Source organism: Sturnus vulgaris, chromosome 3 (genome assembly GCF_052056855.1).
Source record: "Sturnus vulgaris isolate bStuVul1 chromosome 3, bStuVul1.hap1, whole genome shotgun sequence".
NCBI classification, from domain to species: Eukaryota; Metazoa; Chordata; class Aves; order Passeriformes; family Sturnidae; genus Sturnus; species Sturnus vulgaris.
Window position 1 is genome coordinate 104,925,530 of NC_142245.1, and position 72,089 is coordinate 104,997,618.

The following is a 72,089-nucleotide window of genomic DNA, read 5'->3' on the forward strand; positions in this document are numbered from 1 at the left end:
TATGATTAGCAATTAGTTTTTGAACCTACTTTCTACCATCAAACTGAAAAATAATAAGCAAATAAAATAAGCAATGTAGATTTTTGGAAGATGAGAACACATCACACAGAAGGTTTGTGGGTGAAAAGCTGGCTCCTCTGAAGCCAAAGGCAAAATTGCTATTGACTGTAGCAGTGCTGGAGTTTTCTCTATACACGTAAACTCCCACTGACCTGGAGTGCAGAAGCTAGCCTTTATTCCCTTTTGCCTTGCAGATTTTTTTCTTTCATACAGTTTATCATTATCAAAACTTAGATTGTATGTTGAATGGTAACTTAGACAATGTGTTACAAAACCGTGTGCAACACATGAAGGTTCAACAGTTGACCAGCATTCTCTGAGTTTAAACAATCTCTGCCAAGAATTGCAACTGGGCAACCTCAAGGTTTGCTCATGTTTAGAACAAGTATAGCATTTGATCTGTATTGCTGACACATCTTTATAACCTGGCAGAAGTAAAGAAAGGGAGTGCTAATCTGAAGATGGGTCAAGGTACTTGAAGCATTTAATTTGTCCTGGGATACTACTTAAATTATTTTGGCACTGCTGTTCAGTATACCAGTGAAAGGAAATGGACAGCTCAAAGGCTTTGAGCTAAATGGAGGAAGATTCTTCAAGTTACCAAGGTGATTACACGTTCCCTGGACTTTCTCTGTGACCATGGGTGCATCACTTAACCTTTTTTTGTGCCTCAATTACTCATTTGTAGATACTAATAGTATTCTCTGCCTAAAGAGGAAGATGGGTTAGTGCAAATGCAACAAAATATGTGAGGTTTTCAGAAAAGAAAGAAATAAATAAAGATAGGAAAAGTACAATACATGATAGTTTATTGTAGATGCAAAAGAGTCCCACTCGTATTGGTGGAGACATGCAAAGGTGTGATGCAGGGAAAGCCCTACTCGTTTGCAAAGCACATCAGTGCATTTGTGCAGAGCTGCATGGAGAAAAAAGGGTCTCAAGCAGCCTCAAAGAAGCATGGTCATGGCAAGGCATGGACATGACTGTCCTCTTTATGGATTCCTGTCATTGTGTCTGCAGGGTGCTGATACACACAGAGACTTTACTGACTTCCATTTCCATGAGCACAGGCTTATTTGCCTCACTTCACTGCAAATGTTGAGTCTTTAGGTTTGAGGAATGAGTGATCACAGATACTAGCGTAAAGCACTGAAGGCTTGGAAGATTTTGGGGGGTATTTGTAAATACTGCAAGATGATTTTTTCCTACTTCATTTTAAGTGCATTGTAACAAAAGAAAAATAAACGTTCCTTTTCCTACAGCAGTGTGAGTTGACACAAGCACAAATACAAAGCTTGGTTTGTTGTTATTTAAACTTCTTTAATCCTGATTACTGGTGCTTGTGGAGAAGGGAGGCATAGTTGGAGAGAAGCCATACTTTTCAAATTGATTAAAAACACCTTTTGAACAATAAATAACTTTAGCTGGCTGACCTCTAAAGCAAATGATACTGCAAAGTTCTGCAGTATAAAATAAGATTCTTTTTCCCAGCACTTTTGAATGTTGGCTTGTCAAGTATTCCTTTTGACATGCTTCCGCCTAAAAGTTCTGTTGTCAAACAAGTATGCTTCCAGTAGACTTTACAGGTTAAAAATATTCAAGAGAAAACAACATATTTTTGCTCAGTGTGAGTAACTTAAGTGCTGTTTGATCACATATAGATAACACTGGAGAAATGCTGGCATTGTTCATGTCATCTGATAAAACAAGGCAATAAATTTTACTGCAGTTGGCAGCAGAAGAGCTGCTGCAGGTCAGGTCTGAGGTGAGCACTACTTTTATAAGTATTGAAGGAGACAGTGAAATTAAGTCAGATTGCAGGAGCTGGAGAAAGGAAAGAGCATAAAGGCAAGGATTTTGACCTAGGTTTTGTCTTTCTTTGTTTTCTGGTTTGTCTTTTACGGTTTGGTTTTTGGTTTTTTGGTTTTTTTTTTTGTTTTCCTCTGCAGAACTGACTGGCTTACAAACTGGTGCCATAGACATTCAATCCACAACATCTGTCAGTCATTAAAAAAAAAAAAATGCAATAATTCAGAAAAGCTCAAAAAGTACACAGAGTAGCAAGAAAGTGACATAAATGAGCAAGGAAAAAGGCATCTGGTATGAAGACACATTAGTTTACCCTTTGAAAGGATCTCACTCCACAGGGATCTCACTTGCTTTTAAAGCCTGGCTGCCTAAATGAAGAGTCTACAAATGAAAAATATTGTTATTTTCATAAATGTCACCAGGCTGCAAGTGCTTGCCTACTGTTAACCCAGCTGTCTACCCAGCTCTTCTTGCTTCTTTTTTTTTTACTGCTAAACATAAACTGATATAAAAGGTCTCCCAGAAAAAAAAAAAGATTTTATTTCCCCTCTGTCCTAATGTATCAAGTTTCTAACTGTTTTCTTCAAGGCCTGAGAGGACAGGATAGCTCAGCTCTTCTTCAGCAAAAAGCTTGCTGAACCCTTTGTATTTCTCTACAGATACTCCTTTAGCAAATAGTTTTTATCATCATATCTGCTGCAATTTAAGGTGAAGGAAAGAAGGTCCATTTATGCTTTTTATGAATTTCAAATTCATATGGAAGCATCAATCTCAAGGTCTAAGTGTTGAATTCAGTATAACCTTCTCTCTCTCAGCTATAGCTGAAAACTTTGGAGCTGCAAATATCCTCCATGGGTTACCAGGTTCCATTGCAGTTTACAAAGAAAACACAAACATCATTAAAGGAAAGTATTTTCTTCAAAACTGTTTATTCAAGCTCCCAAGAGTCCTTTACAAGATGTGGCAGAGAATCTAAATTTCAAAGTCAAAGCATATGAATTTTAACCTAAGCATTCAAGTGCTGCAATAGGCCCATTGCTTCTTGCAAGAAAAGCTGTTTCACAGATATTGGAAAGTTTCTTTTTCCTTTTAAAAGGATCAACAATTCCTAAAAGTCAGCTAGGAACTTAAATCTGGTGTCAGCTTCTGCCTGTAAAACATGAAGGAGTAATGAATCAAGTCCAGAAATCTTAAGAGCTAATTATTGTAAATAAGTCGCATCTTCATATCCTGCAGTGAAAGAGGTCATTTGCAGAGAAAAAGTAACTAAAAAGGAGTCATATCTGTAATTGTGACAAACTATCTGAATTTATCTTCTTTTTGTGATCCAGGGAATGAGGAACTTTAAGCCAATGTGATGCATTTTAGAGTGCAACACTACAGAAACTGGGACATCCTTTACTTACCCCTCATGTAGACACTGGAACTTTTCAATACTTGACATAAACACAGTCTTCTTTTAATTTATGTAACTTCTTTTACAGGTCACTGGAACACTTGAGATAGACACTCTGAAATCTGTTTAATTGCATTAACAATGAATTAATTGTATTATATTAATTGTATTAAACTTTCAGCAGAACAGAATTATCATCTACAAAGAGATAACATTTTATATCATCATAGTAATTTTCATGAACCGGGGAACATTCCAGAAAGCTTAAAAAAACCACCATTGTAACTCATAATTTCATCTAGCATTACACAGGCTTCATATCCCTTCTCTTAATAAAATGTAAAGGACCAGGATCCTGGAGGTTCAGATGTGCAGTTTATTGCACTGGGTATGTCCATTACACAAGACCACTGAAAGTTCCTTACAACTACCTTTGCATTATGGAATGGAAAGGAAAGGAAAGGAAAGGAAGGAAGGAAGGAAAGGAAAGGAAAGGAAAGGAAGAAAGGAAAGGAAAGGAAAGGAAAGGAAAGGAAAGGAAAGGAAAGGAAAGGAAAGGAAAGGAAAGGAAAGGAAAGGAAAGGAAAGGAAAGGAAAGGAAAGGAAAGGAAAGGAAAGGAAAGGAAAGGAAAGGAAAGGAAAGGAAAGGAAAGGAAAGGAAAGGAAAGGAAAGGAAAGGAAAGGAAAGGGAAAGGAAAGGAAAGGAAAGGAAAGGAAAGGAAAGGAAAGGAAAGGAAAGGAAAGAAAGGAAAGGAAAGGAAAGGAAAGGAAAGGAAAGGAAAGGAAAGGAAAGGGAGAAGAGAGAAAGAAAGGGAGAAAGAAGAAGAAAGAGAAAGAAAGAAAGAAAGAAAGAAAGAAAGAAAGAAAGAAAGAAAAGAAAGAAAGAAAGAAAGAAAGAAAGAAGAAAGAAAGAAAGAAGAAAGAAAGAAAGAAAAAGAAAGATCTTGTTAATTTTGTTTTTCATACAATGCTCAAAAAAGGAAAGTAAGAATTATTTCTACTTCTTCAATATAATTATTTTGGTGAATTCTCAGTTCTCTTTAGAATTGTGATAGAGAACTGTGATTGCAATCCACGACATTTAAATTCTTGATTTAGTTAAATTTTTGGTTGTAGGGTTTTTTTTTGGTTTGTAAGGGTTTTTTTTGTCAACACAGCAAATTTCAGTGAAAAATATAAATACTTTTTGTCTTAATTTTTTTTAAAAATTAAGATACTTCAGATCATTATTTCTAGAATGTTTGGGTTTTTATAGAAATACTGTGCTTCTCAAAAAGTGACATTTACGTCTATCTGAACACTTGCAAAGCTAGTCAAAATTCTGATATTCTGATCAATTGAAAAATTGAACTTCAGTAGAAAGGGACATTTTTATGGAAATATATATAAATCACTGCTACTGCAGCAGCTTAAATCTGCTCCTTCTTGAGCTAGAAGTTTCATAGTACATATGAGGTTATTATTCCTTCAGCCATAACTCATCTATCACCATCAAAATAAAACAAGCTTAGTACATCATTTGTAGAAGAAAATCACTTTATTTATTCTGCAGTGTTAATTGGAGTTAGCTCTAATTTGAATATGAAAGAAAGAGTCATTGTAATAGCTCTAAACAGAGGCTACTCACATCCATCTCCACTTCTATTGTCATTTACAAGGCCTGATAAATAGAAGTAAACAAATTATTTATAAGATGAGTTTACTCAGTGGTTTTGTCCACTTTCCATTCTCAAACTGTGACTCAGCCACTTTAAAAAAGGAAAAATGTGGGTTTTTTTAATAGTTAGTTTTAATGACTGGAGGTTGTTTGTGTAACCCTTGAGAAACTGGCACTTTCAGGGTGATCAATCAGTCGTCAGTGACCCCGTGGTGAAGTGTTAGCCCAAGGTCAGTGGGGACCAGGAGGGCTGCCAAGAGCTCAGCCATTCTCCCTGGGAGGTGGGAAGCGCCCAGAGAGGCAGCCCTGCTACTCAGGAACAAAGACAGTTCCTTTTTTTTCCAGGTTTCCATCTTTGCCTCTCTTATTTTAATATTATCAACCGCGAAGAGAGGAGGAATGCTTAAGTCTTTGAGGGCTTCACTCCTGCCTGCTCAAAGGGTTTTCTAAGTGGCACAGTGATGTTTTAGATGACAAACGTGGCACTCCTTTTCTAACTGAGATATAAATTCAAACTGTACCATTTTAATACAACAAAACTGACCTTTTCTGGTTAGACACTGTTCATCCTATATAAAAATACTTATATTGAAAAAAATTATAAGTATATAATTAAAAGTATAAGGACTTTTCCATGATAAACTGTCATTTTAGCAAGGTACAGTTTTGTGGTTTTAAGTATGCCACCAAAAAAAAAAAACCAAAACAAAACAAAACAAACCTGCTTGAATAGCTGAAATTCTCTAACTTCATAATTTCTCAATATTGTAACTGAAGATAGCTAGAAAGAAAAAGAGAAGGAGAGAAGGGAGAGAGAAGGGAGAGAAGGGAGAGAAGGGAGAGAAGGAAGAAGGAAGGAAGGAAGGAAGGAAGGAAGGAAGGAAGGAAGGAAGGAAGGAAGGAAGGAAGGAAGGAAGGAAGGAAGGAAGGAAGGAAGAAGGAAGGAAGGAAGGAAGGAAGGAAGGAAGGAAGGAAGGAAGGAAGGAAGGAAGGAAGGAAGGAAGGAAGGAAGGAAGGAAGGAAGGAAGGAAGGAAGGAAGGAAGGAAGGAAGGAAGGAAGGAAGGAAGGAAGGAAGGAAGGAAGGAAGGAAGGAAAAGTTTTCTAAGCCAGTTAAGTATGGCTTCCAAAGAATAATTTTAACAAGGCTTTATAGTTAAAAGCAAATTTTAAAATAAGTAACATTAAAAAAAATCTTTTGGAAAATAACAAAATTAATAGGTTTGATCTTAGCAAAATAGCTCCGTATATTTCCTTTTAAAACCATTTCACAAAAAATTTTCCCTCTGTAGAAGTTCATTGTGAATCTTCAATTTTCCAGTGCAAATATATTCTGTGGGAAAATTTCCAAAAAGTTCTGGCTCTAAATATTATCAATTTTATGGTACCTGTACAAAACAGCAAGCAGTAAGTGAGAGTATATATATAAACATAATATACAATTTACTTGTCTTGCTTTAACCATGATTTTGAGAGAAAAGTAGTCTTTTGCTCTTTTTTTTTTCTTAAGTGCTGAATTCATTTATATTATATTCTGTTATCTACTAACATTTTTACATACACCTTTTTTTAATAAAAATTATTTATTAATTTCTTGGACCCACTTTCTGCTACTTGTTTATAAAATGTTATCAAAACATTGGTCCACATTTCCTGTGTTATGAGGTTAAGTCTCCTCTGTTCACACAAACATACACGTGCACAATGGTGAGTTCAACAGTGAACCTCTGACAAGTATACAATGAAAACTGAAATTTACTTGGGCAAAGTTTTATGTGAGAGCTAATAGGAATCATAACAGTGTTGGTCAAAAAAAAAAAGAAAGCAAGAAAAATAAATGGATTGAAATGTATTTGCATGCCTAATTTTTTTTTAAAGTAGTATTTTAACCTGAAGAAAAGAAGCAATGCATTGCATTTTTCCCCACAAATTGGTCATCCAATTACAAAGAGCACCATCACATTTCTTTCCAAAGATCCTTGCATGCCCTGCACAGAGCAGTGAGCAAATGTAGTTCTCTACCAAACTGGAAGTACCTGACCAACTCCCTCCCACATCTCCAGTCTCATGAGATTTCTGCTGCCTCTATATTCTCCATTTTGTAAGTCCTTTAATCATAAAAATAGAAATGAGGAAACAAGCCTAAAGATGTGAGAACGGGGGGAAGGGGGAATTTAACAGGTTTTTGAGCAATGCACATGTTAGCACATGGTTCACATTACAGGCCAGTGTGTCCAGAGCAGACCACCACACCACGCAGGTGGAAGTGGGAGTCTGGGAGCCATTGAAGTTGGAACACTGAGAATTTTCCCAGTGTATCACAATTACAGAAACATCTGTGCTAAACAACTTTGTGCCAATCTGCTGTGAAAATTTGGTGTTCAGCAGCCCCCAACATTTCTAATTTCTTACTTGCTGTGGGGTGGTCTCATGTGACACAGTGATCACTGGTTTCAGAGCTATGAAATGGGCTCTTTTTCACACCTTCCTTTTGTATGTGTGCTTACCAATTCAGAAGACATTCTGTTTTCATATATAGCATGGTGTGTACTTAAAGATAAGTAAAAAGTAGATAAAAATATATATGTACAAGGGAAAGGTCTTGTGCTGGATTAAACATATTAAATGCCTGAAAATAATAATTCCAGGATTAGAAGCAAAAATGAAATTCAAAACTGATCTAATATTGCCTAAGAAAGTGAATGTGGGAATGAAGGTAAAAATTAACTACTTTTTAAAGATAATATTCCATATTTTATAAAAGGTCAGAAATTGACCTCTGTGCCAACTAGGGTACTTTTAGGAAAACAATAAATAGCACTAACAGGACAGCAATTTCCACCTCGAATGTGGCAGAAATTAGAAGAAAATGTCTCTGAGACCCAGTATTTGCAAAAGCTGCTCCTAATTGTGTGAAGCATATACAGCTTCCTCACACCTCACCTGTCCCCTCTCACTTCTGTTAAATGGCATGGCCAAATCTTGATATTGTTGTAATTGAAAAACGATCATTTAATAAACTGCTGAATTCAACCAACAGATTATGTCTGACTGTTGCTGATATTGGAGAATCTGCTCTGGGATTTGTCTCACTGACTAGCAGTTTAAGGGTTAGATGCTTGCAGCAATATATGAACATCTCTCCAAATCTCAAGGAATCAGAAAGGTACCTTCAGAGGAAGGTGATACTATCCTGAATCACTGCCATTGTCTGAAATCCCAGATCACCATCCAAAAAGATTTGTATCTATTTCTCCACTGCCTACACAATGGACTTTAGCAACCAATTTAAACCAAATGCCTAATATTTGAATGGCTTAAATCAGGTGTTAAGGATTCTACTGTCAATGAATTGTTGGGTCAGAATTTATAGCAGTGACAAGTTTCTTTGAGATATTTTTCAGCTTCTCCTCCAAACTTGTTCTTTACTATGCTAGTCCTTAGCTCACAGGTGGCTAGAAAAGCCCAAAATCTACTTTTGGGATTAACCCTGATCTCTTCCATGTACAGAAAACCAGTACAATTTTGCTCAATGACAAACGGATGAAGACAGGAACAGCTTTTCTAATAATATTTTTTTTTTCTAAAGTGACTGATTCTGAGAATGTATGTGGGGCAAAATAAGACTATTTGGTTTGCCTGCTTAACATTTCTCTCAAAAAAGGGATCTGATTATTAGTGCTGTATTAACAATTACATATTTGGTCTAATTGAATCCAGAAGTCAATAAATGCCCAAATATAAAGAAGAAAAAGGTAGCAGAAGTGGAAAATTCTACTAGTGTTGATCATTGACCATTCAATCAAGACTTAAGCTGAATTTCTTTTCTTAGTTTAGAATATATACAAAATCCATGAAGTAATTAAACTCTGAAAGATCTAAAATATGGCTTACTTCTTCTTTTCAGAGAGAAATTTTAGTGATGTTTGATACTCCGTCAAAGACTTGTTTGCCTTTCAAGTTTTAGGAAGAAAAAAGTCTCTTTAACACAAATTTTCGAACTGTTTCTCACTCACTGCACAATTCGTTTCCTGAGTAATAGCTGATAGTTACATACAAGAAATATACTCCATGCAGCCAGAGCTGAGTTGCCAAAGATTCCCATTCTGGTCAAAATGTAGCCAATGTTCACCAAACCACTTTGTCTCAAAGGAGGCCATTTCCACAGCAACTTATGTGCCAAATTTTCTGCACATGAAAATGACCACAAGTCCCGTTTTTCTTATCGACATTTCCCCATTTGTAACAACAAAGCATTTGGCTCTTCATCCTGCTCCTCAAGCTATCTTAATGAAGGCTGTTCTTAAAAGACAGACTTTTTGAGTTATTCTTTTAATGGGGAAAATAATGGCTTTTTTTGTGGGATTGTTTTGAGTTTTGAGTTTTGTAGTTTTGTTATTCTCAAGAATTGCTGGAACATTTTTTACACAGATTTTCACCAAAAAAAAATCACTTACAGGCAGGAACTATGAATACAAATGTTGGGAATGGATAATGATCAATTAAGAAAACTATTTAAATTAAAGAACGGATAGAATGGAAGAGTTATGCAACTTTAATTATATTTGCCATTGCTCTTCCAGCTATCAGCATCCCTAAGTAAAAGTAAATTATGAATCTTTTTAACATTAATTTGTATTATTGCTTCACATTATTATTCTTTGGCTCAATGATATAAATAATAAATACAGAAGAATCAGTTTGTGTCTGAAATATTGGTTATTTCAAAGTAGGATGTTACTAATCCAAGAATATTGAACCAATCAGGAAATTAATTTAATATTTATCATCATTAGAGTCACAATATCCATTTTGGCTGGAAATCTTCTAAAGGATTGTTAGGATACAATATACAAAAGCAGACATAGCAGTAGATTGAGTGAGTGATGGTAGGAAGATGCACAAAAAGATAAATGAAATCTAAATGTGTTTTAAGGCTAACTTTTCATCATTTTGTATCTTATATTCTAATTTATAGGATTTACTTGAAGGTAAAAAACAGCATGAAATGCGCATCCACATATTCCCTGCCCATAGCAGCAGAATTGAAATTTCAGGTCCCTTACAACCCAAAACATTCTCTGCTTCTATGATTATATGAAATGTAAATTCTAGATAAAATATAAGAAAATAAAAATTGTGTTAAAAAATATACAAACAAAAAAAATAATTATCAATTATTATCAAGGAGAGCAAAAGGAACAGTATTTTTTATCCTTTCCCTATGTAAGACTGTGGTTGGGTTTCTTTCTATAGTTCCAATATCAACAATCAAACTTATGTAGAGCACTGTAGGGTGTTCCGTCACCTCAGTGTAAACACAGGGTCAGTGAAATTGCTGTAGGGTAAAAATAGAGTTGCAGGAAGATTAGAAAGACTCCAAAGATGCAGAAAGAATCACCCATGCAACCTTCAGTACAGAATCAGAGCTTAAAACAATGGTACTCTAAGTTATTGCTGGGGAGGGGAAATAAAAAGAAGGGGAAAAAATACAAAAATAAACGAATTAAAAAAGAGAAGGAAAAACAAGAAGAAAAAAAAAAAAGAAAAAAAGAAAGAGAAGGGAAAAAAAAGGAAAGGGAAAAAAGGGCAGATAGTGTGATTGCATCTCACTGAGTAAAAACTGGAGGCCAGTCTGTGGCAGGGGGCCAAAAGGACGTGGCATGACTCACACTCTCACCACATCAGCATTGCTGCAGCCAGATCGCTCAGGCAGCTCCCCAGACCTTGCCAGGCACTGCTCAGGAGCTGCTTGCTGGCCAGGGCTGAAACCATGCCCAAAACCATGCCCAAAATTGTGCTCACAATTTCACAGCATGCCCTGGCCATGTTTCACTCACCAGTACCGACACTGCTGCAGGGAACTCATTTGAGGAGGAGTGTTGGAGGAAGGCTTGTGCAGAGAAAACCAATGCTGTGACTGTATGAGGAGCTTTGCCTGTGAGTTTTTGTTACTCAGCTGAAAGGCCAACTTCCAGGGCAAAGCTGAACACATTTCAATAGAAGATCAAGTCTCACAAAGGGTTGCCCAAGTTCTTACTGACTAATAAAGAGTCAGCAAATTTATGTTGTAGTAAAAACAATTGGGAGTAAAATTCCTTTAAAAAAATACTCCATTCATCTGACTACAAAGTGAGTTGCAATAAATACAGTATTGAGAAACAGAGCAGCTTAGCAGGGTTTTAAGTAGTCTCTGCATTCTCGCTGCTGCTCCCACACATGCACACACACACAGGCTGCCACACTCTCCTCTCGTGCTGCTAAAAGCAAACAGTGGATATGATGGACAAACATTGCAAGCACAGATGTGTCCATTACAACCAGCATGAGCCATGCTCATGAGGAGTGCTGTCACTTCTGAAAACCCAAGTGTGTCCGGCTGCGAAAAAGCAGTGGGGTGTGAGAACAAAAGAAAGAGATGTTGTGATTAAGACAGGGCTAATGGTTCATTAACAATATCCACGGCCTGGCTCTACAGCTTAGAAGTTAAGGATATATTTCAAAATTACCTTTTTCTTCTTGTTGTTGCTGCTCATTTCTTTTCTCTGCCTTTTGAAAAGGATTTGTAGCTTCCTTTCTTGCCCTTTTGTCTCATGGCTCCTAAAATATGAAGCAAATGAAAATATAGATGTAGTGAAAACAATATTTTTTTCTTTCTGATCTCTTTTCAACTCTCTCTATGATGTGTGAGTCTAAGGCCAGGACTGGGGGGAGAGGCTGCATTCCTTGGTTCAGTGATGGTCCTACCCCAGCTGTTAGGGGTCCCACTTGGCAATCTGAGGGCTTGTGTCTAGGCTGATAAATGAAGAAGGCCAATGAGTGGTCTTTGGTTGCAGCAAGGCTGCTGTCAGATGTCTAGGGAAAGTTCACAAATTAGCATGTGCCAAAAACCTTAGGTCAGCTAGGTTTTGGAAGAGGTTGCAAAGACAAGTTGTGCAGTACCCATGCTTGGAAGTTTTTGATACTATCACAGAATCATAGAATGGTTTGTCTTGAAAGGGACCTTAAAGACCATCTCATTCCAACCTCCTGACATAGGTAGGGAGACTTTGACTAGACCAGTTTGTTCAGAACTTCATCCAACCTGGCTTTGAACACTTCCAGGGATGGGGCATTCACAATGCCTCCAGGTAAGCTGTCCACATGCCTCATTACCCTCACAGAAAATAACTTGTCCTAAAATCTGAACTAAACCTGCCTTCTGCGAGATGGAGAGCTGAAGTGGTTTCCTGTGAAAATTCTTGTTTCTATCCATGGATAAAGTAATTTAATCAACTCATATAAATCACTAAAATTTGGTGATAAGTATTGCACTCTTGTATTGTGTCCTTTCTTCTGCCTACTGAGATTCAAACTTTCCAGTGATCATGTCCTGAGATGCTCCTGGAGGCCAAGGGACATCCAGAGGACACCTTGTACAGAGAGCTGTTATAAGATACATGGGTAATGCTTGTATTACCAAATAAAATGAGAAGAAGGTGCTAGCTAAAGCAGTGAACAGCAATTGCCTGTACTCTTTAGCTGTTAACACCCTCTCTGTCATGGCTGTAGCTCCTGCCAGATGCCACTCTCAAACACAAATCTTGGCAACATTTGGGGACTACCTTTTTTGGGCAAAGACAGAAAGCCAAACTGTGTGATTGCAAGCTGTGCTGTCCTGCAGATTGGAGACAATCTGTAACAGGCAGTCCTGCTGCCCTAACCATAGCCAGTGGACAGTCCTGAGCAAAACTGGTAGGAGTGTAATCCTTTCATGATCGCCACACTTCAGTTTATAAAACCTGTTTTATTTTCCTAATAACTAAATGACCTTCCTGTGTTAGCTTCATGACTGGAGATTAATACACTCTGGGATCACGGCCCAGTCACTTCTGCCAGCACAGGAGCCATTCCAGGAGACATGTTCCTCTGACTCCCTGGTTAGATTTCAGTATATTGCAATTTTCCATTTGTAGATTATAATTTTTTCCAGCCCATGGTGTTCTGCTAACGTGCTAGATCTATTGGAAAATAGAATCAGCAGCACTTTCCCATGTTAATTTATCTGCCACTGTGGCAGTATCTAAATGTCCATTTGAAATCTCCCTGGATAAATAAATCTTCCCCTATTGTGGTGAACTGTGCGGTGATTTGTTCTTTACATCATCCTGCTTTAGATGTTTAGCAGTAAGGCTGATTATTAGAGAAAAAAATCTGTCGTGAAACTGCACAGTACATATTTGGCATCAAAAAACTGATCACAAATGTGAACAATGCATCATTATGAATCTGATCCTGCCAATCCTTCATATATTTTCAACTTCAAGTTCCTGTGGGAATGCCTACAAGTTTATTTTAAGACACAAATTAATAACAGATACAGGCAGCAAACATACAGGCACTTCCCAGGCATGACTGGAGGCCAGCACCACCCTCTCAGCTGAGCAGATCCCTTTAAACTGTTAAGATGACACTGCTCAGTTTAAAGCAAGAAAACCATGAAGTGATACAATGGGTTAAAATCTCTCTAGGCTTGCCTAGATATGAGGTAGAGGCCTTCTGAGTACACTTCCCTACTCCTCTTCTAGTCCAGATGCCTTTTTACCAAATATATGGGCATCCATATTAATGGATCAGACAATTTTGGGATGATAATGATATGGAAATTCTTCAAAATTAGTATCTTAATCAACAGCTCAGAAACCATTCCCTTCAATCACGGTAATGATGTTAATTTTAACTAAGTTATTCATACAAGAGGTCATGATATGTGGACCTTTAAATTTTTTTTGCCAATGTTAGCATGCAGTTCTCCTTTCTTTTATATAAGTGTCTCACTGATATGGTGAGAAAGAATTGCCCTGCCAGAGTAAGGAGCTGTGGCTGACATTGTCCTGGCTTTTCAGAGCAGCACTAGCACAGGTGTGCAGCAGGACAAAGCAAGGTGCATGGGACAGGGACAGCAGCATTCCTGCACGCCAGGAGGATGTCAGGATCCCGGGGTGGTTTTTCAGGATGGGTGAATAGAGCTAAACAAAGGAATATGTGTGAGTTAGAGGCTTAAATGGGCTTGACAGAAAGGTCAGCCAGGTGAGGGACACGGGATTGGATCCTTTGGGGACCATAAAGATATGGATGTTGGAAGACAGGAGACCAGGAGCTGCTGCTGAGGACAGTCCTCAAACAACTCCATTTAAAAAATACCTGATTTATTTCATGGGCTTCCTCCCACCACTGGTAAGCAAACCAGAGCACCAATTCTGTGGATGCTCAGCTACAAATTAAGGACAAATTTTGCTGCCAGGATGGGGACTGACATTAGTGACATTAAACATGTACATACAGTTTGGGTGCTACTGTGATATGCATAATAAATAATAACATGCATAAAACCAGACCTACCTTTTAACAGCCATATCCCATCTATATTTGTAGATCCACAACCATAAATATTTCAGCTATATAAATATAGCTGAAATTGCCCAATGTATATTGAGAACAGATATTGCAGGATGCCATAAAACACACAGAAAAATGTGAATTGATTACATAAGCAGCTTTTTTTAATGAATAAGCTCTATAGATTTTTTAGTATTCCTCTCTCTCCAATCTTGTAAAATACATGGAAGTCTTAATTATAGCTGAAGATATCTGAACTATGTTGGCCTTTGATTTTATAATACAATATGTAATTCCTGCTCGCATAATAAACCAATAAATTCAGTAATTTTTATAAATGAGTTTAAATTTATAAGACTATCAAAATACCTCCTGGCTCCTGTTAATGTTTAGGAAACATTTTAGAAATGTTTCAGGTTCCTGGCTGATACAATTGCATCACTTTCTGCTGATCTTCTGTTGATCCAAAGTCTTGAAGTAATCAATACATAAGGGTAACACACATGCAAATGTTGTGTATGTAGGTGAGAGAGGTATAGAAGGAATGAAGGAAAGCAGAAGTAGTAGTTTCTGTGTAAGTACTTTTTCCAGTAAGAGGTTTGAATCCAAGAGGCCCATCCTGAGCCAGTTATAAATCATATTTTGCTTCAGAAGGTATGAAATAGATGGGCTGCATTTCAAGTAGCACCCTCAGATGCCTGCAGGTCTTGGCCATGGACATTGAGTTTTCTAGTGTACAGCCAGCTGGTGAAATTCATGCAGAACTACTTGGTCACATGCTTGGCTTTGCCGCCTCGTGTTGGGACTTCAACTCTTGGGTTTTGGTCAAATTCAATCAGCACTCATGTGAAATGAGTTCTACTTCTCAACATGGAGATAATTAATGTCTGGCTCACATCTAAAGGAGCCAAGAATCAGGTGTTGTAGCTGAATATGGTTTAAAAATGTTGCCTCTCATTCTATGAGTTGGTGCCCCTCAACGTGGCTCCTGCAGCTGCAAAGAACCAAACCCATAGTGGGAAGAAAAGACAATATAAAGAGATGTGGCTTGTTTGCTTGTCTTACCAGGTGAAATATGTAAAAGGAAGAAGTATATGATTCTGCTTTTAAAACTTAAATTTAGAACAGACATTAACATAGTTTTGTAATGTTTTGTGACATAAAACCAGTAATTTTTTTTTTTACAAAATACTAAATACCACATAAAGGAGTTACAGATGCTGTATTTAGGTAGATTAGCTAAATCATGGCATAAACTGTAGTTTCTTGAAATTTTATCCCCAAGGCAAAAACGAAATGTTCAGTTGTTGGGAGTTTTTTTGTTGTTTGTTGTTTTTGTTGTTAAACAAAACTTTAAAAATATCTTTCTTATAAAGTGTTATACCTTCTAAATTATGCTGGCTTTTGGCTAGGTGCATGCTTTCTGCTGAAGTTCACACCATAGCCTGAGACATGTTAATTCAGGGTAGGCGTCTAAGAAGTCAGCTGTTCAGAAGAACAATACAGAAATATCCATTCCAAGCCTTTCATTCCCTGGAAGCCTGAAGAACATTTTGGATATTGCCTTTCAGCACTAAAGCTGGTCAGCTTATGGTAGCATTTTCTCATTTCACTTTTTGCAGGTCCAAACCACAACGATCCACAAGGGGATTAAAGCATATATTAATGAGCTTTTTAGCCCCTGCAGATTTTTCCTTCTAATTTGCCAGAATTTTATGTACCCCTTTCCTGACCCTAGAAGTGATATTTACTTCCATCTGGAATGATTGTTTCATGTTAATATGTTGGTTTGAATATAAAACATAAGAATGTTGGTTAGCACAAAAACTAATGAAGGCTCTGGGGTTTTAGCTTTTTGGCTTTATTTATTTTTTCCTTAAAGAAACATTACTCATTTGTTCAGGCCAAGAATGTAAGGTTTCAAATGTTATTCATGCAAATCTAATGTAAAACACAAACATCAGGCCATAAATCCATATTTAGGCACCTAAATAAGCAGCCTGATTTGACACATTAACATTCTGGTAAAAACCTATGTTTTATTTCCTGACCTCTGTCATCTGAATTCAGTCAGACTTATTAAGAATTCGAACTGCATCTCATAGGAGGGACCTGTGTACTAACTGTTATAACTGCTATTATGACAATTAGACTGGAATGAGATCCCTGAGAATATTAGAATTGGACAAACAGGCAACATTTTATTTAGGTCTCTCATCTTCTAAATGACCATTGTAAAATGGAACCATACCTCTCACTGGATGAAAATTCAGCTTGTCCAGTTACCCATGCAACTTATTCCAAAGAGGGTCTGGTAGCTGATTATATTTTTTGAGACCAGAATTTTCTTATAGTGTTCTCTTGCTGAGAATTCAAATTTGTTCCTTTTTTTTTTTAGTTTTTTAATTTGCTTGGGTTTTTTGTTTTGTTTTCTTCCTTGTGTTCTACTTATTACAAAATAAAAGTGTGAGTCTTCTCTTGAGCTAATTTATAATCAGTAATCATTATGCCCACTGAATTTTTAACTAACCAGTTCTGCAAGAACAAGAAAGAAAAAAATATGCAAATGGTAAACACAAGAGTGCTGAAGTAGATACCCATATTTGGTAAAACATATGAGTTAAATACTAAAATATTTGGCAGAAACACATGACAAGAATCCCTGTCCAGAGCCAAAGCCTCATAGACAAAGGGCAGAATTTACCACAAGCTTCCCTATCTCAGCTGCACGCAAAGCACGCTTCTTTTTTGGATGCATCTGGACCATCATCCATTATGCATTCCATATGACACACATCTCAATGGGGTTTACTTTACCTGCTTTCATGAAATGAACCTTATTCTTCTTGCTCTCATATAATGAGAACATTTGCTACTGAATATTAAAATGTGTGCAACATGTGGCAGACATCTGTGGTGTGCTGCCATTGCACTTGACTTGCACAACAAAGTGAGCCATCTCACCTTCCAAAATCAACCCTGCCCCCTTCAAAATACATCTTATTTCACAAACGCAGGTGCAAGGCAACGCACCTCAGCAAACACTGAACATTTAAGAGCTTCAAAGAGGTTTTGTTCTGCTGAGTTTTGCTTAGATGTGTCATGAAACAGCACAGGAATCAGTTTTCACTTGGTCTATTCCAGGAGCTTTCAGTCAGCTGGGCTTTGGTTTTTCTTTTGTTCTGCTTTCACTCATTCTTTTTTCACCAAAATTTAAAATTGCCCCTAAAATGCAGGTGACTGTTAATGGAAGGCAGTTTCACGGATCCACACCAGAGTGGTCCATCAGCCAAATCATGGCCATGAGTGGATTCCTTAAACTCCAATGGTGAGAGTGATGTGAAATGCATGATCCTTTACAGTAAAAGGGATTTGAACAAATACATCTTAATTCAGAATTCCAATGTCTTAAGTGCATGCACAGCATGCACAGCTACAGCACTTTGTAGCTTGTGTTCTTTTAGGAATCAAAGTAAGATAAATAGAATTGAGATCCTTTCCTATGAGGAGTTCCTGAAACCTTTTCATTATCCTTACCTAATAAAGTCTACCATCTGATTCTCACTGCCTCTCCTGAGCATCATTGTCTCATCAAGTTCTGGCTTGCAGATATGGAAAGTGGAAAATCTGCCACTGCTCTTAGGATGCATCCAGAGAAGATGTATGTGCAAATGTCAAGCCTCCCGTGCCCAAATGTCAGCATGTGCTGCCTCTGTTCACATAACTTGGAGTAATCACTTGCACCTGTGCCGTATGGGTTCAAAACTCAGGGATTTCACTCTTATTTATTATCTGGCAATCTATAGACTTGAAATTATATTTTTTTTAACATCTTTGTAATTGATGAGGTAGTATAAGAGCATATTAAAATAAATTTTCTCTCTCTCTCATCTATCACCTACCTCAGTGGTATGCATTTACACTTGCTTTGTACTTGCCTGGTCACCAAAGTGAGGTGAAAAACTCAACCCATTTTGTGTGGAAGCTGAACTTTTGTCTTGTATTACTTTCCTAAGGTTTATTGCATCAGAAATTCTTCCCCTGATCAGATGTAAATGAAAAGGTATTCAAAATTTGTTCATCTTGCATTAGAATGAGAAAGATCAAAAAATAAATTCAAAACAGATAGTATTTTTGGAGTAAGTTCAAATAATTCAAAAGGAAACAAAAAAATTTCCAACACATAAAGAATTTCTTCTAACAGGTTATGGTTCATTCCCATCTGGTGTCTGCAGTTCCAGGATAGACAGTTCCAAGCTCACTGTTCCAGAATAGCTGCATCAGCCACCTGACTGTAACCCTGTGCAATCTCTGTTTGTGCAAGACGAGGTGATGCTCTGACTGTTCACAGACAGGAACAGGAGCCACTTGTGTGGGTGCCATGTGTCACGAGCTCTGTTTCAGTACCAAAGTCCAATGCACACGGACACATATGCAGTAAAATATTTATCCTTTGAAAAACAACTGAAGGAATATCTGACATTCATCATTGTATCTGGCTCTGCAAGGTTTACCACTGTGAGCTGTGTCATGAGTGTTGCAGGCATGGAACATTTGCAATGGATCATAATTACCATCATTAAATTAATGATTACAGAAGTTCAAAGCAATTTTGACTGAAAAGGCCTTATTTTTAATTCACAATTGGAGCACTTCCACCACCCTTGCAGCACAAAAACACCTTTAAATGGATATAAGTAATCCAGTAATCCTAATCAATCCCTCTCCAAGGGACATTTATGCTGTTTTAATGCAAAAATGAAAGTTTAGGCTGAGAAGAATTATGTGTGTAAAGCACTGGCTGCTTGGACCCTTGCTGTTGTTTCTTTGATGGCAGCAATTCAGGGAAAAGTACTTTGATGATTCTTCACAGCTTCAGCATATCAAATTAAATATAGAAATAGGTATATATTTCCTAGAGAGATGGTCAATGCCCCATGTCTGTCAGTGTTTAAGAGACCTTTGGACAATGCCCTTAACACTTTAACTTTTTGGTCATCCCTGTAACTGTCAGACAGTTTGACCTGATGATCATTGTAGGTCCCTTCCAACTGAAATATTCTATGCTATAGCATGTAGGAAAATAATAAATCAATGGAAGCTATGTACAGCCAGATCCAAACTTGTGATATAGTGAAGTTTTAAGATTACCCTAAAAGCATGGTAGAAATCAGAACAAATAGTGAAAAAATTACACAGAAAAATTCGTCTAAGTAAACATTGGGTATTTACTTTAAGATACTCTGAGACTTTATGATGTCTGCCACCACAGTATTGTCATGAGGAAACCATTCTCTAAAATCTCCAGCATGAAACTTCAGGCATCTCTGTGTTGTGTTTTCAGGTGAATCCCAAGTTATCTGTTCCCAAAGGTGCTGTAAACACTTGCACTCCTTGTGCTTGTCACAGTGTAAGAACAGTGCTTGGCTCTTTTTCCCCTGTCAGCCTGCACTGCCTTTTGCAGTGGCCAGGCCAGCTGTACACTCACAGCCGTAGGCTGTGCTGCCAAGTGCTTGCCTTGGTGGCTGTGAGCGGTCACATTTGGCCATAGAGCCACAGACCAGCCCTCACATCACTGTTAGATGTCTGTAGTTTGATGGGCACAGGTGGGCATAGAACACAACAGAGGTGTCCTGGCTTCCCTTGGTGTATGTACCCTGCACAGAGCACCTCTGAGTGGCACCATCCAATGATGCCTGGAATAAAACACAGGTCTTTCCCAAACAGCTAAAACTCTTTAGGCACCACCAGAGGCATGAAGGAGATGGTTCAAATTCAAACCCCAGCATGCCAGACATTAATCTGCTGTTTTAGACAAACCCTTATTCCTCCTGTTCTATTAAGATGATGAAGTATTCAAGGCAAAATCTTTTACTGGATGTCAATTTGCCATCTAAGTTCATAGAGTAGAATCACAGAATCATAGGATGGCTTGGGTTGGAAGAGACCTTAAAGATCATCCCATTCCAGCTTCCCTAACATGGACAGGGACACCTTCCACTAGAAAGCTTGCTCAAAGCCTTATCCTGGCCTTGAACACTTCCAGGGATGGGCCATCCACAGCTTCTCTTGACAACCTGTTCCACTGCCTCACCACCATTAAAGAATTTTTTCCTGTATGGAAATTTATTGATTTTTGGTAAATCCAGTGAAAAGGTCCATATAAATGCAGATATGATATCTAACAGGATACCATATGTAGACAGGGCATTTGTATAAGTTCTTGTACCACCACACAGTGGAACTGAGCAAGGCATGGCAAGGCTTTGTGGGGAAAATGATGTGGATGTTGGAAGCAGCAAAGCCATGTTTGCACATTGAACTGCACCTGAACTAATAGTGCTGGCACCTGAACTAACAGTGCCATGCGGAGGTGATCATATCCTGATGTGGGCAGAGTTAGATCAGTCGTTCTGCATTATACTTTGTAATGTATTTGTGCCACAGGCTGTCCTTCCTCAGAAAAGTCATCATAACATGGCTGGCTGCAAGCTTTAAAGAGGGGCACTTTGTCTGTTATTTGACTAAGCAAGGAAGATGCCATCTGTCTGTGCTGAGGGTATGGCTATAGGTGGTGTTGCTCATACCACACCAGGGAGGAATAGCTTCCCTGAGGACATCAGAGTCAGAGAAATAGGGAAAGTGAGATGTGAATTCAGTTGCATTAATTTTTCCCTGTCCCAGCTGATGTGTGCAGAGAGTGAATGATCCTTGGCAGCAGACCAGGATGAAGGATATTGAGATCAAAGGAGTAACCAGCACACTATTCTGTACTTCACAGGATAGTATGTATTTGGCACAGAAACACCTCTGATAAGCATTAAAAATATCTTTTTAATGGATATTTTATTCTCTTGACAGAGACTATTTAGGTTTGAAAGTGACACAAAAGTAATTTATCCTCACAAGTAAAAATGCACTCTGCAGATAGAGATATCACATTAATTTTACTTATTCATGTAACACTCCAAAAATTAATCTTGGGTTCCTCCCTCAACACTGTAGAAAGAAAAAAATTAATTGACTTGGGTACAAGGCAAGGAATTAATCTCCACCTGCTTTACTTTGAGATTCTTCTTTCAAAGTAAAAAACCTAGGTCATCTGCAAACAATCATTTGTTTCCTACAAATTGTGCTTCATAGTATATTGAAGATGTCATTTACTTATTAGCACATTTGTTCATTAATTTCTATTTCACAACACACTTCACAGTCCATGGTGTTTTTAATTTTTTCAGTCATCTGACATACATAATGCAGCCATGGTTGCACTTTATATACTCCCTTTCAACCAGAAGAATCCCAAAGCAGGTTCATAAACGATCTTCTATGAACAGGCTTTAAAACAAAGGTGTAGGACAAATATAATTATGAATCTGTTATACCTTCATATACATTTTTCCTGTCCTTTTCTGACTGGACATGGAATCCAGATCAACCATAATACTAGCCATTAAATGCTTCTTTTTCTTGCTAATCAGGAAGCTTCTTCTCCTCTTCTTCGCTCTGAACTTTCTCTTGGTTACTCCTAGTGTTCTTATCAGAATTACGAAGCATGGAAAAATTTAGCAAGACATTGCAAAAGTAGAAAATCTGACAGTGAAGGCTACAAGAGAGACCATTGTGTGCTTTCTTTGCAAGACTTCATTGCACCAAAACCAAAATAGATGCCTGTGTTTAAAAACAGAAGTCTTCTTAAAGGAAGTAAATTACAGTTCAGAGGTAACAAAGGTCGGAAATTATTGGAATTGCATATCTCCCACGGGGCAAATTTCAAAAGCTATTTAGACAGCACTGTGAATGGTCTAAGACTCATAGAGCAGAATGAGAAAACTGCAGTGTGATGTGTTTCATTGCCTTAAAGACAGATGGACCCAAAGCGTGAACTAGTAGCTTCTGCAAGCTCCAGAAAGGACATTTCTATCACATGGAGAAAAGACAATTTTGCTTTGAAGTGAGATTAACAACTTCTGTTACATTCATCTATATATAAAGCAACTGAAGTAAGTATACTCTTATTTGAGTATTATTTATGAAATAAATGTACTTATTTCTATTGCTTATTTACTTATAAGTAAATAAGGAATAGACATAAGTATACAGGCATGTTTAAAAGTGGGACTGCATCCTTGGGGAATGGATCATACAAGATATGTTCTCTCTGAAATGAACACGAATATATTTTGGAGAGATGATGTCTCTTGGACAATATTAATGACAACAAAACTTTTTCATTTATTTTTTCAAGGAAATTAAGCAGAATCATAGAACCATAGAGTATACTGAATTGAAAGGGACCCACAAGAATCATCAAAATTCAACACCTAGCCCTGCCCAGGACATCCTGAGAATCACAACATGTTCCTGAGTAGGTTGAACGAACCCTTCTTGAACTCCAGAAACAAAACAAAATTTTAGGAAACACTGCCTCTGAAATGGTTTTGGGGAGCTGAAAAAACAGCAGTTCTGATGCCAACTGCCTTCCAGCTCCTCAGGCTCCAAAACCAGATTACATTTTTTGGTGCTGCCCCTATTTCATCTACTCAGTGAGCTGCTGTGTTGCAGTATGGGAATCTTTGTAGTTTTAAAGGATGCCTTCATGAATAATCCTCTCCCAGGGAAGAATGAAGTCTTGAGACTCCCAGAAACACCTCAGTAATATTTAACAATATCTTCCTCTTTTTTCTGGGCTACCATTTAAACAAAAATCCATCCTTTTATGGGGAAAGCCAACACTTTCTTCTACGTTTAGAAATTAAAGGCTTGAAAATATTAGTCTGGGAGATTTTTGATGAACTATGCAGGCCAGTGAAGTTCAGAACTACCCAAAGCTTTCTCTACTTAACTTTCATACCGTTTCTCTGAGTCAATAAGTCATCCAGCAGCTGGTCACATACACTCCCTTTCCTTTATTAGTATCACCACCAGTAGATATACTGGATAAAGTTCTTGTCCATGAATTTTGACTGTATTCCTAATGAAACAGGGCTACTAGGAGCAGCTAGGTACAGTTATGTGATTTTCCTTGACACTGAATTCCTAAGGTGCTTCGAGGTACAGCTCTGGATGCAATGACTCACAGTGCATGAACACAGCTTGGAAACAGCACAAACCAAGAAACATTTCCAGCCTGGACAGAGCCACCTCTTCAAGGGCTTGTGGACAGGAATCACCCTCTGTCACTTAGCCTCAGGAGCAAACAGCAGCCCTGCCTTATTTTATTTAAGAATATGAATGTCATAGTGGTTAGGTGAATGATCCTACAGAAGTTTCCTCCCATAGTTCTGTTCAGATGCTGTGAACACTCTTCAGCAAACACACACTTGGGAAGTAGGATGAATTGGCAGCAAAATGACTGATGGTATTTTATGGTTTCCCACAAGTTTACATGTTGCAGCTCATAACAATTGCCCTGTGAGTCTAACACATTTTTAGGTGGCAGGTTTTCATCCTCCAATTTAGGCTACATGTATCCATCAGACATAATTTATGGGTGAATATGATTCTGTTATTAACCCATGATAGAATTTCCAGGGTCTTCATTTCATATATTTAGCTCTGATGATCTTCAGTTTAATCCATAGCTGTCACTCTAGTATATTAATCTTCAAAAGTTCATCTTACACCACTGTTAGTTTCTGAGATGAAGCCTCCTGGCTTTCTAATCTTACAAGGATCTGATTTCTCAATAATCAGGTCATGAGATTTTCATGTGAATGTTCTAAATAAAAGTATCACAAAACATACTCTAATGACACTGTTACTTATGTGAAGTTATTTGGCTATTTCAGTGACTCTTAAATTACTTCATTGTGTATGAAAGTATCCTTTGTACACCAAAAAGCCCTGAAATGCACTAAAGGCATATGTGCAGAGTAGGGTTAGATGAGATTCATCATTCGTGCATTAAATTTCATAACGTATATACAAGGCTCACTGTCTTCTGTGGTATTTCAATAAGACTCGAATCATTGCTTCTAGTCAAATTTGTTGAGCTGTTTTTCTGAGCAGGAATGGGCTTACATACATCCCCCATTGGTCTGCTGAACCAGCAATTCTAGGAGAAATTAGTATCAGCATTAAGACCCCCACCATGACATGACACTGAAATTCAGCAAAGGCTGGATAAAATTGCAGCTTGCATTCTTTAAATATTTATACAGTACATCAAAACAAATGAAACTGGAGATTCCATTTCCAGCATGAGCTGCAACATTGCTCGAATGGGGTCTCCAGTGTCATGCCACTTATTTTCATTTCTTTGATGATTTTTTTTTATGACACTTCTACTGAATTACTAATCAGGGACAAGGGACAGAGTCATACTGTTTAAAATCTTCAGTATTCCTAAGAATAAACAGATATCCAGTGAAGCAAGTTGGAGTGAGCTTTAACTCTGAATTATTTTGAGAGCATGAAAGTCACTTGCACAGATCAAATTTATCACAGCACAGAAAAGACATATTTGTATTACAATTTATATACTCAAAAAAAACCCAAAAACCCACCCATCTAAGAAAAATCTACTTCTTAAAAACAAATTCCTCATTTAATTAATCAGACCTGAAATATATAATTTCTCATGGAGGTTAATACTATCTCTGCAGGGAAAATAGGCTGTAGATTTCAATAGCAAGAATAATTTATCTATTACTTTATTTCTCTATTTTGATGCAAAATGAATGCAGTAGCAGATCAGCTGTACTATGAGTGACTTCCATGTGAGTATGACATTTCCAAATATTAGATAAAGTATTTAAATAAAGTGTAGAATGATAAAGTCTATTCCTACCACAGTGCTCTTTTACAAGCTCTTGAACGTAGTGGTTACACAGAATTTTGGAATCCAATCCAAATCAATGGTCTGCATGGATAAAGTGCTGCACACACAAAAGTTTCTGCTGCTGTTATTACTTTTAATACGGATTTTTTCATCACTTACATAACATAAATTTCTTTTACTAAAGATATAATGTAGTATCATATCCAGAGCAAGGTCTTATCCCAAATGTGAATTCGGTGTACAAAATAAAACCCTAAAAGAAGGGCATAATAACATATGAAAGACTGAATCCAAGAAAATGGGAATAGTACACTTTCTACTGAGGTTGAACAGACCAAAAATAATAGTATAATAAAACTGAAGCAAGGAAAAGCCATGCTGGGCCTTAGATAATCACATTCAAACAGAAGTGACATTTCTGGGGAAGTCATAAACTCTTCATTATTGAGGGTCTCTAAAATAGATTAGACCTACGTCTGTCAGAAATTACAGAAGTACAACCCTTAAAGGCAGGAGAAATGTGAGTAGTTTCTTGAGATCATTCCCAGCTCTGTGATTCTGTAAGCAGTTCTTGTGCTGGTGCTTGGAGGAGGAAATGGGATGCTCTGAGTTTTCATCAGAATGGTGTCTTAAAGTTTATCCAGTTGCATATCGGAGGAAATGTCATTACAATTTTTCTCATTAAAGAAACCAACAATGTTTGATCAAGATTTCTTGGGTTTTTTCTTCAGTTCCTTGAAATGTAAGAGCCAAACACTGCCACCCAGCTTTTTGAATAGTGCTGATTTCTACAGGAAAGAAACCACAGGACTAAGTAAAAAAACCTTCAGCTGGTCCAGTATATGGGTTCCAGCAGTGACCAGTAGAAAGATTCCCACAAAGGAACAGAGAGTACAGTGAACCATCATTCCTTGTTGCCTTTTTCATTGCTTCACAAGATTCCACGGACCTTTTCCAGTCTATTTAGTTTCTTTCACTGTAATGCACCATACTGCCCCATTTTGGAGACAACAGACAAGGGAGAAATGATGGCTTTACTCTTTTATTCTTTCCCTGGTAGGAATTGAGCATTTTCAGTGGCAATAAGACCATTTTTTGTAGTGAGTTAACACACTTTATTAAATGTTTGAAACCTTTGACACTGAAACCCTGCAGCCATGGATGTCATTATTCCCTGCATGGTGAGAGGAGCCTTAGATTCTGTCCAAATTCCACAGCTTATTTTCTAAATAGTAGTTTAGAAATCATGAATGCCAAGAGGATGACTATCTAGCTTATAAATCTTACCTATCTTACAAATCCCACAGATGCCATATTTTAAAGCCTGTATTAAAAAATGATTAAAATTTTATTCTCTTATGGCAGTAAAAGCAAATAATTTCTTATAACTTTGTTGATAAAGTTACAGTCCACACAACACTATCCAGAACTGTGCTGAGCCAGAAATAAAATTTCAAAATAATCTTCCAAGGGAAGTATATTTTCCCAACAAGGGTGTCCCATGTAAACGTGATCTCAGAACACCAAAATTAAAAGCTGTGAACCCCCTGGCTGAGCTCCACTCTAGAGTAATTCCCATCCATATCAATTTGTGCTATTCCAATGACTTACAAACTTGTGCAGAATTTCTTCAAGCCCATGTTCGTTCAGTCATTTAAGCCTGAGTTTCAGAGTTTCGACTTTCAGAAATCTCTCCCTGCAAATTCAGAGCTAAACCAAATCCACCAGCTGAATCTCATCTGTTTATGTATTTATTTATGTATATATATCATTTATTTATTTATTGGTCCTAGAATAGAAAGGGTATGAAAACCCTTGGCTGCTACTAGATTTTGTTAAACACCATCTGCTTGAGCCAGGTTTACGGCTTACTAAAGAATTGCTAGGGCTCATGTTCTACCCTTTTTCAGTTCATTTCACTCGTGGTCAAAGGCCAGATCTTTCTTTCTTTTCTCCATTTTCTCTCCCCAGACTCAAAGCAGCACATTACACTGAATTTGCAGTGTCTCCCTCTGCCCATGATCTGAGCATGCTCATGAAGTTTTCAGCCCCTCAGGTTCCTGAAAAAAATTCTGATTTGGCACAACTTCAAGTTCTACTTTTAAACACAAACACTATTTTCCTTGCCTTGGCAGTTGCCTTGTTTTTTCTGTCAGCTTTTTCCCCTCCCTTCCTTCTTGCTATGCCTGCCTTCCCCCAATCTCTCACTCAACTCCTCAGTGAATAAAGCTAACACTCCTAGAAATATCCATGTTTATACAGTGATTGTCTTAGCTTAGAGCAGTGCTACTGGGCAACATCGTAAATAAAACACTGTTGCAGGGCACTGTTAGACAACCCATATCTCGCTCTTTCCTAAGCTTGTATGCGTTTCTCTCATTTGGAAAATTGTTTTACTCCTTGTCAATGTTTCCAACTGTTCTAATTTTGTAGTTTTGTAATGATGCTGCTTAATGCTTTGCCTCACTATTGCACTGATTTTAGGGAAACTTTAGAATTCGAAACTGATCACTGCAATTTCCAGCAATAATAAAGTACTTCTGTATGACCTAAAAATTTCTGTGGTAAGTAGGTGCTCAGAAGAAACATCTGTATCAACATCAGGATCATCAGTGCAGACAGACCAGGCGCAGCTGAATGATACTTGAGGCAGCTCTGCTTCCAAAGTTGAGCATTCTGCAGTATGTACCCGAGCTCCCAAGGAGCTCTGAATGCTGCTCTTGCCTCTGGGTATTAATGGAGAGGAGCAAATGACTTAACTGAACTTTGCCAACCTGTTTCACAAAAGTCCTGACAGAAGGAGATTGTTTTATACCCTCCTAGTCTTTCTTAAGTGTGCATGACCATGCATGGTTAACTCTCACCTAGTGATATAGAAATACTGCTGTCCTTGTGTAAAGAATCTTTGCCTGGTAAATTCAGGCTGGGAGAAACTGCTGCTCTGACTGATGGTTTCTGTGGTAATTTTGCAATTTATCTCAACTACGTGGGGATTTTCTTCTTTGGTTAAGATAAATGAGGTCTGTGGAAAGTTCTCTGAAGGTGACAGACATTTTATGGGCAAAATAGAACTTGTAGACTATATTTGGTCTTTTAAATATTTTTCTGACATGCATACTAATTTACTAGATAAACTGCATTAAAAATAAATCTGCCTATATACATATTAATGTAACTTTTTTTAATAGAGTATTACCATGTATTAAATTACAGATATATCCTTCCTGTGTTACTTTGGTTTTCTTTTTCCTTAGGGGCTACATCTGCTATTTATGATGGTTTCTTTCATTTGCATTTTTATTTTGTGACTTTCACAGGAGCAACTTATTGCTGCATTCATTGCTATTTATGTGCAAAACAAAGCGTATTCATATTAAGTATATAATGAGAGCCCTGGAACATTAATTTACATTTTGCTGGCAATCACAGTGACTTTGGCAACAGATTTTAGATGACCTTGACATTTGCATCTAAAACACATGAGATAGCCAGTCTCAGCCTTCACCCCACTGTTGATCTTTTAAAACAGTGAACATAAGATAAAGATCTGTTGTGGTTCTCTTCTCAGCTCTCCATAACATTTCATAAATAGGTCAGTTTTAGCATGTTTATATAAATTGATTCCCCTTCTAGGAATGCTAGGCTGTGATAAACAGTCCTTTCCAATTAGGGTTTTTTGTTTGGGTTTTTGTTGGGTTTTTTGGTTGTTTGGGTTTTTTTTAATTAGCGATTACTATTACATCTAAAAATGTTTTAAATGTAAGTATCTGCTAAGTCAAGAAATTTTTTTCTGTCTGTTAGTGACAGATGAACTGTAAATACCTGCTCCTGTTCACTTTAAAATCAATATTTCAGTCTCTATGCATGTGGGCATCACTTTTCTGGCAATACACAACAAAATAAAGATCTAGTGGGCAGCACAGTGCCCACTACCATGAGCCATTTTTGCCATAAGGAAGGAATGATTGAGGCCAATGAGGCTTCTTTGGTTTATAATCCCTGACTTTAACATACATCTACAAGATCAACTGTGTTTTGTCATATTTGCATTAGAAGTCATTCTGTTGACTTACAGACTTGTACATTCCTTTAGACACCAGCCATTTTTTAATTCTCATTAATAACCTATTATACTTTATTTTGTTGTCAAGTTCATTTCTACAAACAATTTGCAGGGAAAATCATGTCAATTGGTGAATCAGTTATCCAAAAAACTTCATCAGCAATGAGTGGCACAAGATGAATCAGATGTAAGAAATGGTAAGAAATCATCACACAGGACATAGTGGACTTCTAGGTTTTCAGCCATTATTACTCATCTTGTTGATTATATCTTTCTTCAGAATACTTAACAGAAAGATGGTGACAAATCTTGTGCCTTGACTCCTACTTCATCATATCATTGAAGCTTCAGGGGAGAGACAGAGGTTCTGAGTGAGTCTAGCTCTGCTGCTCAGTTTGTGGTAGGTTAAATCTGACAGCAGATGGAATCCCTGAGACATGTCAATTTAATTTTAGGTTGTGTGTCTAATACACATGTTGCCAATTACAGTGGTGTGTGATGTCTTTCTAGGGAGGAGGTCTTTCTCTCTCCCACTGGGTGAACATGCTAAGGATAAATTTTGCAAAAGTTTTTTCTAAATCTGGGCTCAGTCATGTTTTAACAGCCCACATGAATAGAGGAATATCATTCAAAGATTATTTCTGACTCTAGAAGCAAGAGATGCCTCTCCCTCTACTCTCTTTTCCAATCTCTTAGCAGTAGTGCACTAAAACTCCCAGAAACAGAGCAGAACCTCCAGGTTTCAGATGGACTTCTGTTGATGTGCTTGTACAGTTTAGATCAAGCAAGGAACTTCAAATATCATTTGCTAGCATCCCAGGACCACACATAGGAGGAAAAAAAATCCCAAAAATGGGTTTTCAAATGAGGGCTCAGACCCAGATTGGTGCTATCTGGCTCCTCAGTGGAGAAAAATATAGAAGAGACAGGAAACTAATATTAGTGTCCAAGTCGATCTACTGTTAAATGCAGGACAGATTCTGACAGCACTTTCCCCTGGGAGGGAGGAGGAGATGACATGTCCTTAATCCAAGTTTCTAGCCCTTGGGAGCAGTGAAAGAAACTCTGCCTAGCACAGTTTGCCAGGGAAACTGTGGTAATTATCAGACTGCTAGGTAATTTGTTCATTGAGCAAATATCATACCTATTGCTGATTTTATGTTCTGTATTCTAAAAAGGTCTTGCCTGTTTTCCTCTCTATCCCATCACTTCTGGAAGCTTCCACTCCCGCTCACTGCATCAGGCTGACTCCACAACCACACCAAACCATCACAGATAGGACTGCAAATGAAACTTCCACCAGACTTCCTTTTACAGGAGGGTATAAAAATGATTGCTCTTCTTCCCAACGAATGTATTCATGATTCAACATCTATAATTCCCAATTCTAAACATTGTCCTACAGACATCACAAAAGGTTGAAATTATTGCAACCCTAAAATTGCTAGTTTTTTAACAGCATGTGAGATAAGATGTTTTTGTTGTATAAACAAAGGTTTTAAGTGTTCATTTTAACTGTGCATTCATAAGTCTTAGAGTCAAGAGACCCATCTCTGACCCACTTCACAGGCTGGCACATTTGTAGCTTCAGAAGCATTTTATCTAAAGAGCTACCAGCCATGAACAGTCTGGATGATACCCTCAAGAAAATACAGGACATTGAAGCTGGGCTTTCTAGAGCTCAAACCTACCATTCAGCCTTTGCAATAGCAAGACATAATAAACTTATATGTGCAACATATAACTCATGCTCATGCCAGCCTACACAGACATCATGTCGACAGAACACCTATAAAAAATTAAGTAGAAAAATTTGTATTTGCATATAATGTAGATGAAAATGGCAAAATATTTAAGTAAAAGTAATTTATCCTCCTTTTCAAACTTATTTTTGCAACAAAAGCCTGGGTGTGGACATTGACTCAAAAATAGATTCTGAGACATACCAACTTAACTGTAAACCCTTCAGCATGATCATGATTTTTGCTTCTGAATACATAGATATTTGTTTGACCCTGGCAAGACACTACTCTGTGTCTGGAATTAAAGAAAAAAAAAAAAAAAGACATCTGGCTTCTGATTCGCTGACATGAGAGGAACGACCAAGCGTCATCCAGACACCATATGAGTACAATAATTTAAGCTTCACCTCTGTTGCAAAGTCTAACTCTAAACACTACTCTTTCTCCTGCCAAATGACCCCTTTCTACAAGTTCCCAAGTTTCACAAGAAAAAGGGCAAGATGCAAACTGTGTTCAAGTCCAACTTGAATCTGACCCAGTTGGAATAAGAGAAGAGACTAAACTGCCACCCACACACAGTTTGCAAGCAGGAAATAAAATTCAATTGTTTTATTTATGTATATTTATTTCTTTATAAGTATCTGCATTGTCTATTACCAGAGAACGGGTGCCTGGGTGTTAGGCTAGGGAAAACACTGAAATTCATTTTGTATAGAAATATCCTTTTGCTGCTTTCTTTAATTAATATCATCAAGCCACAATTTCCATTAATTTTTCTGGCATAATGGATTCAGACACCAGATTTAAAGGAGTCATATATGAGTATTTGTGGAACCCAAAACTGTAAAAATATTAATTGGAAATATTACTCACACATCTAATCAGGAAAAAGGAATATTGCCAGGAAGCCAGTCCAGCCGGTGACAGTTTGAAAAGCAAATATTGGCTGTCCACATACAATTTACATAGCAAATATAATTTGGACTTCATAAACACTAAAATACTCTCATATAGTAAATATTTGTTCATCAATTTGATTAATTTTGTACTATGCTTTAAACAAACATTCTGAATATATTTTTATTTTCCCCACTTTTGCCAAACTTCTGTTACAGATTGCTATATCTCAGTTATGGACTTAAACACAAAGCTTCATGCTATGTGGCTTCATATACCATGCATACAGAAGCATCAGTGCTAAGTAAAAAGAGTAGCTGGTTTGATTAAAGTGTTCTGATTCATTTTCTAATTCATCCTAGATCACAAATGTTCTTGATTTTGGTATCTCTTCAAGACACACTATCTAAAACATTTACTTCTCGTGGGTGGATATGGGACTGTTGAGTTGTTACTGTGAACTGTTCCATGACAAGGAGATTAAAAGAATACAAGAAAAAGTTCTCAAATTGAAATATTATGAGGTGGTCTATACCATAAAGTGATCAGACAAACCTTTGGTACAACCAACTCAGGGTTTTAAAGCCAATGCCCATTTTGTAGCAAATTTCCTTTAGGCAGATCAATCCTCACTTCACATCAGCAGAAAAGGTGGAAGAGTTAAACCTAAGATTACCTTCCTCAATTAGCTTGTCAGCATTTTGAGGAATTAAGCCTTCCCAAGATGCAAAAATTCTTGAAACTTTCCCTGAAGTGGTTGAGAAAAACTGTAAGCTCTACCATCAAGACAAGAAGTTCCCCATAGGTCAAAAATGGTACATGGAGGCAGCCAAGGAGCCGTGCATGTGCTTATTCATACGTGCTTTTTCAGACAGGAATTACTGCCCTCAGCAATGCCAAATTCAAGAGTAGTTCATATTCTCAACAGGATTTGGTAGCTCTTTCTTCTGAGAGCAGCAACACAAAAGACTCCTAAGATGGATACATACTATTTTGGAAATTGAGAGCCAGACATAGCATGTCTTAACCACCTTCCAGTGTCCAATTTTTTTTCATTCAAAAGTACAGCTTATAAATTCAGGATGTGTTGTTTTAAAAGTCCTTTTTATGCCTATAAAACTAGGCAGAAGAAGCACTACAATATTCTAGATAGTGTTGACATATCACCATAAAGTGAATAATTTCACCCTAAATATATTTAAGCTCTATTTCTGCTTCATTTATGTGATGTATTTTTTTAATATAAATATGCCAATTTTTCTCACGTTTAAAAGCGTTTTAACATTTGAATTTTTTGTAAACTCTTCCATTTCAATCTATTATGTAAATTTTTTTACCTGTGTTCCAAGAAGTTATTCTGAATCCAGATCAAGAAAACAGCCTTTTTCAGGACTAAACTGATTCGTAGTTTTATTAAGTCAAATGTGTTTATTTGCCTTTTTTCCTTGTTTTGTATCTTGACAGCAAAAAAGCGAAAATAAGGAGGGGACACAGAATCCCCATGGAGATCTCCACCCACCGTATGAGAAATAAAATACTATTTACATGAAGCACTATTATCAGTTTTTGGTCCACCGAGATTTTGTTAACCAGTTTAACAGTTAATAAACTTTTCTTTCAAAGAGAGACAGCACATGGAGAAAACACTATCTCAGAACTTTCTTTAGATTTTACAATGTCGCACTAATGAAGTTTACTGAAGAGTACGAGCAAATACATCAGTATTGTAATGAGAGCCTGATACAAAACTTTCCACATCTCAGGCTGACCTCCCAGTCTTTTATCAGCATAACATCTAAATGTGGGAACTTACAGTACAGTTTACATGACTTCTCTTACCCTGGCTAGAAAAGGGCTATTGGATGTTTTCTGGTACTGCAGCTTGCTTTCTCCATAGCTGAGTTTTCATTACAGCAGTTGCTGCATTGACTCACAGGGCTCAGTGTCTGAATTAGGATTTGAGCCAAAGACAGAGTTGCTGTGCCACAGCTCCCCCTGCAAAGCAGCAAATGATGCTGAATGCCTGGACATTTTAACATTAGTGAATCTATGGCATTCGTTTATTAGCATAAGACTGTGCTGCTGACCTAGTTTGCTCGTTAAATTAATGGAAGTTGGAGAAACTAAAAAGAAAATCCTAGAGGGGTTTCATTTCTGTGCCTACTTGGTTGGATCAGTAATTTCTTTTATTTTCATTTCTTTTCTTCTGGCTGTACAACCAGATGAATTTGTTTTAGATTATTTTCCTATTAACTAAAATTTCCCAGAGGTTCCTGGTATTTGCATTCAGCTATTTCAGTAGCAGATATAACATTGCACTGGATACACCATCTACTGAAACAATGAAGTTGTAAGGAAATCAGACACATGTTCCCTACAGATGTTTGACCTAAAGTATATTGAAGTTGCCAAATCCACCTTTGGGTCACACTCTTCTCCATCTGGAGATCTACAGACACTGGTCCAAATGCAAGGAGTGATTTATAAACTGGGTACCCTACTGAAACTAACAACCATTAATTTTAGTTCCAAAATCAATGCTGCGAGTGCTAAACACTTGCAGTCAACAAGGACTTTAGTTGGGACTTTCTGGCACTTTATATCTCTGAATATTGGGACAACATGAGTTCGGTGCTTATATGTTAATTTTAGAAGTTTGGCTTTGGAATTGTGACTTTCAAATCCCTGTTCACACCTCCAGGCTTAGTCAAGCCTCTCTTGAGCTTTTTCTTCCATATTATCCACAGTGGCAGGAAATAGACTGAGAAATATGCCAGGGCCAGACAGACTTGTACCCATCATTTCTGCTTCTTTGTTTGGCAATGGAATCGCCCAGAAGAGGGGCTTGTTCTCTCATTCAGTCCCTTCTGATGCATCTCATGCTCTCACAGGGGTGTCAGCAGTAATGAGAGCTTTGTCCTTATGATCAGCTTTATCCATGCTCATTCTACTTTTGCAAGATTGCTATTGAAGGGAACTTGGTAATTCTCCTGCACCCCAGGAGAACAGGACAGCATGTTCCATGCACCCAGGGATAAAATGCCTATCTTATTAAAATCATGATAACTGTGTAATAGATATTTCTGCCAAACTCAGAATTTTAAAAAAAAAAATCCCTATCCAGTAAGGAATACAAGACATCAGCAATCAAGATAAAAAGTCTTAAGCTATGTTTAAGACTTAAACTCTGTGCCAGAGGAAAAGAGAAGACTTTGTGGATTACAGAGTTTCTGAGTAAAAGGCACCAAGCACTGAGTCTTTCTTGCGGACTGTTTTATACTGAGTGAAATCTTTGCAGGAACTTAGTGTTGTTTCCATAATGTGATAATTGAGCTGATACCAGTTCAGTGGAAAGGTTGTGTTCCAGAATATTAACTCCATCTGATTTCCCCTTCTATTCTCTGCAGTGGAGGGAATTACGTTTATTACCCTTCATATAGTTTATATACTTGATTGAGAACATTGGAAAGCTAAGGAATCTGAGCCATTCATTTAAACATTGAGGTGCAGGAAAAAGGGAGTTTGAGGAAAAGACTGTGTCTCTGTGAATGTTCTTCTTTCCCCATTTTGAAAATCTAGTTTTCATTTTTTGCAGCACTTTGAAATAGACTTATTAATCCACTGAGAGAAATAAACAGCTGGAAATAAATGTTTCCCAACTGCTGGAGAGACACTAACTGTTTCCTAAGCCATATCCAAGTGGTCACCAAATAAAAGCAAAAGGGAAAACCAATTCTTGGCCTGGATCTAAGTCTGTGCTAATGAAGAAATCAACAGCAGAGGGCTGGGTGAGTCATCCTTCTTTAAGGATCATCAAATATCCAGCTTCTTAATTATTTATTGGTTGCTAAGACCAGCAGCCAACACTGTGCTCAGAGTTGTTCAAAGAAGCCTTCACCACACAGTCTAAATTTGGCATACCAGCAGTATCCAGCAACTCACTGGATGTTCAGTAGACATCCAGCAATGGACTTGAGGGGTGGTGAAAGCCAGAGATGTTTGTAAAGTGTTAGAGAAGTTATTTTCCAAGTGAAGTGCATTTTAAGGAAGAATACAAAAATAAGTACACATTAGGCACCAAAAGAATTAACTGACAGTTCAAAGGGGAGTCATAGAAAGTGGCACATTCTTGACTGTCTGTGATTTCTCCTTCTGCCACAGATGGTGTTATTTCTCATGGCCCTTTCAAGAATACTTGCATAAACCCAGTTTCATACGTGCAAAGAGATAGGGTGAGAGCCTGCCAGCCTGTAGCCAATATAATTTCACTCATAATACAAAATTTCCCATCTGAAGTGAAAAAAAAAATCATTTTGGGAAAAAATAAAGAATTTTATTAAAGTTCAGATCAAACAATTCCAAAGCAAAAATAAAAGTGTGTAATTAGCTGTACTATCACCATGCTCACTTACAATGAAATGCAACGCACAAGAAAATATACATCCTTAAGCCCTCATGATAGTATGGCCAGCTAGAGTAACCCTTGAGCAGATCCCAGGGAGACCAGCTGAATGTCAGACTGGAAGAGGCACCAGCATGAGGCTGCAGGTGCTCTCTGCATGCAGCAGAGACATCCAGGAAAGAGGAAAACGTGAAGAACAGAGGTGGCTGTGCCTGAAACACTGAAGTGGCCTCAGAAGTCTGTGTAAGTTTGGGAAGAAACATGGGGAATTGTTATTCTTGAGGTTTGAGAGTTTGACTAATACGAGATGGAAGAGCCTGAAGGAGACTTTTCCTGAGCAGAGTCCCACAGCCCTGTATAGCTGTGTATTGCTGATATCCTGCTTTGTTCTCTGACATGCAGTGCAGTCCTGCCTCTGGACATGTGTCACCAGCCTCGAGGGCTTTTGGCAAGTGAGGAGGACAGCAGGGTCAGGAACACACTCACCAATATGGAGCTATTCCCAAAGGATACCATTCAGCACACAGACCCCTCCTACATCATATAACTTTGGATGAGATCTGCTTTTACCTGTTTTTATTTTTCCTTACTGGGAAGTTTCCTCCTCTCTTCTCTGAAAATGTACCTGAGACTTCTTTTTTTTAGCCTAGTACTGAACTCCTGGAAAATGAATAGATAAAAAGCAAGCCTCAAAAGAATTTCCAAGACAAACATAAACTGAAATATCTCTACATACATTTGGAAGAAAGCCATGTTGTGTCTGGACAATCCTTGAAAGGATAAAAAAGTTGTTAAATAGATTAATCATTCACTCATAAAATTAATTTGAGCAGCTCCAGTTTGAAACCAATAGGCCAGAAAGAGAAGAGGTGTGATGATGAGAAAAGGCTGGAAATTATGAGATTGTTTGAAAAAGTGAAGAAAGCAATAGGATTAAGAGATTAATTAATTCAGAGACTTGGAAAAAGAAAGATTTGTTGTGAATTTCATTCTGGAAGACACTAACTTGGGCTTGACAAAGACCAGAGAGTAGCAAAAAGAAGGCCAGATTGAAGTAGAGTCATCAGATCCATTGATGTGGCAAATAAAAATAAAGCATGTAGGCAAATTAAAATGGAGCTGAATAAGAGGCAGAATCACAGACCGAAATAGGGAGGACAAGAGGAAAAAAATATGAAAGAAGTATTAGAAATGTGAATTAGGAGGAAAAAAAAAAAGGGAAAAAAAGTTAAAAAAAATTACCTGAGAAATAAAGATTGAAGAAGGGAAAAAAATAAGAAAAACTGAGTGCCAAGTCTCTAGTACAATTTTATGTTTCCTGTTGAAAAGCTAGTAACTATTTATTTTTTTCTCTATCCTAAATGACATACAGACTAATAGGGATAGAAGACAAAGTGGTAAATTAAAACTTAGGAGAATTAAAAATAGACAAAAAAGTGAGCTGGTCTCAATAGTATGGATTTTGTGGCTGCAGCAAAACCATTACTAGGCCTAATTCACAACTTCAGTTGTAAAACTAGAATAGCTCCATTTGATTCTGTCAAGCCGAGTTGCTGTAAAAAAGATGAACAAGCCCATAAACCCAGATTTCATCATTAGATACATATAATGTAAAAATATTGAAAATTAAATGTGATTTCCATCACTCAAAGATCTAGTAAAGACAGAAGGTACATTAGAAATCAGGAAAAGAGGCATGAAATTCATCCCTTGGGAAAGAGTTAAGGTCCCTCGTATGACCAGAATATATGTTCTTCTACTCAAACTTAGCAATACAGTTCTCTAGTCGTTCAAATTTACTTGTTCCTTAGAAGATAAGAAAACAGAATGAACTGACCTTGCAAATAATTTAACTGATTAGTGCTGACAAACTCTGTGGACAAACTTTTGGTAATCACTGACACTGATCAGATTGTTGGTTTATTTTTCCAATAACCACAGAGTCAGGAACTATATTATAAACTTTTGTATATGTTTGTTGCAATGTCAGACTCCAGTAAAGCATAGGGGTAAGGTGGAGGGGAGTCAGCACCAGCATTCTGTCCTGTTCCTCACAGGTGGAGGACAGAATGACCCATTTTAGTGATCTACCTTCTTCTCAGGTGTAACTGGCAGTGGAATTACAGAGAGCAACATAGGGGGAGATGTGGAATGGAAGGGGCAGAGATGTCTGAGGATGACAGGGACCCTGGAAGAGCCAGGTCCAATTAAGGGCAGAGGGAACAGCACGACACAGCACCGTGCTGAAGCCTCTGCTTTGCTCACAGGGCTCCTGCAGAGCACTGCCCTCTGCCATGGAAACAAGTCTGCTGGGGATCAGTGGGACCTGCACTGAGCCTGTGGACTAATGCAGAGTTCCACCAAAAGCTGGGAACATTTTAGAGCAGCTAGGCTGCTGTTTCTTTGAAGTTCTGCTGGATGTTGAGCACACTTCAGCTGCCCCTTGAGTTTAAATAAGGTAAGCTTGACTGTGCAAAACAAATCAATGGCTTTGCTTGTGTCTCCCAGACTGAGAAGTGATTCTTCCTAAGGGAATGGAAGATTCCTTCACTCCTGCAGCTCTCTGAGCAGTTAAATATGCATGTGGTCAAACTTGGTCCTTGTAAAACCCAATTGACTTAATTCAAAAAACTCCTATAAAGATGACTGATGTCATTGGAGTCCCACCAGGGATGAACTTGGCCCATGCCATTCCTCCTGTGTAGTCACTGGATAGGAATGTAGAGAAGAAAAGCATACTGGGCTCTAGGACTCCATCTCTCAACAAAACTGCCAGGGCTGGAAAAGAATTACACGTGAATATAAATTTGTCGTACACACTCCATTAGATGACCCAGATCAGCCGCTGCTTTCAGTTGCCCTCGTACGAATTGGAGTTTCTCCTTTCACTACTGAGAGTTGAGCAGGAGTTTCTACATGAGTGTGCCAAGTCTCCTGGGAACAAAATCATCAGCATCACCCCCAAATTTACAGATGAAGAAACTGAAACAGGGAGCTGAAGTGATTTGCTTCAGCTTACATGTGGTGACAGAGGTAGAAAAAGTATTGAAACTACTTATGGCTCCTCGCCACTTAGGCCATGTATTCCTGTGATATATCTTTTTAATTTCCCTCTCCTTTCCCCATCTCCCTTCTCCCCTGCCCCCAACCCCATCCACATTGTCTCTAGCCACACAACTGGGAAGCTGGGATTAATCCATCCCTAGGGAAACTGGGATTAATATACAACTCATGCGGAACCTTTAAAAACCCAATGATTTGTGGTCCCCTTTTCAGAGGCACATGCAATCCACAGCTGAAAAGTAACTGTTTGCTGTTCCAGTGCACATTCTGAGAGAGTCTTTTGCTCTGTTTCATGAATGTACACTGAAGACCCCATCTGACAGGATTTCTTCATGCATCCAACAAAAAACCAGGCTTAGTAGGCTGTGCAGAATCAGGCTCTTGCGGAGTACTAACGGTTTATGGGCAGAAAAAGTATGACTGGAATGCAAAGGGGGGGAATGAGAGTGAGAGATGTGCCAACACATCTTTATGTTTTCCTTCTGTAACTGGAAATGGTTAAAAAAATAATTAAAAGGAAAAAATCTATGTTTCCCTTATAAATCTTGCAGGAAGAGGCAACTAGAGTCAGGTGCTCGGTTTTTTACTCTTGCAAACTCCCATTCAGTGATGTTTTCATGATGAAAATGCAAAATTTAAAGCAACTGTGAAAACAGAATCAGCTCTCGATTGGCAGACAGAGGCCTAAGTAAATTTTATTCACTGCATGAATGTCAGATTAAAACACATGCAAAGATAGAAAAGAAAAAGAGATGGAAGGCAATTAATCATTTAAATTGTGATCCTGATTCAAAAGGCACATTTCCCATCTAATTCCTTTCATTTATTTTGGGGTTTAGTACAATTTATCTCTTCTGACTGTCATAATTTCATCTTTACTTTGCTTTCCTTGGAATCGCTGAACTGATACTGCCTAGCAAATTTCAAAGCACTGGAGGGAAAAGGCGAACTGTTCCCCCATACAGCTGAGAGCATGACCAGATAGATAGCCTTTGTTAGCACCAGGGCAAAAGTGGCCTTCTGGGAGAAGAAAATACACTCACATTTAAGTGTTGTACAAGTGACATTAAGAGGTTATATGTGCATCGTGTGCTCGGCATGCCCACATAGTTTTAATACATCTGTATTTCTAATTATGTCAGTTCTGGAGGTTTGTTGGTTTTGGTTTGTTTTTTTTTTTCTTTTTAATTGCACATAAAAATGCAGGTCCCAAGAAATTCTTGGCAGTCAGGCACCAAGCTTCAGCTTTTCAAATGAAACGCTTCTCATGCCCAGCTGGGAGGAGTGGTTTCTCCACCTTTGCGACCCCGCAGCTCTAATGGTTCCCAGGAACCAGTTATTGATACGGTTTCTTACCTCGCCACGGGTGTTTCAGTTTCTCGGTGTTAAGAGCGACGGTGGGAAAGCCTCGGTGGAGTGACCTGAGTCCCTTCCTCCCTCCCTGCGGACCCGACTCGGATTCCTGCCTCGTAGTTATGACCCCTGAAAACCTGGTTCCAAGCGACAGTGCCCTTCACTTTCTCGCTCGGCGACAGGATCCCGCGTGCATCCTTGTTCCCTTACTTGGTGCCAGGAGCGACACAAGAGGGACGGGGAAGTCCATCGGGGATTTTCTCTCTGATTCTCCATTTAGAAGGGCACGGAGGAGGATGAACCACCCAGCCTTCAGGCTGTCCCTTAACGCCGAGTCAGTGCTCGGGGCTGCTGGTCCGCCCTCGGCGAGGCGCGGATGCCGTGCCCCTGCCCGGCAGCGGGGCACTCCAGGGCGACCGGCGTGTCCCATGGAGTGTTCCGGGGCAGAGAGCCGCGCCGGGGAAAGGCGGGCGCTCCTGCGGGGCTTGTGAAAGGCAATCCCTCCAAACCCCCACGGAGGACAGGGGACAGGCGCGGGAGACACCTTCAAATTTCCTCCGAGAAAAGCTGCCGAGCAGGCATCCCGGCCCGGCTCGGCCGACGCCGCGAAGGAAGGGATGGATGGATAGAGGGATGGATGGAGGGATGCTCCTCGCTCCAGACGGGCGGGCTCCGCGCATGAGACGCCGGCGGAGCGGCACGCAGGGCTCCGCTCTCGTCCCGCCCTCCTCCCGCGCAGGGCCAGCCCCGGCTGCCTGCAGGTTACTGCGGACTTCACCCCGCACCCCTCACTTGCTGCTTTTCGGATGCCAAAACCAAAAACCTTCACGCGGCGTGAGAAGCAAAACTCTAGCAAGCCTGCTTCAAACTCTGCCCATGCTCCCAGCCCCCGGAGCTGGATGCAGGCACAGGCGGCACTTCGCATCCGAGCTCCCCGTTGGAGGTGGGTCCGCAGCCCGTCCTGAAAGCGCTTTTTCATTAGTTACGGCGCGCTCGAACGGGTGTCCAATAAATAAGACAGGAGAGACGGGAGAGAGGTTTCTCCCCCGCCCTTACATTAAATGTAATACACCTTTTATCCTGTCCTTGATAGGATTCTTTGATCACATACAGAAATAATTACTAAAAGCGGCAGGGGGGAAGGGGAAAGGAGCAGCACTGGACCGCGCGGCTGGCGTCGGTGAGCATCGCGCTCCGGCCGAGCATCCGCGCAGGAGCCGCTGGGCAGCTCCGAGGTCACCTCTGCCGCATCGCTAATTTGCAGGAAAAGAGGCTTCTCTTATCGCGGGGGCACTGACTTGTGACGGGAGGAGGAAGGTTTAGGGTTTGCCGAGAGGACGAGAAAGGACGGCGGCAAGAGGCGCTTCAAAGGCTCAAGCGGATGCCCCAGCACTGAGCTCTCTCTCCCCCGTCTCGATCCAAAGAGGTTTCGCAGTGGAATAAACATCTGTGATCTAAGACAGCTGCCGGGAATCAAAGGCCGCCCCAATCAGCGCGGAACCCGCCGAAGATGTGACGGGAAAATGCCCGCTCCTGACAAACGCAGGCATGGGGGTGCGAAGGCGTCTCTCCCCGCAGCGCCTCCAGGCACCGAGAGCAGCAACAGTTCACCCATTACTCATCTGATTTGTTTTATAACACTTCTGACACCTAATCTTATCAGCTAATACCCACGATTTAGTTACCCAAGACGATTGTTTTTTTCCTCACTAGCAGCAAAATTGTTTGACTCTCCGCAGATGTTTACTTTTGCCAGCCTTACAAAAAAAAAAAAAAAAAAAAAAAAGAAAAAAAAAAGAAAATTAAGAGGGGGAAAGCTAATGCATTAAAAAAATTCCAGACTTTCCAAGACTGGTAGACACAACCATTGAGGAAATAAAATTTAAAAAAAAAAAAAAAAAAAAAAAAGGGTTCTGGGTTCTGAATATTGACAGAGTTTACCAGGAAAAATCAGAAAACCAAAGGAGCACATATGTAGTCCATGCAGACTTGCCTGTAAAATAACAATTTATTTTAATACTTAAAAACCACACACAATCCAGTGATAAATGTCAATTACCAATAATCAGCATAAAGTGCCAAACAGCCATACAACATTTTTTTTTAATAAACAGAACTTATTGGAATGTCTCTTAATTTGAATACACTGTTCAGAAAGCCAGCATTTAAAAAAATACGCTCTCAAGTTGAGATTTGTTCTCTCACACCAGGACACACGAAGACTTTAAGTACCACTAAAACCACGTTGTGCATACCATCAGTTTGACGTATTGCCATCTTTCTTTCCTCTGGGTTTTTAAATAAGTCCAGAAGTTACAAACTTCCTCACAGCACACTAGATCACAAGGTAATAAAAAAGGTCTCCATGTCTCATGAACACTGATCTGTCCCAACACCAAGAACCCGTGGGTCTGAGATCTGGATGCATTTTCTAACGCATGATAGGACTCCCCACTTGAGAGACTTAGGTCATTTCCAAACATTAATTTTCTTCTCCTTTTCTGAAAACAAACTAGCAAATGAGACTTGCAAGTTGCCCCTCTCCTTGTCTTAATGGTGCTGTGATGAGAAACAACCGTTTCAGTTCTTAATCGTCTTCCAGAATTCTTTGTATTTCCTGAAGTGTAAAAATAAGAAGCTTTATACAGTCAAAAAAAAAAGTATAAAATAAGAGTTTGGATTTTCTTAAGTAATACTTTTGGAAGCTACGATTTTGGCTTGTTTTTTGGGGATTTTTTTGGGTGGGGGGGTTGGTCGGGGGTGTCTTGTGGGTTTTTGTTTGGTTTTAAAGAGATTCCTTTCCAACACGTGAGCACCACCTTTTGGCATAAAGTTTATCAAAGCCACACAAGTCAGCTAGCACTCTCTGTATCATTCACGTATATTTTTAATGCAAAATAATCTTTTCACCCACGACTTAGAAAGTTAATTGCTTGGACGGGGGATTGAAGGGTTGCAGATTTTGCCCTTTTTAAAGTAGAAACAAAAACAAAGCATAAAGTCCAGTGCTCCCGTCCCGAAAGTTTTGTTTCTGTTCTAGTTTTGGTGTAAAGTCTGAAGGGGAAGAAAAGTTCATAGAAGTTGAAGATTCAACACTTAAGTTTGGCAGGTTTCAGTTCCTTTACTTGCGTGTGCAGTGTCTTGTGGACAGCTAGTGTTCTGGACTGGCAAAATCCTTTCCCGCATTCTTGACACTTAAAAGGCTTTTCTTTAGAATGGATATATCTAGAGAGAGAAAAACAATTGAGATGTCAGAAATAAATGACCTAAACTCAGCAGTGGCCTACCTGAGGGAGAATACACTGGAGTCTTACACCTACAGCTGAGAGCGAGAGTGCTGGAATGTGGCGCTTGGGCAATTGTCTGTATGTGTGTGTGCAGGAGAGGGGGCATCAGAGTGTTATAGGGTGCCTTTCTTAAGTATAAAGATCTTCTCTTTTACTTTGGGGTCACCAGGCTTCATGACACTTCTGAATAATCATAGACGCAGAGGACACATGATGCAAATGGAGGGTGAAAACATCTGTGGAAGCTAAAAAGGAGGTTGTGAAAGTTGTCTTTATGAAGTGAGTGAGGCGCGTCTTCCACTGTGAGTTACCTGGGCTCTTCCACCAACAGTGGGCAGAGGAAAAACTAGAGGGAATGCTCTTGGTTGGATTGGTATACTTAACTTTTCTGATAAAAATCTTGAGTGTTGATGGGTAACTGGGAGAGTACAAATACACAAGAGAAAAAGAACAGGAAAAGAAAAATATTTACCTGTGATCCCTCAGGTGATCCTGTCTTCTGAAAGCCTTGTGACAAATATCACATGTGTAGGGCCGTTCATCAGTGTGGGTTCTTTCATGAATCAAAAGGTTGTAGGACTTGGTGAAGTGCCTGCCACAGAATTTACACACAAACTCCTTCTTGGTTTTGGACGGTAACCTTCCCCGCGTGGGTTTCTTTTCTGGAGAGAGTTTAGTCACCTCAAGCAGAGACCCCAGCCCTGCAGGTGAGCCCTGACTGTCTGCCTGTCCCAGTTTAGAGTGGTCCTCTTGTGTGGCAGCCACTGCTAAGTTGGCAAAGTCAAAGCGGGGCTTGGCTTTGAGGGTCATGTTGGCAGCCTCTTGCTTGGGCTGGATGACATGTGGGAAGAGCGGGAAGGTCGGCAGCTGGAACCGCGCATCCACCAGGCTGGAGACGCTGGGCACTTTGGAGAAGGAGGAGCGGGGCAGATGCATGGCTGGGTAGCCCAGAGTCCACTGGTGCAGGTGCACGGCGTGCAGGGCACTGAAGCCGTAGAGGTTGGAGAGGTGGTCAGAGGGCACGGCGGGCAGCCCGTTGAATGCTTGCAGGAAGGAGTAGTTGGTAAGCTGGAGGGAAGGATGGATAGGCACTGGGGCCGGCAGGGTTTTACTTCCCATGGTGGCCGCTCAGGAGGAGGATCTTGGGAACAGGGGAGGAAAATATCTGGAAAATAAAGATGGAAGGGGGAAGAGGGAGAGGTAGATTTACATGCAAATACAATCCCCTTACTCACCCCTCATCAAAATCCCTCTCCAAAGCCACAGTAGGAGGTTGCATTGGAATTAGAGACGCCTGACCAGGTCTTTACTGTGAGTGTGTTCCCAGATTCTCCCTCTCCCCATCTCTCTCTTGCACATAAATGTTGTAGTTGATCTACAATCATTCACTTTAAGCCACATTCCCTGCTATGCAGACTTCCAACGATCCTGTACACGGGGACAGCTGAGATGCCGTTTTGGCCCAAAAAGCTGGGTCATCTCCCAGTAATTTAAAATCCCTTCCTGGGTGACCTCAGTCTTTAGAAAATAGTGAGATACTGCCCACTACATCTGTCCACACAAATTGCATTTAGTCCTGACTCTTGAGATAATACAGGGAAAGGTGCAGAACTTGCTGCCCCTGGGTTGCTCAGCTTCCTGTGGTCTGGCCTCAGGGAAGACTCTGAGATGATGGAGGTACTTGGATGCTCAGAACTGCATGCTCTCTCTCTTTCAAAAAAATAAAATAATTTTGGTGAAAAAAAAACATTATGGGGAAAATACCAGCCAAAGCCCTCCCTCTTGTGTGCTGCAAAAAGTAATAGGAAAATGGTGTATTTGGGTGACAAATCTGAAGTGCCATTTGCTCTTCCCAGAGAGAAGTGCCTGGCTCCAAGCCCACATCCTAATCTAAGCAATTGTTTAATTACAGCCCTTCAAAAGGCTAAAATATGAGGACTGGCGAGACCCTTCCCATGGGACACCCAGACCAGCAGCTGCAGGGCCTCAGCCCTTCCTTGGGCTGGGTGCCACCACTTTGGTCTGTGTTTCAGGGTCCTGCCAAGCCCCTAACCTCTCTTGAGGGCCAGATCCCTACCCACCCTACCCCACAAGACGGAGGGGAAAATGCTACAAGGCAGCAGCACTGGGGCACATCTGGCCCAGTCTGAAAATTCAGCCCCAGCTGCTGTCAACCATTTGGCAGGAGAAGCCTCCTGAGGGTTGTTGGTGGGGATGGAGTTTCCTCCCTTTGTGGGTGTGAGAGAGCACCCATGGCTTTTGGAAGCAACATATCCCTGCAGCCCAGAGAGCCTCCTCTTTACTCCAGTCCTCAATTTATACTCTTAGTTTATAGCTAACCTCAGTGAGCTCTGGGATTTGCCTTCAGTGGGGCTACTTTCTACCAGAATCCCCACAGGTTTGCTGCAGAGTGCCCATGGGATCCACAGAGGGTCTTTATAAGATTCCAACAGGGTTCCTGCTGAGTCAAAGCAGGTTCCCCCACAAGATCCCCACAGGGGACTGCAGCAGGGTCCTCACAGTTCATCCCCACGTGTAGAGTAAAGCTCCTTTGGAGAAATGGAGGCAGCAAAGTACAGCAGTAATCGTCCCTCTGAGCTAGAAGTCTGGGGGTGTGGAAACTGGTGGTGGAAGAGGTCTAAAGACCAGGGAAACAAATCTGATTTATATGTGTGCTGTTGCCTGGAAAGAGGAGCTGCAGCTGGGAGGGTGTGAGAGGGACAAGCTTACTCTGAGCAGCTCTGTACTCCAGGCCCACCTTTCACTCTGCTTTACATAAATCAGCAGCAGGAAGAGGGACTCAAACCTTAGAGGCATTCCACTGCAATGACCCAGAATAAGAGATTGTGACATTTTTTGTTTTTCAATTGGATACATTTCTGATAGTGACTGATTGAAAAATGCACACATTATATTCTCTATTCTCCTACCGTCCCTCTTTTTTTCCCCTCCTTTTTTGTTTGTTTGGGTTTTTTTGGTTTTTGTTTTTTTTTAATTTGGTTTTCTTTTGGGTTTTTTTTTGTTGTTGTTTTTTGGTTTGGCTTGGTATTTTTGCTAAACTATTTAGGGCTGTTGAACTAGCCAGACTGTTTTGTTGCCCTATTGGGGATATACTTTTATTTAGTTAGTGCTGCTTATACACTAAGCATGTCCACATCACAGCACAAATGCCTCAGCTGGTGACTCCGAGGACAAAGTGCTCAGAAAACACTTGTCCTCTCGTCCAGGTACCTGAAAATGTCTATTTCTGTCCATCACAATGGCTTCGTGTCTGTTCCCCTGTCTAGGTAGCTCTAGATCTCTCAAACATGAAACAGGCTATTGCAAAGGAAGTTTATTCCTCTTTCTTTCTTTGTATCCTTAGAAAACATTTAATATGGAATAAGCAGAAATCTACTATTTTAACTTGAAAATATTTTTTAAATTCTCTTCCGATTTTCCCAATAAAGAACAAGGAACAAACCAAGGAGAAATAGTCAGGTCATAATAGCATCCATCACACCCATAGTTTTTTGGGTTTTGCTAGAGCAGCTCTGTTAAATTAAAAAAAAATATACTATTTTAAAAAGGATGAAAAAGCCAAAGACAACAGAGAAAAGAAAAAAGAAAAGAAGAAAAAAAAAAAAAAAGGGAGAGGAGAAGAAAATAAGAAGAAAAGAGGAGGTGGGAGCAGAATGTTCATGTTACTACAAGTTTCTTGGCACTTTTCCAAAAATGTAAGCTATACTTTTGCTCTGTACGATCGGGATAGTCAAAAATATGGATGAAGAGCAGGCTATTTCATAAAGAAGTTCCCTTACTTCGGGACATCAAAGCAAATGTGTTTCACAGTGTAGTAACTCTCTGGTCTCCAACTTGCCCGCAGAGAGATCAACGTTTCTTTGATTTCGGTGTCACCTCCACCTTTAATTCTGCTTCATGTAAACAGATCGTTATCGGGTCTTTTTTTTTTTTTTTTTTTTTTTTTTAACAGAAGAAGACCCCGCGAGTTCTCTGCTTGAATTCCCCCATTGCAATAAAACTGTGCGGGGTTTTCGTTTTTAACGCAAAGTAGCTCGGTGAGTAATTAAGAACAAACCACTTGTGTTCTGACTGAAACAAAACCCACTCATGCCAAGATAAATTTACCCTGCAAAATAGGATCATAAACTTGAAAGTCTGCATCTGTCTCCAGCTTTCTTACCCTTTGCCCTGAGTGAAGATACGGTAATGCTATTGTCCAGTTGCCACTGTTTTAAGACCATTTCAATCTTAACCTTCTAGATTAAATTCTACCTACTCTATATGCCAGGAAAAAAAAAAATCTAGCCGGCTTACTTCTGGTAGCATAGCAAGAGGCGAAATTAAATGGATTTTTAAGTAATCTTGTGGCTAGTCAGTATTTTTCCTTTCTACATTGAATTATCAATTTCCGATGTATCCTTTGAAAGGGATATTTGTTACATTAAATACCTGGCTCATAAATAATGAGGTTTGCTAATTAGTTCCACATGGAAGAATGGAGGAGGTAAATTACCCTGAGAACTTTGCTTATTTTTACAAACATGATAAAGTAGCGGGCATAAAATGATGCATTCTTGCGAGAGCCTCAAACTACAGCAATCAGGTTCTTCTGTCAAAAAAAAGTTCTCCAGTTTTGCCTGAATTTTTTCAAGTCTGGTAGCCCCGTCCTTTCGGATGCACGGATCGGTATGCAACATTTTGCCACCAGCTCGGCTATTTTTTGGTCTCCTTTGAGGGGAAGAAAATTTCCCTTCCTAAAGTTAAAGCGAGGAAATGGAGCTTACAAGTTATCTGCGTTTGGGAAACTAAGTGGAAAGAGGATAAAACTGCCCTTTCGCTCCTCATTATTCGAGCGTGGTGCTCTTGAGGAATAAAATACATTGTTCAGCACAGATTTATTCAAAGTATTAATGAAGTGTGCAGAATCTATTAAAGCAGGTTTATTTGGGTCTAATTGAGCGTGAAAGAGTTAATTGCTAACATTAATGAGGACTGGAAGGACTCAGTCAGCGTGTGCCTTGGATATCTCCGCTCAATCCTTATAAAATCATCATTCACATTTTATCACGAAATCGGTGTTGACAAGTCTCCCCAGACCACCACCGCGAGCGCGGGTGAATGAGATGGGCTTTAGTTTCTCAAATAATAATAACAAATAATAACCGGGGGCCGAGTAGTACACTGCCCGGGGCAGCTTTTATCCAAACCAGCAAAGATCCCCGGGTTCGGCCCCTGGAGGGACAGCGAGGCCACGGGCGGGAGCGCGGCCCCACGGCGGGCGTGGGTGGGTGCCGCGGGACGGCCGCAGGGGCCAAGCTCCTCCACCTTCTCCCAGCAGAAGTTTTTAGGTAGGTTTGGGAGTATTATGAGTGCGCGCTTTTGCAACCCCCTCGGGTGTTGAAAGGCCCCCAGCACAAGATTCACCCTCGCTTTCTCCCTAGAGAAATGCCCGATGCCTCCCCTGCACAGGAACAAATAAAAACCCTCTCTCCCGGCAGCAGGGAGGATTTCTTGCCTCTTTACTCCTCGCTTCCCATGGTGAGAGCACGCACACCGCGGGTAGGGGCAAGGCTGTGCGGTGCCAGCCCCGGGGGCAGCCAGGGCACGGAGCGCATCCCTGGCCCGGCCGCCCCAGCCGGGCTCCTCCGCCGCGGAGCCGCAGCCCCGGGGCCCCGGGCCCAGCGCTGCCTTGGGCTCCGGCCACTTTCTTGTCTGACTCCGGACTTGCTGAATTGATCCACTGTGCACCTGTCCGGGACCCTCCTGCCTGGCTCGCGATTTATCGAACAATTCCTGCGACGCTACGATAATCTCCAAAATGCTCTATTTTTATAGTTTCCCTCCCAAAAGCCAACTACAACAACCATACCCTAATCCTCGGCTTTGCACTGACACTTTATAGGCTCGGCCTCGAAAGAAGCTTAGTCTCTCCTGCGCTGAACTTGTTTCGATCCACTCAGACAAATATAAACATCAGGTTCATTTCTGTTAGGGCCTTGGGAAGAAAGAAGGCTTTTCGCATCCTGAAACACCGGAGTTGCAAGAAAAGGAAAAAAAGGAAAGAAGAAACCTCGCAGAAATAAAGACAGAAGAGAAAGAAGAGGAAAGAAAAGCCAATAATAGAAAGGAGAAAAGCTGGAAGTTCAAGGCCGTAAAGGACATGCAGGCTTCTGTTTTGCTCGTATGTGTCATTTTTAGCTCGGGTTAGAAACACTGCTTCTCCGCAAGGGGGGAGAGACAACATTGGAAGGGGAGGACAAATCTTTAAATAGCATCAAAATATCCGAGACCCATGTGAAGGCTTACCCCAGCCCTCCGCCCGCCCCAAAGAGAACAGTCCTCCTCACGTGAACCACTATTTCCACGCTTCTGCACCATCCAGTGGATCGTGGGAGGGGATGGGGGTAAAGAAAGAAAGGAGGTAGAGTTAAGGAAGTGTTTGAACCGATATCCCCAACCCCCGAGGCTTGGCAAAACAAAAACCAAACAGAATGAGTTGTTCTTTTTATTTACCTAATCCCGATCTGTGCTCCACCGCTGGCAGCAGTTAAAAGATCCTGGGCTAAATTGGAGCTGGTAAAATAAAATAATGGAAAAAAAAATAGGAAAAAAAAAAAAAAAGGAGAGAAAAAAAAAAAAAGAAAAAAAAAAAGGAGGTTGGGCTAGGTCAGTGTCTGTGCTGGCCCTGGGGGGCACAGCTCACCCCACCCACCCCAGTGCTCCTCCAGCTGGTACAGGCAGATCCGAGCGGGGCCAGGTGTCCAGGTGCTCCGGCCGGCGCGGCCGGAGGTGCTCTCCCCGCTCCTGCTCCCGGAGCCGGCTGCGTGCGCTGGAGTGCGAACGCGCCCGGGAGCAGCCGCGCTCAGACTGAACCGATCCCTTCCCTCCTGCCTCCTCCTTATTTCAACCCCCCCTCCCAGCTCCCCCCTCAACCTCCCACCGCACTCCGGGCATGCGCACGCAGGGAGAAAGTTTCTGGCTGGGAAGAACCAACTTTTCAACCCGCTTCTCCCGGAGGCGCAGCAGCCCGGGGCTCGCAGCCCGCAAACCTCTCATCTCGCCCCCCCGCCCCGCTCCCGCAGCCTCCCCCGGAGCGTCTCCCCAGGGCCCGCTTCGCTCGGCCCCGCGGCGGAGCGTCCTCCCGGGGGTTCCCCGTGCGGCTCGGCGGGGCGGGACGGGACGGGACGGGACGGGACGGGACGGGACGGGACGGGACGGGACGCTCGCTGCCCCGGTGCCGCTGCGCGGCAGCGCTGCCTGCGCCGATCCGGCCCCGCCGCTCCGTTCTGCACCTCAGGGCTGCGAAGCGCGCCGAACCGCGCCGAACCGCGCCGAACGCACCGCTCCCGGCCGCCGCGCTGCGCCCCCTCCCCGCCGAGCAGAGCCGCGGGACAGGACTCACCGGGACCTGCCCAGAGGGCAGGAGGGGGACAAAGGCAGAAAGAATGAAAAAGCGGGGGGAGGATGGAGGGAGGGATCTGCTCCCGCTGATCCCGCTGGATCTCAAGTTGTTCTGCTTCTCTGAGAAGATCCTCAGAGAGGATCCCGGGAGCCGCTTACCTGTGAGGGGTCCACCCCCGGGAGGGCTCTTCCTCCGCCCGTCCCGTCATCCCTCCTGATCCCCGCTTTCCACCCCAGCGCCCCTGGGCTGGGTGCCTTCCTCCTGTCCTTCTTCCCACGGGCCGGGAGGGTCTCTCCCCGCGCCCCGGAGGGGTTCGCGGAGTGCGAAACTCCGCGGATTCCCCGCGGATAGGGAGCTGCAAAGCTTTGCTTACGTCCGGGGGCGACTGCCCGGGCGACACAGGAAAAACAAAGTAACCCTCAAAAGAAAAAGGTTAAACGGGCTTTATAATTAATCCTGAGGCCGTAATCTCCTCGGTTATTTGTTTTTCTATTCATCCATCCATTCACACTCCTTTAGATCCGTGAAGGGGGAAAATTTGCTTGGGTATATTACATTGTCCCGAGAAGCTAGGGTAATATAATACGCGAGCGAAGACAGATCCGTCAGGATAACACGGTACCGTGCTCAGGGACACGCATGTGTCTTTTTATTGTTCATTACACTTCCGTAATTACACCTTTTCTTTTTTTCTTTTTTTTCTTTTTTATACCATCTCCGAAGGAAAAACAAGCGAACAAATAAAACCAAAATCACCAAAACAGCAACAAGAAAACACTAGGTTATAATCCTGCAGAATTAGTATTCATAAACATGACAGTAGCATGGCAAGCAAGCCTAGCCCTGCCATTTGAACCCCAAATCCTCTCTATTTTTATGAACAATTTGGAGTCCAACATTACACTCTGCTCCAGGCAGGCGAAGAGAATTTCGTTCTTTTTTTTTTTTTTTTTTTTGTAAACGAGTGGCATTTTTATGAGCAGAGGAGAAGCAAAGACATTCCCAATTCTTCTTCAGTTCTCTCGCACTTCGTGCTGTTATTTTCTCTTTGTTTATTATAGCCACACATACTCAAGAAACCCCCCAAAACTCAAAAGAAAACCACACACACCCCCCACCCCGCGCAAGCAGAAAAAGAAAAAAAAAAAAAAAAAGTAAAAAAAAAGAAAATCCTCAAAACCCAAACCCCTAAACCTCGTATTTTCATTCCTGTCGAGAATGTGGTCCTGTGCCCGCTGCTGTAAGCTGACTTCTTTGAACAAGTCTGCATTTTCAAATATAGTTTAAGTCCAGTTGTCTGAACGTGAATGTAAGATTCCCAAGTGTCCCCAGACCAACACAGAGACCGCAGATAGACTCTTCTAACTGGAGATGTCTCTTTTTCCATAGGAAATAATCTTATATAGCGGAGCGTGGGTGCATGCATTAATAAAACAAAAATCGCATTTCTCTTCAGAGAAATAGCGGATTAGCTGAGACGGCAAACACAAAACTAGCTATAATACCTGCACGTGCTGCCTTTGAGGGAACAAAATAAAAACCATGCTCTTCCAGATACAAACCCTATAATTCCGAAATAAATACTTAAACTTTGAAATGAGTAGCAGTAAATGATCTCATTGTCTACGGGGGAGGGAGACACAAAAAAAATTATTCCCACGCGAAAATAGTTTATAATCAAAGCAGGTCGTTGGGATATCATTCTATTCTAGAGTGTTCCTGGAAGCTGTAGCTGAAAACTGCCTGGATAATGTGTCTTCTGATATTTACGTATTTGTTAAAAAATAAAAATATTTGGACTTGTCAACCCACTGGCGATAGAACTGAAGTTTCAGGTTAACTGTCTTGTTAAGTACATTTGTTTTAAATATCTGGTGTTTAAGTTATGAAGCTTATGTTGTTCCAAAACCTTTATTCTCGAATGGATTTTTATGATGTCCCTTGCTAATTTGCATTATGTCAACTTGAAGCGGTGGGGAACCTAATACGGGGAACAAAACCACTCTGACACGCAGGGAATATGCTGCTCTTTTCCACAGCGAAGATCTGCTGTCGATTAGGAATGTTACGACTTCAAGAGAATCGTGAAAAGCGAAGGCATCTGCTCTCAAAGCTAGCCACGTTTGTAGGATTTAGACGTGACAGAGAAACCCAATTCGTTTCAAGAGAAACCTGTGGGATGGCTGGGGAGACCGGAGCCCCCATTCCTATTTTCCACCTGTATCCCCTTCCCAAAATCATCCCCGTCCCTATCCTGTCCCACGTATCTGCAAGTCAAAGGTTCCCTGTTCTGTGTCCCTCATTTCGGGGAGCAGCATCCCGGACACCACGCCGTGCCCAGCACACCGGGACTGCCTGTCCTCTGCGCTCCCGCAGCTCCGGAGCCGGGCGCTGCCGCCTCGCCCCGGTGCCGCCGGTGTCGGTGCTGCTGCCCGAACCGGCACCGAGGGAGCGGCTGAGTGACCCTTGCGGAGCAGGCTCAGGGGCACGGGGAGAACGTCTGAGGGTATGTCCCCGTCCCTCCCGTGGGGAGCCTGTTGCGCTTGTCACCTCCCCTCTAACGAGTTCTGGGTTCAAAGGCTAACCCTGCGCACCGCGGGCTCTGGGGATCGCGCCTCCTCTGGTTCACGCTCCTCTGGGTGCCGGTCATCCCTGCATGCACCTACACGCGTGCTGGGGGAGGGCTGCACAGCCTGACTGATGTTCCTCTACCCTGCTAAAACTGGAGTACCCAGCTTTACCCACTTAACCTTTGCAAGAAAAACGATTCCCGGCCCCATTCCATAGCCACTGGAGGGATAAAACTCTCTTTTGCTTCCGTGGGACTTTCTGCCCACCGGGGAGCTGCGCTTGTCCCTTAAAAATTCTTTAACTGAGAAGAAGCAACCGTGCTACTCGCGAAGCATCCGCCGCCGCTGGGGCTGGGGGCAGCAGCGGCTCCGGCGGAGCAGGGGGAGGTTCGTGCGCCCTGCGAGTCCGGGGGCTCCATCGCCCCTGGAGTCCGGCGAGCGCAGAGGCGCTGGGTGGGGGATGCCTGGGCAAAGCCGCCTCCGCTCGGCAGCCCTGCAGCTCCCGACGCTCCCGGGGAGAGGAAGCGGGAGCAGGACTGAGCAGCCAGCAGCGCTCGGCGGAGGTTCCAAAACTTCTCCGCTCCCGGAGCTTCATCACCGGGAGGATGGAGCAGCTCCTGCGGCAGACACGCAGGGGAGAGCAGGCACAAGTGCACTCAGCGTTCCCCTCCTTGTCCTCACGCCTCCCCGGGCAAGGTGTAACGCCCCCGTTATCTGTGGCACCCGGGATACATAAAATAAATGTGTGTATTTTTATATATTCTGTTTTTCTTCTCTTTGCCTGGTTCCTCCTCTTCCTCCGATTTTGCTGATGGTCGCGGTGAAGGATTAGAGTGTGTGGACTCTGCCCTCCCCGGTATGGCCCGGACTGAGATGAAAAGGGAGAGTCAGAAAGGGGCAGGAAAGGCCACGAGCTCTCGGGGGCCGAGCGCGGAGCGTGGCCGGGAACTGCGGGCGGCGATGGGCGCGGGGCAGGGCCTGGAGGCAGCGCGGGGGCTCCCGCACCCCCTTTCCCAAACCCATCCCCCGCTCCCTCCAGACCGCAGCTCGCTCCTCAGGTTCCATGCAGCCTAAGTATTTTAATAGCTGCTAATGACAAGAAAGGGAAGAATAGCGGCAAACAACGCGGGTGGAAACTGCTCCCGCGGTGCGAGTAAACGCTCTTCAAATAGCAACTCTCGCCTCCATCCCTCAAAAAGAAAATCGGTGCAGAGATGGACATAACGCTGTTCTGCCAACTTTGGAGTTTTTTGAGTTTTTTTTCAAACTTCTAGCGCTCCCTGAAAATAAAAGCCAAACTTGGGAACATCTCTATTATGTTAACAAGGGTGAAATCGTTTCAGCTTGATTGCGGTGCTGAGATGTAACCCAGCGCTTTAATGTATTGCCGCCCTTCTCGGGCGGGGGGAGATCCGGGGGCGCGCAGGTCCCGCTGCCCCCCCGCGCCCCGCGCAGCCGGCGGGGACAGCCCTCTGCCAGCAACTTCTGCGGGGCAGGAAAGAACATCCAGAGCACGGAACAGAGCGATAGGGGATTTGTCCTCCTCAAGAATCACAATGGATTTTGCAAGCAACTAATTAAGAGCAAGATCTCCCCCCACCACCAGTCCCCCGCCCCACACACCCCTTGTTTGCAAAGCGGTGTGAAGTCGGTTGTGTAAATGATTCCACTTTAACTTCCAGCCCCTTTAGATCACTAATAATGCCGTGGTGGTGCTGCTCACACTGGTGCAGTGAGAGTCAGCATTTCCATTATAATTTCCTATTTTCAGGAGTTTTTACAGTGGTCATAAAAATTCAATCCAGGCTCAAACTTGGCATCCTAGGGCTCCTCCCAGGAGTAATTTCTTTTTGTTGTATTTGAAAGAGGAAACCATTTATCTGTTTTTACATTGCGAGAGAGCAACAAAAGGAAGCAAAAGCAGTGTTTGCAGAACATTTTTGTATTTTATATCACTTGCTTTTCCTCAGCTTTACTGTATCTGCCATAGTTGTTAAAGGAGTACAGTACGCAGTAATTAATAACACATGAAAAACCATCAGGTTATGGAGAAACCAGAGTCTGCAATCAAAACTAGTCGTATAAAATACTCTTTATCATTCTGAATTCCTTTGCTTTTCTAAACCAACAATTTATTAGCAATACATGCAAAATGTAATTTGATGCTGGGGGTCACTTTGATTCAAAACTAACTGATCATTTTGGAAATCTGAGAAAGTTTTTGAATGTGCTCATTTTTAAGAAAAATTTTGTAAAAGTACAGATGTTTTCACTGCTGATTTGAGGGGGCTATCCTCCAGCTTCCTCTAAGCAAGTGTATGTACAACAGTCAAATAATCTTTGGATTTAGATGTCCCTAAGTATTCATTTATATGATGGATTGTAATGGCTATATGGTTCCCTTGAAACCATTATGTTCTATCAGGTCAAAACCAGCTTCTTAAAAAAGTTCATTTAATGCAAGGGTGGCTGGAATGATTTGTGTACATTACATTTGCTCACATACAGTTCCCATATCTGCTGGAAATTGAATAAGGATTTAATGATCCCGGAGGAACTGAAGGCTTTGGTGACATGAGTTCCAAAGGGGCCTGTGAGACAAAGACCAGTGTGAATTGGGACACTGAAGTAGAATGCCAGTGAAGCCTGGACATCCCATCATTTTACTGTGGATTATGCCTATGCCACATGTTTTAAAGGGAAATCCTTACTCTACTGCTATAAAATATACACTTCTGCTAGCCTGAGAACTCAGTAGGGGTATCCTCTACTCCTCCAGCTTTGGTTTGTCTAGGAAAAAGGATCACCAAGAGCAATCTCTCAGACTTCAAAGAGTTACTTCTAGGTAGTATCAAAAGATATATATGGAGTTAGTGTTACATGTATATACATATAAATACATATACACTAGAAAAAGGAAGAACTCTTGTATGTATATGTAGATTCAGAGGGAGATTAACACAGACAGCATTACAGAATGCACAATGGAAGTAGGAGGATATGTATATTGAATCAAGGAATATCAGTGACCACTATATTTTTTAATTTTTTTGAATGATGTGTAACTTGATAAGGCTTATATTTACTATTGTTAACACTTGAAAGGGGACTTCTTAAAAGAGGACAATAACTTTCAGTGAATAAACGCAATATTTGCTTGCTATGGTCTGTCAATCACAGGATTGGAATCAGAATTCCACAAGATTTATCTTCCATGGAGTGATTTCATCACAGTGACATTGGGTTAGTAACCTCCAGTGGATCCAGCACTTCCTGAAAACAGGGAACTTCCTGTTGAAATCATTCTAGAGAAACTTTTCCTTTTTTTTTTTTTTTTTTTTCATTGACCATATGCTGGCACATACATAGACCCAATGGTCCTTGTTTTAGGTATCTCAATTCACAGCCTGAAGGTTAGGGGATGGGTGTAAGTCTTTTCTATTTCTACATTTTTATCAGGCTTTATCTTCAGGACTTAATGAAGTACATATCAGCAGTAGTTGATAGGCCATGCACCTATGTGACAACAAGCTTGCTACAAATAAAAAAAAATAAACAAACATTTCTGTACCACAAGTTATTAGAAAAGCTTTTCCTAGGACTTAATTACAGCAGCATTTCATGGCAGCAGTTCAGCATCTCCTTTGGAATTAGCAGGACTAGACATAGCAATACAGATTGACAATTTACATTTTAATTGTTTGGGATCTTGTTTTGGCTTTGTCCATTGCATAGGTATTTAATGAAACAAGGCTCTGAGTTCACTCATTTGCCAATACTCTTATCCCCTCATCCCAACAGACTGGACACTGTAGCCCAAAAGTACATTCAGTCCATGTGCAGTAGCATGAGAGGTGACTGGACCATCATTTGTGCCACAGAACTCTAACAATCTGTCCAGAACTGTGAGCTTTCCATGCCTTTGACTCAACAGCTGCCACGCCTGTCTGGCATTGCAAACAGGGAGAAGAGGTGCTGAAGACTGGGAAGACCTTGTGCATACCCACTCCACAGTCTTGGACAGGCTCCGGGGGCAGAACTGTTGGGTCGGGTCTGTAGAATCACAGTCTACAGCCCAGAAATATGGGTGGTGTTTTAAACATCCTGAGCCTGAGCCTCGGAAAGACATCCAGGGAGGGCAGAATATGGCTTGGTAGTCAATGGGAGTCAAATTTAAAAGCAGGTTTGGGTCCTTCACTCTTTCAGCAAATATTTGCAACTGCCAGTACTTCATGTCCTGTACAGTGATGGAAATTCACTGCACGACAGAGAGGTTCATGCACTGGGACCATCTTCCCTGCTCCAAAGGAATGTGTAGTCCATAGCTGCTGGTCCCAGCTCTGCTGCCCACTCCCTTGGCTGCCAGCTCATAGACCAGTGCTGCTGGCAGACACAATGGCCAACACTCCACAGGGGATAAGGAGGGGACATTTTAAATTCAATGACATCAGTCCTTGGTCCTCTAAACCACATCTGTGCCCTCTCTCTTCTATAACATGATGATTGCCCGAGGCCAGTTGGTCCTTAGCCATATGTACACTGTGACATGAATGCGTGACACTGAAGCAGCCATGGAATTCAAGTGTTCTTTCTCCCACAGAAAACTATATGATTTTTTTTATGATTGACTTCAGTGACATTAATATCTAACAACTGTAGTGCTGTGTCACTGCAGATTCTTGGCTTCTACTCAGTAGAAATGTATTATTTTAACACATAATATTACTTTTAATAATACAGGAATAGTGCCTAGCTAAAGTATGTGGAAATATTGATCTGGTGAGTATTTTATTATTTAGGACAACCCTAAAATGATATTTATTTAGGATAATATATAATAAATCAGAATTTTAGTTGTATAATCACTCACAATGGTTTTCCTGGTTTTAGCAGTTTCTAAAGACATAGCAGCATTATAGGGGACAAAAAAATGAGGTTTTTTAGGAGTTTTCTGGGTTTGTTTTTTTTTGTTGTTGCTGCTGTTTGGGTTTTTTTAGTGTTAACTTTTAATAACTTCCCTTTGAAACTACATGGAAATAAACCTGAGGGGCCAACTAAAAGTCACAAAAGGAAAGGAAGTTAAGAGTCAAGTTGGAAATACAATTTTCTGTTATACACGATCGTGTTGAAGTGTTAAAGGTCACCAACGGGGGGGGGGGGGGGGGGGGTGCTTTGTGCCATCAGGTGATCCTAAATACCAAATAAGCTGCACTACACCGGCCCAAGGGGAAGATGAACCAGTGACAGAGTTTCAGCCCTAACTGAGAACTTCCCACTATTCGAGGTGTGAGGCCTTTAAGGTTATTTTGAGATTGGCTTTTGCGTTTAAAGCTGTAGGAACAATACAGTCAGGGCATCCCTGAGCAGCGGGCAGGACCATAAAATTCTCTTTTTGGGAGCGCAATCCTGAAGAAAACTCGCCACCTGCTGGCCGAGCGCCTCCCCGTGCTGCCCTTCCCCGGCCAGCATCAGCTGAAGGCGATATTTACCAGCTCTCAGCAGCTGAAATAACCCACGGTTCAGGCTCTCGCCAGCTCAAGCCTTCACTTTGGGACCCTCTGTCTCTAAGCAAAAAATAATTTCCATCTGAAATCTCTGTGTGAAACTGTGTTGCGCTGATGTTTGAAAATACTATGAATCAAATATTTCAGCGTGAATAATAGTCTCTCGAGGCTGAAATATTTTTGTACAAGTGAGTTACGTTAAATGCATTTTAAAACGTATATATCCTCTTTCTTTCCCTTAGGATTACATCAGGAATCTTTGTGGTTTCTTTTGCGATATTTGTGTTGCCACAGGGTCTTTTATTTGCTGTTACTACTTTTATTTACTGTTAGTAAACAGTAACTGGAGATTTTTGACATCTCGTTAGGAATAGTTCTCATTCCTGTAATGGGAAAGGGAACACCTCTCAATGCTAAAGCTTACCATCTAATTTTTTATTATGCTGACATTTTAGTAAGCAATTCTAGATTACTTAGTAGTGATAACAGGATTTTTTGTCAATTGAATAAGTCAGGTATACAATGTTGCCTTTTTTCATTACTGTCTGCTCTACAGTCAGCTAAATTAGATGACAGATCCCATTGATTCCAATATAATTTGGGTAGACTACTACACAATAAACCAAAATACAATGTGAACACACTTCAAAACTAATATTGAGTTTACAATCTCTTGATGAGGTTTGTGAATACACAAGCCACAGGGAAAAAAACCCACAGCCAGCAGGTTCTGGACACAGAAAGGGAGAGGCACTGAAGGCTGGGTTCATCCAGACTCAGTGACCAAATGCCCCATGGAAGGGGGCAGCTGTCAGTGCGAGGCTGACACACAGTAAGGTATAGGAATTCTTTTATCAATGCAGCCAACAGTGAAGAAGGAAAATAAAACATGGGTAGCCTTCCAAAATGGAAGAGAGCAATAGAGAAGTGGATGAGACCTAAACCCTGTTAATTCCAATTTGTATACATTTGAATTTCAATTTATTACTCTACATAACAAAAATGACAAAGGTACTGATGCTAAAAAAATTTAGAAAGCGAGAATAGTGGAAATATTAAAAAATCAGGTATATAACATAAATAGAAACATAGATAGAAATAGTGGCTAGAAGATCCAAAATAATTAAAAATGGGCAATTATTTTGAGTCACTAACCATTAACAATTAAATCTCTCACAACTCCAAAATAATGTTGGCTCAGTGTGTGATAATAAAGACGACCAGAGAACAGTAGCAGAATCAACAAATTTAAATGGAGCAACTAAGGAGAGGATGTCCCTGGTGTAATGGTGGATGTGAATACTAAAACCACGCTTTTCTATCCAAGAAAGGGGCTAAAGGGACAAAAGCGGCTCTGAATGCTGAGGCGCAGAGTTAGATTTACCAAATTAATCTACAGCTTTGTTCAAAGCACTTGATCAATTCTCTACTCTGGTATAAACATCTGTAAAAGTTGTTCAAAAGGGTAAAAATGTTCACATAACTGCCGGGGATTTTGTAAAGAAAAATATTAGATATCATATTTCACAGAGGGGAAAATAGCTGCTGGCAATCTGCATTTTCTTCAATTTGGCCTTGTCTCAGCTACTGTTATATTCTGTCTTAGTTTAGTCACAATGCAATTTTAAAGCATTTGGGGAGCATTTGCTTGGAATTGTCAGCTTGCCAAAATTACTTCCCTAAATTGTGAAAGTTTTCACACAAACGTGCTCACATAAAGCAATGGTAAGTTTCTAAACTGCTAGCTTCCCTTTGGAGGCAGATTTAGAGCAGGACCAGAGTCATGGACTTCTGACTTATATCTTGCTCTACTCTTTCTGACTCTGATGGAAAACAATCAGGATATTATGTCTGTCTTAGAGTGTCCTGGATAGGAGTGGAGCCTCAAAATTGAACCTTACCTCTTCCACAACAGCCATTCTCTAGTCAGACATCATGACTTCTGACTAGTTACTCTCTGTGGTAATTAGTCCTTCAGACCTTCAGTTACAGGAGAAAATTAAGGCTAGAAACTGAACCTGAATGGTTTTCCTGAGTCAGGGTGGTTTGGTTTCCACTTTCTGGACATCCAGTTTTGTATTTTTGTCATGATTTAGCCCCAGCCAGGAACTCAGACTCCTATAGCAGCTCACTCACTTCCTGCCTGTGGAATGGGGGGAAAAAATGGAAGGGTAAGAGTGGGAAAACTCTTGGGTTGAGATAAAAACAGCTAAATAGGTAAACTAAAAGCCTCACAAACAAAAATTTCATTTAAAAAGTAAAACAAAGATTTGGAAAACCATTTTCCCAGGTCTCAAGGGGAAGCAAGTAGTCACCCCTTCCCAGGAAAGATGGGCTCCATCACACATAATGGTGATTGGGAAGACAAAATTTCATCAATCTGAATGTTCCCCCTCTTACTTTTTCCCCCTCTACTTTATATGTTGAGCATGATATGGGATATGATATGACATGACATGATATGATATGATATGATATGATATGATATGATGATATGATATGATATGATATGATATGATATGGGACATCCCTTGGGTTGGTTGAAGTCCACTGTCACAGCTGTGTCCACTCCCAGCTCCTTGTGCCCAAAGCCTCCTCGCTGGTGGGGTGAGGACCTTGACTCTGTTTAAGAGCTGCTCTGAAATCATGAAAACATCTCTGCACTATCAACTGCATTTCCAGACCAAATGCAAAACACAGACCCATACTAGCTGCTGGGAAGAAATTAACTCTGTCTCAATCAAAACCAACATTATTGTCTTACACATAATTCTAAAATTGCTGAGAATTATTTTGGGTGTTTTTTCATGTTTTTATCTCTATTAGAAAGCCATTTCAGGTTCTAACATCCCACATCTTATATCTCATGGGCAGTTTATCATACCCATATGTTTTGTGCTAATTTAAACTGTTTATCTTTATTGATGTTCCTCTTCCTCAGCTTTTGTATCCTAAAGTAAACAAATCCTCTTCAGAAAAATGGATGCTTCACGTCCAATTTCCTTTTGATGAACTTTCTCTGCATCCTCTTGATTTTGAATTAGTGGTCTTAGTTGTAGCTTCTAAAGCAATTTAAGTGCCAAAGGTACTTGGTACCCAAGATATATGGTTATGCATCTGTAGTCTCATTCATCCATACAAATAAACTTGATTAACAAACACTGTCTGCAATACAGCCCCCTTTGAAGTAAGACCATGCTATTCACAAACCAAACAGTTGTACAATTTAGATATTTTTCCAACTCAGTTGACCTGAACAGTATTGGTTACAAATCTCCTCTCTGAACAGATATATCCTGTCTGCACACACCTCAGTTCTTGCAGCCTTGCTGTGTGCAGGCCAGCTGAGTGTCTTTCCTCTTCCTTTCCCATCTGCTTGAAGCTCTCTCATGTCTCTCTTGGCTCAAGGGAGAGTGTTTACTGAGGAAAGAGGGTATGGAAAAGGTCATGACTTTCAAAGATGAGATCCTTGTTGTGGCTGACTGTACCCAAGCACCGTTTCTTCCACTGAAATCCAGACAGTCCTGTCCACTGCACTGGGGCTGGTCATGTTTCCATCTGGGGGCCGTTATCCTCTTCCAGGAATGTCTGCCATCAGCAGTGTAAGGTTAATTCAAACCAAGAGGACAACTGCACCTGCTTCCTCTCATCCAACAGGACAGCTGAGCATCCAGATGTTTGTAGTTGTGGTTGGTTTTAGATATTTTTCATCTACTTCTCACAGGAACTAACGGTATTGATTTCCAGTGACCATACAATCCTGACTTCCTTTCTTATAGGACTACAGTATCCTTTCCACCTTTTTTGTCTTTGTCAAAGATCTTCCCTTTATATTTATTTTTTTGAATAAAGCTTGTATATGTACTTTTTTTGTTCTTACTTTAGATTTTAAAGCCAGTGGTTAAGTCAAGTATTTCTAGATTTAGCACAACTAAAGTATTGCTAAAGGAGATGCTTGGGAATAATTGACTGAGCTTAACTTTTCAGATCAGATGAACATTTTATATTTCACACTTCATGACATTTTACTTGTGGATTCTGAATGGAAGCTCTTCCTAATCTGGCTTTATTCTATATCATTTGATGGATAGCTTATTAAGTTTTTCATTTGGCAATGAGTGGCTCACAAGATGTTTGCAATGGAGACTTCTTTGTGTTTTCACATGTTCATTAATTTTCTGATCATATATAATTGATCTGCTTTGACTCAACACATTGTGTTATAGCTCTCAAGATGCTCATGTAAGCTATAAACATTTTCGTAGAACCCCCTACTTTCCCCAGATTTCCATGAAAACAGAATTTCACTCTCTAAGACATTCTTACCAAAAATCAAGACCAAAAAAAATTAGTTAGAATTTTTAGCTGAATGCTGTTTCTCAGATATTACTTTTGCATAATTTACACAGCCTGATTTTGACTGTCAGGCTGAAGGCTCACTTCAAAGCCATCTCCTGCAATTGAGTTTTCCTTCAGTCTCTATGAATTTATAACAGAAGTCATAACTGGATTACACTGAAAGTAAATTCCATATGTGATGGACCCTGTAGGTACATACTGAGGCTTTTTCCATTCTGCTATGTGTAAAGATTTAGCATGATCTAAAAAAGCAGGCAATACAGAGAAAAGAGCAATTTTTATTTTTTTTTTCCAGTATATATTTATCTGGTTGTTTTCTTTCTTAACTTCATTGACCAAGAGAGTGATGACTGGTAGTCACTAGTAATTTATGACTGAAATAATTCTGTTTTCTCAGGAGGAAGTGTGAAAAGCAACAGGGAATGGCATTGTCTTACTCACTTTTAGAAATCTGCAGTGAGAAGTTTGCCTCTGGAGTAAGCTGCCTTGGAATCAGTGGGAAGTAGCAGGCAGTCACAGAGTGTTATTCATCTAACCTGTTTTAAAGCCCGTTATTTTAGCACCTGCTGCACACAAGCACATTCCTGCTATATTCGGCACAGAATCACTCTCTCATATTGCTTGTGGCCTTTGTCCCTGCAGGACACAAGATGGTAAAAAGGGCAGCCCTCCTCATCTGATCTAGAAGTCATCTGCTGATGCTTCCAGCAAGCCTTGCCAAGTCATCCCAGTGGTAGGGCTCAGCCTTTACAATGCACAATCCTTTCTGCTAAGACTTGGCCTGGCTCATCAAATCTGTTGATTCATATTTAGTTAAGTGAAGGTGACATTACAACTTGACTTCTGTTAACCATATTTTTCCAAATAATGCATGAATATGCCTGAGCCTTTAAAATTTTGTTAAAGATTAATGATTTGAAGGGTTTTTCTTTCTGGCAAGGATCACCACACCATTCATTTGTCATGAAAACCGAACTGATGAGTATAAGGGCAGAACATGTAGAATTCATTCTTGAAAGGGGTGTGTGTTAGGGGTAGGAGGACAAATGGCTCTTGCTAACCATCTTAGCCAGCTCTCATAACAAGGAAGAAAAGATGTCCAATTTCAATTTTCCTCCTCTGTCATCTGTTCATTGATTATGCCATTGCTTTTTAAGCAGGTAGACATTTCAAGGTGGGATGGAGTTAAAGGCTCTCTCTACAAGAGACATTAATTCTTATACGTTATTCCCTACTGTAGGATATAGGGGTTTCTCACATTACAAAACCAATGGGGACACGAGCTTTGCCACCACCACATCACAGGAAAGGAAACAAGGTATCAGAGGGAGGGGGAATCTCTTGCTGTGTCCATGGAAGGTGAGAACAGCCCGAATGGATGGAGTGTTTATAGCCAGGGCTGAGGTTTGGAGCTGAGCCTTGGCCTACACTGCTTTCTCTAGCCCTTCATTCAGTGTAAATATCTTCCATCCTGGTATTATGCCATTCATTTATGGGCTGTGTTTAATCCCATTTAAGGTCAAAGGATAACATTTCTAACAAATGTTAGAAAAAAAGGACCAAAAGGATGGATTTCCACAGTTCTCAGAGAGTAGCTCCAATACCTGCTTTCCTGATTAAGCACCATTTGTGGGTGCACAGAGGTACACTTGCGTGTTGGCATGTGTGTGTATGGGCACAGAAGAGTAACACACTTTGCCTTCTTTCATTGGCAGTCTTTGGGTACTTTCACTCAGGGTGGGAGCAGAAGGTCCAAACATCTTCAGGCTGGGGTGAGTCTGAACCAGCATCCCAGGAACAAGCCATATAATAAAAGATGTTTTTCTAGTTCTCACATGTTTTTTAAGAAAAGTGACTGTGCATTGAGCACATGTATGCTCAAATTATCTTCCTTTTCAAGTTCTAGGCATTATGTCTGTAGTTCACCAGACATAATACTTACCTGGATTCAATACTCAGCTGTCCTATCTAGGGTGCTGTGTATCTGTCTTGGTAATCTACAGGAGCACTTCAAAGTCAAAACATTTTTTAGATTCTTTTTGGAATTAATAAAGAGGGAATCAAACTATAAACCCCAAAATCTTTAGACAGGGCTTAGGCAGACACAGCCGCCCGACTCTTAGCCTTCCCTTGTTGCAGGAAAAAGGAGGAGAAAACTTTTCCCTCCTCAATTCTAGGCCTGCTCAGACTGCTGTTAGTTTTGTTCTTTCTTCCCATCATTTTTCTTTTTGCACTGACACACTTCCTACCTCACAACAGCTATTTTGTTTTTCAGCACTTGCCTTCAGTGGACTGTATCTGGAAGAAGGTTATTGCTGGGGCAATGAAGGCGTGGATACCCTGAGGAGGTCTGTCTGTGGTGGGAGCAGTGTCAAAGGCGATTAATGGGAGTTTGTGCACAGCTTCAAAAGCCCAGTTTTGACAATAAAAGTGTTTACAAGGTGAATTGTCTCCATCAGGCAAGGGAGTAGCTCTCCACAAAACCATGAATGTGCTAGAGAGAGAGACATTTTTGGGGTGTTTAGACTGTAGGGACAAAAGTTAGTATACCCCCCAGGGCTGAGGGGTGTGGGGACAAATTGTGATGCTTTTGCAACCTGGTTGGACATGATCTGGAATAGAGAGATGCCCATACACATATATTGTATCATGGTCAGAGTATATAAACACAGCATAGCCAAAAGCCATGATCTAAGAAGACAGGTTCATTGAAAACCTCTTCACCCGCCAGCATTAAATTTTATAGGTTTCTATTTCTTGGGTCAGTGGCTTTATTAAGACCTGAAATACTTCAGGATGAGTATTCTTTAACTTATTTCCAGCTGCTGGGGATATGCTTATTTGTAACATACTGGTTTTTCAGTAAGAGGGGAAGTTCAAAGGGAAATTGTGAGGGGAAAAGTGATGAATAAACCAGACAACAGTTAGATTAAATACTTAAATCCAGCTGTAACTCCAAGGTGTCTTTTTGGATGAATCCTGGAGATATCCAGGGTTTATCCACTGTGTCTATGCTTCCATATATATAATGTGAGCAAAATGTGTCTTCTGCACAAATACACATCTCCCAGCCATTCTTTATAAATATTTTTGAAGGGTCTAGAGCCCAGGTTTTTCAAGTTAGTACACGGGTTACATCCCAAGCCAGAACTTTTTACCAAGCAAGCTAGGGAGAGCATCAGCCTTCATTCACATATAGAGAAAAGGTGTCTCCTCCCTGGAGTGAAATACTTTGATTCAGATTCCTGTTATAATAAGAAAGAGAAGAATACATGGAGCTCTCATGCACCAAATAACTTGTCTAATCTCTGCCCCTAAGATCACAAGAACGTGGGCCATTCACTGTGAGAAAGACATAATCTGGAGCAGGCACACAACTTCAGGAGAGCTCTGAGTTTAAAGCTAGAGGTTGGCTTAATCTACAGATGGAGTAGGGCAGCAGCCAAAAGCTGGAAACTCATAAAAACCCAGTTCACTCTATCTACTTTTTCTACGGCAGACCCCAGAGACCAGGCTTTTATTTTCCCTCTGTTTTATGTCCAATTCCCTGAGCAGAGAACCCATTCCTGTCTTTGAAATGACACCTCTCACTTGAAATAAGATTCTGATAAGTCTCAGACTGGTGTTGTGATGTGGAGGGAGGCTGTCCCTCCCTAAAATGGCAGAAGGAGAATCCATTGTCTTCTTTGGGTATGTTTAGGTTTTTTTACTAGTCCAGGCAGTTATTTTAAAAAAGATAGCATTTTCTTAGTCACTTATGTATAGAGTCACTTGGCATTTTTTGTGGGTTTAAAGGTTCCACAGAAAAACAAGTTCCTTATTGTTAAGGTGGTACAGTGCTAGAAATGCTGCTCAGGATATGTAAAAACCTAAGTAATAACATAGTTCATCAGTACTGGGATGCAGGATTCATGGAATATCAATGAACATGCTTTTATGATATATCCTTTACTCTCTTAACTCAGCAGCTGAGGAAAACACTTGAGGAGTTCTAGGGCTTGAGGAAACTAAAACATCAAACTTCATGTGCAAGGCATTAAATGAATTGTAAATAAGTGTATGAATTGTACGTGAATTTGGGATGAAGGAAGTGCAGATCACATTCAGGTCCCTTTAAAAGCCAGACTGATTTTTGGAAACTTTTTTCCAGGGATCTGTCTGTTTCCTCAGCTGTTCATTAAACAGTATTTTATATTGTTGTTTTGAAGGACATCTCTAACATATTAATTAATCTCAGAGTAAGATCAAGTTGAATTAAGGCTGTTTGGACTTGATGAAAAATTGGACAAAAGCTTAACTATGTACATCACACATAAACAACATTCTTGGAGCTAGACCATGGTACTCGTGCTAATTCTTTGCCCTATCTTTCTTCTCCAGAAACTGAGATATTCCTGGTGCTGGATTTCTCCTCTTCTGCTAACCAAATAAGGTCCTCAGCCTTCTTGCTTTTCTCTCTGTAGGCTCCTCAGCTTTCCTGAAACAGGAGTTTTGCTCAAAGTGCTCCAACAAGAAGCCACATTCTCTGTTGACTACTTCAGTAACATTTTTGGCTTTAGCCTTTCCGTCTCTTAGTTTTTCCTCTGCTGTGAAAAAAAGGCAATAAAGTTTAGGATTTTTTCTCCCTAAGACTATTTTGAGGTCTATAGTAATTCACAGAACAATTCTAGTTCCCCCAAGCTACAAATATTTTGGCTAAAAAAAATGTGTGATTTTCGGAGGTGCTTGCCCAACAGTTTCTCCATCTTGGACTCCTGTGAGGTGTGTCATGTTAAGCACCACAACATGGACACACGCTCACATGCAATACTTAATTATTTAATTTGCAATTAAAAAATCTGCTTTTGTTCTTCCTGCTTGGTGTTTGAAAAGAAGATCTATCCAAATCAGTAAAAAGTATCAATCTTCTTCTATATAAAAGAGAAATACATATTTCCATAATAATGGTAATCTTTTATTTTTTGGATATGGAACACCTATTTTTAAATTGACAAATCCTCTGCAAAATAAACTTTATCCTCACATACATTAAGCATTACATGCTTCCCTTTATATTGCATTCCCTTCATAAATTACATGTGCTGCCAATAATGTTCCAGAAAAGCTCTCATCAGTAAGATATTGTTTTAACTGAATACACCCTGGGAGGGAGAAACCTCCATTAACAAACAACAAGTAAGAATCACCCATACAGGAAATGGTTAAAAGAGGCAGAAGTGCTGTAAGACAGAATCAGAGAACACACATAATCCCAGCTTGATGCAATTACTCTAACATGAATTTAAAATAAAATTAAAGTTAACAGTTTAAACTGATGTTTGAGGGGTTTTAAAAAGATTTAGTTTCCCTTGGAACCACTATGTTATTTGAGCCACTTCCAATCTCAGAGCACAGTGCTCATAACTTCTCTCAAGCACTGTTACTACTAGATTATGCCCACAGGTTAAGTTACAAATGTCTAAAAACCTTAAAATTATTAAACCTAGATTAAAGTGTTTAGAGAATATAGTGTTATTTTAGTCTCCTGCCATATCCTACATTTACTATAAAACTGTTATATTGGCATTCTAACGAAATGTCATAAAGCAAGTATGTAAGGAGGTGTTTTGGGTTTGTTGCAGTTCGATGGAAGCCAAGTTAACATGGCAACCAAAATGTGTAACAGAAACACTTAAATGTTTTTCATAAACTGCAAACCTTGTAAGAGCCTGAGAGAATGCTGACTACTGGGCAGTGCATGACTGAAGATTACTGCCATATATTCTTGATGCTTCATTTTATATCACTTTTTCATAACACAATTATCTCAAGTGGATAACCTACCTCCTTTCAGTCACACTCTTGCCCACCAGAGTCCTTTGGTTCAAGCAGCCACATTTAAAGAGGAAGAAATTATTTATTCCTTGAACATTAGGAGCAAAGCTGTTATACTCCATCTGATATTCAGAAAGATTAGAGCTGGAAGGTGGCTCTGTGATCCTCTGGCCTGTCTTATTTTTCTTGACATTCCCCACACCTTGAAGAACACCTTATTCTGATGCCTTTGAAATGGGCATGCACTTTAACAGAGTCCATAATGTCTGTAATGCCTTCCTTGCTGAATATGCTCCTGTTATTTTCCCTCTCTGTAATGCACATGTTCTTTGTTCTGGTACACAGTTGTTTCAAAGTTCTTTATTTAACTTATTAAAACAAAAGAAGAATCTCATCATTAGACCTCAGTTGTTGTTCGCAAAAATAGAAGGGTTCAATGGTGTCTGGACTGCAGCTTAAAATTTAACCTCCTGTCATGTTCATGAGAAGATAGAGACCGTCACACATAAATTAGTGCTCTATTCTTGCTATCAAAGAGTAAATAAGTCTGCTCAGGTTCAGTTCTGAGAAGAAAGAAAATAACTTGATAGAGTTCCTTTCACCTAATGAACTCCAGATGAATCCTTTAAAAATGCTCAGTTCAGTCACTTGTGATAAGACTATTTTACTTCTCAGTAGCAAATCCTCCACTGAGAGTATAGATAGCTAAATGAGTATATTCACATAGGATAGAGCAATAGAGAGAGGAAACCACACAGAGGTGTGAAGGAAGAGGCAGAGAGCTCCCTGAAAGACAAATGCCTGCACTGTAAGGGGATGTGTCTTATGTTTATTCTCCTCAGCTGATTAGAGAGGAAAATGCAAGAAGCAATTCTACTGCAAGAGTTACTGTGATCATTTACAGACTGAAGAAAATTTGCATAATTACAACAACAACAACAAAAACAAAGACATACAGCTGAACAAAGAATCAGGCAATACACTTTGCATTGGTCAGAAAGGTTTGGGCAGTCTGGGGGATAAAGTGCTAAAAGCATGGCATGAGGGAAGCAGACACCTCAGAGATCCATAACAGAAAATCTTGAGGAATAGAAGGAGACCTATTATAGAATCACAGAATAAGCTGAGTTGGAAGGGACCCATCAGGATCATCGAGTCCAACTGCTGACTCTGCACAGGGCACCCCAAGTGTTACACCATATTCCTGAGAGCATCGTCCAAACACTTCTTGAACTCCATCAGGTTTGGTGCTGTGACCACTTCCCTGGAGAGCCTGTTCCAGTGCCCAAACACTCTCTGGATGAAGAACCTTCTTCTAATGTCCAATCTAAGCCACTCCTGACTCAGCTTCAGCCCCTTCCCTCAAATCTCTGGTCATGAGAGTGAAGAGATCAGTGTCTGTCCCTCTCTTCCCCTCCCAAGGAAGTTGTACCTGCACTGAGGTCTCCCCTCAGTCTCCTCCAGGCTGAACAGACCAAGTGTCCTCAGCCACTCCTCACACGGCTTCCCCTCAGGGCCCTTCCCCAGCTTTGTTGCCCTCCCTTGGACACTCTGCAATCGTTTAAAGCCTTTCTTACATTGTGGCACCCAAAACTGCCCCAGCACTGGAGGTGAGGCTGCCCCAGAGCAGAGCAGAGCAGGACAATCCCTCCCTTGCCTGGCTGGTGATGCTGTGCCTGATGTGCCCAGGACAGGGTTGGCTCTCCTGGCTGCCAGGGCACTGTTGGCTCATGTTCAACTTGCCATCAGCCAGGACCTCCTGATTCCTTTCTGCTGCCCTGCTCTGCAGTGTCTCATTCTAAATGTCCAAATAATAATAGTAACAATTACAGCAGTAATAATAAATTTAAAAGTTTTGTTAATTAAAATTATTAAAAAATGAAACATAATAATAATCACAGTTTTAGCTGAAGCCATTGTGAATTAATAAAATACTTTCTGCTTGACAAGCATGTAGCAAAACATTACAAAATATTTAATTACTAGTGTCTGTCCATTCCCTTCCAGACCCCTTCAAATCCCTACCAAATGTTTTATTTTGAGACAATATTTAGAATTTGAGAAACTTTAATTTTTGATCTAGGATATAGACCTTTCAAAGATAAAAGAAAGACACTTTTAATTTCAATAATATGGTGAATTATCAATTATCCACTGTGTCTAGATAGCTTCCATTTTTGACAAAATTAAGAAACAAAACTTGTAAACCAAAACACCTGAAAGGAATTGTTGACACAATCTCATTTCCAACTATGGATGTTAGCAACACAAATGAAAGTGAGGAGTGAATACAGGAAAATTACTTCAAACTGCCCATTAATCACTACTTAACATGAGCAGACTTCTTTTTACAGGTGTACATGTCCAGCTCCCTTACTGTCTGTCTGTCTGATGGTAGCTGAACTTTGCTCAGAAACCCCGAGTGACGCGAAGTAAGGAAGGTGCAATTTTTGTGTAAACGAAAAGATGAGGCTGAAGCTAAGTACCATGCTCTCTCTGGTCAGAGCTTCTAAACTCTGAACTAATTAAATCCCAATTATTTGCGGCAC

General features: G+C 40.6%; 1 protein-coding gene and 1 long non-coding RNA gene across 2 annotated transcripts; both read right to left on the reverse strand.

Moving 5' to 3' along the window:
• Positions 1-2,912: 2,912 nt before the first annotated feature.
• Positions 2,913-40,930, reverse strand: LOC148224518 (uncharacterized). The gene is made up of 3 exons (XR_015802749.1): positions 40,605-40,930; positions 11,430-11,520; positions 2,913-3,387 (listed from the first exon to the last, which is right to left on the reverse strand). It is a non-coding gene; the product is annotated as an uncharacterized LOC148224518 (long non-coding RNA).
• A 2,616-nt stretch (positions 40,931-43,546) lies between these two features.
• On the reverse strand, positions 43,547-50,512 carry OSR1 (odd-skipped related transcription factor 1). The gene is made up of 3 exons (XM_014894944.2): positions 50,405-50,512; positions 44,361-45,053; positions 43,547-43,826 (listed from the first exon to the last, which is right to left on the reverse strand). Exons 2-3 carry the CDS (start codon positions 45,005-45,007, stop codon positions 43,691-43,693), a joined length of 783 nt encoding a protein of 260 aa, XP_014750430.1. The 5' UTR covers positions 45,008-45,053; positions 50,405-50,512; the 3' UTR covers positions 43,547-43,690.
• Between the last annotated feature and the right edge of the window lie 21,577 nt (positions 50,513-72,089).

Bases quoted from the DNA above. Each gene is read 5' to 3' on its own strand.
- OSR1 (XM_014894944.2), bottom strand. From the start codon at position 45,007: ATGGGAAGTAAAACCCTGCCGGCCCCAGTGCCTATCCATCCTTCCCTC. The intron at 43,827-44,360 runs GTAAATATTTTT...TTCTCTCTCTAG, and splicing joins GATCACCTGAGGGATCACAG to ATATATCCATTCTAAAGAAA.